General features: G+C 40.0%; 2 protein-coding genes across 5 annotated transcripts in view; both read right to left on the minus strand.

Annotated features, from left to right (window-relative positions):
* The window catches only part of LOC102298570 (putative uncharacterized protein DDB_G0282129), a 1,298-nt gene extending 202 nt beyond the window's left edge, over positions 1–1,096 (minus strand). The window contains exons 1-2 of the mRNA XM_042225785.1: positions 445–1,096; positions 14–348 (exon numbers count right to left, since the gene is read on the minus strand). Of these exons, the coding sequence (XP_042081719.1) occupies positions 14–348; positions 445–487 (378 nt within the window). The 5' untranslated portion in view covers positions 488–1,096. The remainder of the gene's footprint in view (positions 1–13; positions 349–444) is intronic.
* Positions 1,097–4,822: 3,726 nt separating this feature from the next.
* On the minus strand, positions 4,823–40,207 carry sgk1 (serum/glucocorticoid regulated kinase 1). Of its 4 annotated transcripts, XM_005914346.3 has the most exons (14): positions 39,734–40,207; positions 39,101–39,293; positions 34,657–34,896; positions 21,716–21,931; positions 17,856–17,919; positions 9,006–9,081; positions 8,714–8,789; positions 8,418–8,606; positions 8,170–8,301; positions 7,158–7,394; positions 6,943–7,038; positions 6,659–6,814; positions 6,487–6,576; positions 4,823–6,286 (listed from the first exon to the last, which is right to left on the minus strand). In XM_005914346.3, exons 2-14 carry the CDS (start codon positions 39,239–39,241, stop codon positions 6,119–6,121), a joined length of 1,881 nt encoding a protein of 626 aa, XP_005914408.1. In that variant the 5' UTR covers positions 39,242–39,293; positions 39,734–40,207; the 3' UTR covers positions 4,823–6,118. The 4 variants fall into 4 exon arrangements, with proteins under 4 accessions (XP_005914408.1, XP_005914410.1, XP_005914412.1 ...); XM_005914348.3 differs by lacking the exons at positions 17,856–17,919; positions 21,716–21,931; positions 34,657–34,896; positions 39,101–39,293; positions 39,734–40,207 and adding an exon at positions 13,938–14,280; XM_005914350.3 differs by lacking the exons at positions 17,856–17,919; positions 21,716–21,931; positions 34,657–34,896; positions 39,101–39,293; positions 39,734–40,207 and adding an exon at positions 11,078–13,658.
* Positions 40,208–57,118: the final 16,911 nt, after the last annotated feature.

Genomic DNA, 57,118 nt, shown 5'->3' on the forward strand with positions numbered 1-57,118 from the left:
CTTCATAGTCAGCTTCAGCAGCAGCAAGGGCATTTTCATCTTGATGACCTTCATTGCGTTCTTCTTCATTGTTGCTGCTGTCAGCATTTTGATTATCACCATAATTGTGGTCATGTTCAATATCGCTGTTATTGTGGTCATTTTCAGCATCAGCGTTGTTGTCATCAATTTCAAAATGAACGTTGAAGAAAAATTCCAGATCGATGTGATCATCATTGTTGTTGTTGTGAAGCTGCAGCGGTCTTGCAGCTGAACGTGGTATAATGGCTATAAACAGATACACAGGACTTTCAATGAAGTTGTACCTCTCTACCCCGTCACCATCTTCAGCCGTTTCATGTGGTTGCTCTACGTGAAAGATCAGTTAACAAAGTCACAGCTGATCAAAATAAACTTCAACACTATATTACTTTTCTTTTGTGCAATAACAGATCAAGTTCTTACCCTCATTAGGCTGAGCATGGCCCCTATCTCCTTGTCCCATCATCTGAGATTTAAAGATACCACAAAGAAATAAGTTATTCAAGTTAAACAGTACATTTCCTAGCTCAAAAATCTCACTTTAAATATCTACCATCAGCTATCAATGTTACAGCATCGAAGTTAAGTGTAATTATAAAGCAGTTCCCCTAAACTCACCTTTTTTTTTTTTAAGAACCTGCTCTATGAAAGGATCCTAGTTCAGCTGTGTGCGTATCTGCTTGTTGCTGAAGTGAAGAATAAGTTTCAGTTGCAACATTTAAACCTGCATTGTAACTGTGCAATAGCTGTCATAAGAATGACTAGAATTCCATCCCATGAGTGTTCCATGAAATTCCATCTCAGGAAGGCCACCTCTGATGGCCTTCATCAGAGCTTTTGTAAGCTTTCTTAAGGACTGCCAATTGAAACCAAACGTTTCATTTTAATAGAGGAAAAAATGTTTTCAGTTAAAACACATCTCAAACAAAAATAAGCAATCAGCACATTTCCTGTACATTATTTAACCATTACCCTGAAAGCTAAAACACCAGAGGTTATGGATGGGTTGTAATCTTCATTTTTTTTTCTATAATACTGTGCAAAAGTCTCGAGTCACCCTTTATTTTATTCATATTTTTCTTCCAAGGGGCCAGAATTTCTTGTAATTTTTAAAGTGGTCTTGAGCCATAGTTCTTCAGTGTCACAACAGGACTGAACGGACTCACGCGCAGGCTCTAAGTTTTGAAAACACAAGAGTCTTTATTACAGCAACACCAGATGATCTATTTACAAAGGTGAGGGGAAAGCCGGGCTCCGGGGGTCCACACACAAATGGGGAAAGACGCTGAAAGTCCACACACACTCCGTCCACTCCTCACGCTCCTCTTCACACTCCACAGAAAACACCATGGCTTACTCCACTCCTCGCACACTCGATCACTCAGGTAACACAGGGGTTGGTCCAGGGAATGAGGGTCGGCAACGGTCCAGTGACGAGAAACACAGAGCTGCCATCTTATAAAGGAGCTGGAACACTCTCAGGTGATGAGCCACAGGTGCGTGGGCCAAGGGCGGGAGCCCACAGGTGAGCTCTGCCCAGGCAGAGGGAGGAGGGAAAGAGAGAAAGGGAGAGAGCAGGAACAAAAATGAAAATAAAAACATATGTAGCCATACTGAGCCGACCGGGAAGGCACAGGGACCCTGACGTTCAGACTTTCTGAAGGTCTTTCAAAGGGCTTCTTTGGACACTGGCTGCTTTATATCATGCAGTACTTGTGCCCAATTATTTTCAGAGGAATGTTTTTTGTTGTTGTTTGTTTGTTTTTTAAGCCAGTTAACACTGACCTTTGAATCAGTCGAGCAATAAAAAAAATCACTTAATTCAAGGGATGAACCAGTATTGTGTTTGTTTTAAATTATATCTTTAGGAAGTTTGTTACTTGCAGCCTGTTGCAAAAACACGTTTTGTTCCAATTTCTTCAGCTGAACACACAAAGAAAAAATGATAATGCACTTTGACAGGCGTAAAGTAGTATTTTACAGACACAAAGTAAGTCCCAAAGAAACAGGATACATTTTCAGCATGATAATGATCCCAAACCCATCACTACAGTAAAGCATACCTGGATAGACAAATACAGAATGAAACACTATCACTCATGCAATGGCCTCTCCAGAGCCATTTATGTTTGCAAGTTTCAGTAAACTCCTGCATGTATTTCCCATATTTCCCTAGCAAAATATAAAGGAATGAGTGATTGCTTAAAACGTTTACACAGTATTGTATAACAAAGGTTTTTAAAGTCATAAATTAATTGTTTTGACCTCCTTCAGCCTTCTCTCTACTTTCTTGTTACTTTTTTAAGTCATCCTTCCAGTCCTTACCTTTTGTTTGGCTCCCAGTGCACAAGCTGAATTCAATGAAGTTCTCTGTATAGCTGTGACATCATTCTGTCTGATAAAACATTGTCCAGGTGATAATGAAGCATCGTCTGATCAACCACAAAGACGATGTTGGCACCTGTAGCTCAGAAATTTAGCCAGCAGATGGCAGTGCATGACAATGGCTATTTCAGCAGAGTCAGCGTCATCACAGTCAGCTCAATACAGCAGGAAGAACAAATGAATGAGACAAAAAAAATGAGTTGCAAATGCCACGTATAGTATACGGGGATTGAATTCTGAGTATTTCACAGAGATTAAAGGGATTTAGAGAAATGTGCTTGTGTGATAACCTGTTAGGAAAGTAGCACCTGCAAAAGACAAATCAGGATTGTCTAATTCTGCTTCATCCAAAAAGGCAGACATCATGTGGTTCTGAAATGTGTGCATGTAAGATTTCAGGCCAACATGGCAATCTGTTGGTACAAACCAACCAGGAAACATTTCTGAGCCCCCTTACAGAGGTGTACTTATGTAGAATTTTGATGTATCAGCACTTTAACTGAGTATTTATTTTTCTGAAAACTTTTTACTTTTATTTCCTACATTTTTAACCAGATATCTGTACCTTCTGCTTCTTTAACAGGCTTGTTACGTTAGGTTAAACGGTATCATTTATAGCGTTTATACTCGGGGGTTAAAGTAGGCCCTGAAGAGGTCCAGGTGTCCATAAGTTGTGGTCGTGGCACTTCAGATTCAGATGTTTCTATCAGCTCAACAAACATCAGCAAACACACAAACTGTCTGTGTGCATTCTGCCTCACGGTGTGTTGGTAACTAAAGGTCCAGCTGCTGTATTTCACAGGGAGAGAAAAGAGTGCGCGATAACTTCACTCAGAGATGTAGAAACATGTAGGAAGACAGAAAGGAGAGACTTTATATATAAAGATAAGAACTTCTCAGTGACGCTTGATTAATGGCAAATTTAAGGCTTACGTGTGATTTCATAATTTTAATAACATGATGGATTTATATATGATGTGTTTTGATTAATTATGCATTTTCGTTTTGTGAAACGTTCCTGCAAAACAAACAAAACTACACTAATGTTGTGTTACTCAAATGGTGCACGAAAATACTGTTTAGTGGTTATATGCAAGATAAACAGGTTAGTTTGCAGTACTGATGTGAACTCACAGTGAAGCACTGTGTTGGACTGGTGCACAGTGGCTGAGGTGCTGATAGTCAGATTTAGGTTACGGCAAGTGTAGCAGAGATTAATTTGTATATAATCTGATGATGCTTAGATGAATTCGCTGAATTCTTACTTTATACCGTGTGGTGTAAAGGCAGTATAAACAGTATAGTGTCCGGGTAGGGGATGGACATCAGCCATGATAGCTTGTGAAACTGCTGACATCTTGCTTAATTCAGTTGTGTAAATCCACAAAGAACAGCAGGTCAGCTGATCACGCCATATACACAAAGAAAATCTGCTGGAGCTCACATTAGAAGTTATTGTGAGCTGTAATTCTTTTCCCTATGCTGATCTACTTCAACCGATCTTAGGGTTTTCCAACCTGCTGAAGTAAAGGGTTCAGTAAAGGGAATTTTAACACATAACAGATTCATTAGAATTTGAATTTAAATTTGAATAATTCTTGGTTTTTCATGTAGCAATATTATTTTACTAACATATTAATATAGCACAAGGCTCAGTTAACTTTGTACAGAAATAGCTCGTATAATTGTCCTTCAAGAAGATACTTTAAACTTTCTTTCTTTGAGTGCATTTCAGAGCCTGTACTTTTTCACTTTTAATGGAATAAAAAAACATCAACATTTACTGGAGTATTTTTTTTAACCCAGGTATCTGTACTCCTTCTTAAGTATAACACTTGTCTCTGGTGGCCAATTCTTTCTCCTTTTCTTCCCCTCAAAGGAAAATGGAGGTCAGGGTTCACCTTCACAACAATCCCCTGGATGTTATTGAGTACTGACACAACCTTGAACTCTAGCAGAAGGACATAGTAGCTCATCAGCATGCCAACCTGTTAGTTTATTTTGTTAATATTCGTTTATTAGCACTGGAACAAAATGCCTCTCACCTATGTGCCTGTTTTCTAGTTCAAAGCAAAGCATTGCTCATGGGTGCACTGACTTTTGTTTAACCTGTACTGGCTTTATTAGCAAATACTTTGACCCTTCACACACCCAGGCAGACACAGCTGAATGTCATAGTCACTGTTGTGTAAGGCTGCTGACGCATGGAGGAGGATAAAGTTCATTCTACCCTAAAGTGGGACATTCAGTAGTTCAAATGTGTTCCAACCAGGACTAGTAAATGTTTCTTCATGCTGGGCTTTTCTTTAACTCTGAAGTACTTATTTTCTGTAGAGGCAAAGACATTTTGAGCCAAAGGGGAATCAGCTAAGCTTTTCTGTGCACAAGTCATTTACCAATAATAATAACACATTTGTAAGGTGTAATAAAGTTAAACTTTTATTGCAAACCAAACATGGTCACGTAAATCTTAAACAATTTTTACAATTTACAGTACATTTAACATTGTTACATACTGTATACATATTTAAGCATACCTTTAGTCATTTTTTGTTGTTGAATATACATTAAAACTAGTACACAGAACTCCAAATATACAAACAAACTTAAATACCGTCAAACTGCATTACAGCAATATTAAAATGGAATGTTCAGTTAAAGTGTCAGCCCGTCCGCGGGCTGCCGTTAACATTACTGCGTGGCGGGTGGAAGACTGGAGGAATGAGGGGGAACTCGGTCGGCGAGCAGCTCTCCCCAAAACATTGCACAACACATCCCTCTTGTCGCCACCTAGCAGCAGCAGTGCGCTCTCTTTCCATCTATCAGCATTGTTGTTTTATGTGCAAAAGAAGACGTGAAACATCATTCGAGTTCTAACATGTCACATGTTAAAGACAGAAGAATTGGATTAACTTAGTGCTACATCTTTCCTCGATAGTGACTTCAACAAAACCAAAGAAAAATCAGGTGCAGAGCAGATAAAACTCTGATGTTAGTGTCGACACAGTCAAACTCAAATGATGTAAGTTCTGATGGAGAGAAAAAAATATAAAGGCACCTTGTAGAAAAATTAAATTACCCCATCTGTCTCTCTGTAACATTCGGTTTTTAAATAACTCCCTTTTCAAAACACACGGAAAGTACATGAAAAGAAACTAAAGCACCAAAATGAATGTCATCTCCAAGCTACTCATTCGCGCTCAAAAGGTAAGGTCCTCACAGGTGGTAGCAGAAATCTCAAGAGGGAAGGTTCTTTCGCTACAGAGATGAAAATGGAAATCTTCTCTGGGCCTGGTCCGGCCTTCCTCTCTTTGAAAAAGGTGGGAACTTGGACGTGTGCTTGTATCTCGTGGCGTCGGGATCAAGGGGAGCTTTTAAGCTGCCTGTGTGCAAACGACCTCCACTATCAGGAAATAGATGAACAACTGAAGGCTGAAAGGGGACTGCAGGTAGTGAAAGTAAAAGCTTGAGGATCAGAACTCCAACTGGGCATCCTCTTGTGGCAAGCATTCAAGAGTTGCAGAGGATGTGGCAAAGTACACATGTTTAAAGTCTTTGTAGATGCAGAGTTGTCGCGGGGTTAGGTTTCGGAGATGTCCATCATTCTGATGGTAAACATTGAGTGGGGTCACGATGCAAGTCCACGGGCATGCCTCGTTTCATGCCCAATAAGTCTAAACTAGTGTCTATGATAAGTGCCTGTGTTTAAATCCTATAGGTAGGAGTCCATAGATGGGGCATAAGAGAAGCCCACAAAGGCCTCGGCCGCCTCTTTGATGCTGGCTGTGACGAGTGCACTGTCTGGGGAGCAACCGATGGAGCTGGGTACCGGCTCGTCTGTGAACTCCGGATCAAAGTGCCGCAGGTCATTGGGCCCCGTCTGCATGAGAGAGGAAGGAGCAGGGAGACAAGCAGGAATTAGCCAACCTTTAAAATACCTTACCATAGTTGGAAATGTATTAAGTGAGGATGTTTCATGCTCTTTAGTTACGTTGTGTAAATACTAAGAGCGGGTACAGTGAAAATTCATAAACCTGACTTTCTCGGGGCTTAACAGAGTATTAAAAAAAGGGAGCATACCACATTGGGGTTGAAGGGAGGGGTGATCTTCTTTGCATTGAGGTCATCCCAGTTGATGGGGGTAAAGAATATGTGGTTCTTAATTTCAATCTGGAAAAGAAATGATAAAACAATTAAATGATGCTCGTCACCACGTGTGGTATGTAAACAATCAAATGAGATGGAGACTTACGAAGTCGTCGGAGCAGCCCAGTCTCTTTGTCCGGTCTTTTTGCAGCAGGCCCTCCAGCAGGTGTCTAGCTGAGTTGGAAATGTTGGGTTTCAGCTGCAGTGGCTTGTTCAGGATGTTGTCGTACATCTCTGCTGTGTTGCGGCTGTAGAACGGAGGCTGGTGGCAGAATAAAAGAGCAAATTAGCATAAATGCCTGTAATATTTTCAGTGTTCCAAATAAGACAACAGTAAATATCTAATTTTATTCCAATTTAAAGTAATGTAATATGATTAGAAGTACTCACCAGGCCATACAGCATCTCATAGAGAACAGCTCCTAAACACCACCAGTCTACTGTCCTGTCATACGGCTGCTTGTGCAACACCTCAGGAGCCAAATACTGCAGAGGGAGAAAAAAACCAAAAGATGATAAGAAATGGTAAGTTAAAACGGTCAGCTATTACAGACAACTGTGAGAAAACCTTAACAGCAGAGCCACACTGAACAGCTTCTCCTTACCTCTGGAGTACCGCAGAAAGTTGATGTTGTCCCATTGGGTTCAATGTTCTCTTTGCAGAGTCCAAAATCTGTGAGAATGATGTGTCCTTGGGAGTCCAGCAGGATGTTTTCTGGTTTCAGGTCTCTGTAGACAATGTTTAGTGAGTGCAGGTATCCCAGTGCGCTGGCGATCTCTGCTGCATAGAACCTGGCTCTGGGCTCGAGGAAGCAGCGCTCTCTCTGCAGGTGGTAGAACAACTGGAACATAGAGGGAAACAGAAAGAAGTGTCTTTGAAACAAGTGCAGAGAGCAGTTTTGTTCCTGATAACTAAACTTGATTACACTGTTAGAATTATATATATAAGTAGGGGTAGGAAATTAATGGATGAAAAAAGACAGAGACAGAAAGGAAACCGGATGGGAGGAAATTAAGAGGCAGGATGGCGACAGCTTAAAAAGTTTGACAAGAGAAGACAGATGAATTGAGGACCAAAGGTGGAGTGAGAGACCGGCAGGATGGAGGGAAAAAGAGAGAAAGGAGAAAAAGAGAGTAAATGCATCCTGCTTCCTGATGAGGCCCATATTTAATCAGCACTGTCTTTGCTCGTCCAACAATCACAGGAAATTAGCTCGATTAGAGGCACACCAAGTCTGAATGGCGCTGCTATTTTTGGCCCACAATTTTTTCTGCTGTCCCAACCCCCCCCCCTCCTCGATGATTTCCTGAGAGGTGTTTCCTTTAGTTTAAAAGAAAAAAAAAAAAACAGAGAGCAGCAGCTTCTATTCTTCTTCTCATGACAGGATATCCCCTCTGTCTGTCTCTGCTCTGTCTCATCTTTGTTTCTGATCTGGAAAGGCATTACTATTCCTTTAAACTCCTCCTCAGTTTACAGGTCACGTCTGGTGCCTCTGTTCCCTTTCGTTTCTTCCTCTATCTCAAAGTTATCCTCTAATTTATTCGACCTTAATTCCAGCATTAAATAGATCAGACTGTCCATCTTTCTACGTGTCAGCAGTTGAGCTAGTAACTCACTTCTCCGCCATTGATGTAGTCCAAGATGAAGTACAGTTTGTCCGCTGTTTGGAAAGAATAGTGCAGGCCCACCAAGAACGGGTGCTTGACATTCTTCAACAGCACATTCCTCTCTGACATAATGTGTTTTTCCTGATTGAAACAAAGAGAGGTGGTTAGGGGGGTTGACATGAACACACCTTGCCTGGTATGCTTGCAATTTGTGTGTACGAGTTCAAATTCAAAAACATGTCTGCAAGCACACATACCTCCTTCTTCTTGAGAATGGCCTTCTTCTGTAAGACTTTCACAGCGTAGAAGTTGTCATCCGTGCGATGGCGTGCAAGCAAAACCTTTCCGAAGCTACCCTTGCCGATAACCTTGAGGAAGTGGAAGTCGCTGGGCTTGGCCGAAGGATTGGATGATGGGCCGAGGTTGATCTGTTGGGATGGACTGGGCTGTGAGGGAAGGACAGAGATGATTAAAAAAAGTTGGAGCCATAACATGTATGATAAGCATGAAAACAGAGGATATGCCCGTATATTGCACAATTGATTTTACTTACAGGAGGAGAGGGGTTTGTGTTCATGAGCTCAGGATCCTGAGGAGGACTCAAGTTCAGGATGGACTGAACCTCGGAACTGAAAAACAACAACAACCACACCGAGTTCAAACTTAGTTCATCTCCACACAAATGACCAAAGATTTGCACTAATATGAAAAAACTAACATCATTCCACACATCAAATATTTCTTCAGTGCAGTATAACTAGAATGTTTGGTTGGGTTTCCCAATGTTTCAATCTCCACTCTGAGCGCAGAACAATAATATGAGTCAGATGTGAGTTGATACTTACTGCTTGCAGGCGTAGGAGTTTGTGGCTAGCCTCTGAATGAAGTCGTTCAGACCCATCCTCCTTTGTTTCATAAAAGCTGCAAAACAATGGAAAAAAGAAGACGGATGGAAAGATTATTTACACTGGACTAAAAAGGAAAAAAGCAACATAGAGATTCCACTAATCATCATCATCATCATAAATTAAAATCTTGTTGTTATCCATACCCGTGACTAATGCCACTAGCCCTCTAGACTTCGAGTAAGTCAGCACAGGCTCTTGCGTTTCTGTTATGACCGTCATGATGAGTTAAAAAGCAGCTCCGCGATTCCAGACTGCCAAAAACCAAACTATAACCATCTAGCCCTGGCACTCGCTTTATATAGGGCTACGAAGAGGGAGGAGCTGTCTCTCTCCACCCCATACGCCACAACACTCCATACCCCCTACTCCACCTCCCGGGTGGGCGTGATCCTTGGTAAACATTTAGCTTTGGTAAGTGAACCAAGAGAAGGCGATCGATCCCGTTTTTCGACAAATCAGCGGTCATTGCGCTCCCAACGCGTCATGGCCGCACATCAGCCGTGCTTGCGTCAAAAACATGGACAAAAGGCAGAAAAAAAGATGTGATTACTACTGTACTCACTGTAAAGTTGGAATGGTATTTGCACATAAGTTTGTGCAATACCATTCCAACTTTAACACCCCCGAGAGTAAGGCGAGAGTCAGCCAGTCTGAACCGACCACGAAATAAACACATTTTCAATCTACACACACAAAAACTGCAAACACAAACCCTATGGGCAAATGAAATCCAGATGTATCCAGTAAACAGCCTAACATATGGTGCCACTTAGTGTTTCAGGCATACAGGATGGACTTTGTCTTACAAATGAGTGCACACTAAAACAGAACTGATCGAGACATTCGTGACTGTTCCACAAGTCCCTGTTTATTTCTGTCATTCCTGCACCATGTGTATTCGCGCTGAGTGTACAGTAAGGTTCAGTACAAATAATTTGATAGTCTCGTCACGAGGACTATCAAGTTCAATTTTTGGCTGTTCCTCTTTTAAAACCGTCGGGAGTGACGCAGGCTGTCCCGGCACACAAAGGACAAGAGGGAGAGCCTGAGCCGAGGGAGGCCAGATGCCAAGAAAAGCCACTGGTAGTGGAAAAGTACAGAGTGAAACTCCTGCACACAGTCAGTCCAAAGTAAAACAGAGACGAAACAGTGTGTTTTTAACTTAACAGTAAGAAAAAAGCAAAGTATTAGAATATGAGGGATGAAAAAATGTGTGTAACAATGCAGAAAATGATTAGTTTTCTGCGCTGGCACACTTGAAGAGCAGACGGGCTCAGTTATACACGGTTATGTAAGGCACCTGGTTCAAGTTCTATCTACACCCCTCCGTGGAATGTGCGTAAGATGATATCTCATGTGAAGGCCAAAAGCACTTAATCGAGACGCCGATCACTGTGCGTAAGGAGAACGGAGACAAACGCACTCTAAGTACCAAAGTGTCGCCGCACAATTTTTGAAACACAAGCAAAATGCATTTTTAAAAGATCTCAATTCCGTAGTTAATATCAAAAGAAAAAAACTGCACTGCAATAAGTTTCCACAGAAAACAAACCTTTCAGCTCGGAAGTTTTCATTTTGTCTACCTGCAGCATCACCGGAGCTCAACAAGTTGCAAGAGAGACTTACCAAGCTCTCACCTGCGCTTTTAAAGAGACTCTCTATCAGCAAGACAATTAAATAGATATGAGCATCATAAATCCAGGTCATGGGATTATGGGATGAATGGGAGCCCCCCCACCCCACCCCACATACACCAAGTATGTGTGCCTGTGTTTTCTTCGCAGGACACACTGACACACACAGACATGCACAAACTGTGTTAGAAGCGCTTGCTTTGCATTAGTTAACTATTAAAATACGCATACCTGCGCCGTAAGTGTATATAAAAAAAACACTGCGGATTTGTAGTTTCCTACAAGTGTACGATCCAAATACAACAGCGATTTTTTTTCTTTCTTTCTTTGTAAAACGATTGCCGGTGTTTTCAAAAGTATACTGAGCGTACTTACACGTCAGAGATGTCGTTTTGTCTTTCATGTGGATGCTTCTATATCCCAATCACTACTAGAACAAAGGTTTGGCTCCTCGGCAGGGAGGTAATCGAACTACACCGCATTCCTTTTCTTGAAGACTTTCATCCAGCATTTTTTTTTCTTCTTTCTTTAAAAGGGCGGAGACGTCCCGCCTCTATTTCCTTCCACTCTCCAAGTTTTGTGTTTCGTTGCATGGTTGCATGACTTTTCTCGAGGGCGGGGGTTTTGCTGCCTTCAAATGCTCCCCTTGAGTTTGCTCGAGTTTTGAGTTAAGCGTTTAAACTTTGAACTTTAATTTAAAAATACCCCGTGATCCTGATGATAAGTGGAAAAGGATAAATGGATGAATAAAAGTGTCCACACAAAAAAATGCACATGTTTATTTCCACCCTACATTGATATGGATTTAAGGGTAAGGCTAATATTAAGTATGAGCTAATAATCCTCATCATCCATCTGTATTGTATACTTGGGATTGTACTTCCCTGTGACAGCATTACGAAGCTGGGTTATAGTTAAAGGCTAAGTGTAGAAGAAGAATAACATTTCCCCCTTTAAAAAAAAAAAAAGTTCATTTTCATATCCAGTGTTTTTCCACCAGCCACCTGAGGTTCACACGCTGCGCTCAGAATTTAAAAAGATGCAGAAATTCACAGAGTTGGCAAGTTGGCCGTTGCCAGTGTTTGGGCCTTTAATTAACCTGTCTATTGATGAAATGCTTTCTCATTATCCTGAGTACTTTTATCTACCTGATATGTTCTTACGGTAGTGTCTTTCATGAATTTTCCCATTTTTCTTTTTCTTTGGGAGTCTTTGGGAGTGAGTGAGATAAGGCATCTCAGTGATAAGTGAAAGGAAGCAGGGGAGGTGAGGATAAAAATGACAAGGCAGTGATCATTTATTGCAGTTCTGCACGAACTCTGACGTAAACTGCGCCTTTTTCAAAAAAAAAGTTGTGCAATGCAGTTTATGTTATTTTTATCTTAATTTTTTGTGGGTATTTATTAACAGTGCCTTGGCACACCTGTGTCAGGAGCAAGAGGAGCAATGCCGAGTTCTTATCGATTAATGAGCTAAACCTTGGAGCCTGAATATGTCTGCTTTTCATGAAATTATTTAGCCTTGGTCTATTCTGAGAAGCCGTTTTCTCTTTTTTGATCAGCTGCAAGCATCAACATTTATATAGTCGGTTAAAAACAGATTACATAAAAGTTATAAATTCCTTTGCATGTTATGGCATGACAACTCTGTACTTGTTGGAGAAACACTTGTTGGCAAGCGCAGCTGTAAGATGTTTCTTGTGGTTGCACACCAGGTTTGCACACGTCACTAGGGGGGATTTTGGACCACTCCTCTTTACAGAAACTCTATAAAAGCTTTCAGTTTCAATTGTCATGTTGGAAAATCCACCTTCAGTGTTCTCTCTAAGGGAAGGAGGTTCTCTGCCAAGATTTGATGGTGCATGGACCCTCAGTGCCAAGAAGTCGTCCTGTACCCTTAGCAGAAAAACAGCCCAAAGCATAATGTCTCCACCTCCATGCTTGACTGTGGAGATGTTCTGTGGAGATGTTCTTTGGGACATGCTCAGCATTTCTGACATAGCAGGTTGAGTTGATGCCAAAGAGCTCCATTTTGGTTTCATCTGACCACACTTTCTTCCTTGCCTCTCTGAATCATTTAGACGTTCAGTGGCAAACTTAAGGGTCTGTACATATGCTTCTATTACATCGTAGCGTGTTACCACTCGTGTCCTTGGTGACTGTGGTCCCATCTGCCTTCAGATCATTAACAAAGCTCCTCCCGTGTAGTTTGCAAAGCAGTTTATAACTTTTATGTAATGTGTTTTTTATATCTGGATTTTTAGTTGACGTTCTTTCTCTCTCCATTAAAATGAAACTTCCATAAAAATTAAAGACTGTTCACATCTTTGTACGTGAGCAAACTCAAATTCAGCAGGGGATCAAATAATTATTTCCCCCAGAGTCTGATTGATATGTTGGCTATTAGGAATCTGCACACTGTAGTTTTGCTCACGGGCACTTATAAAACTACCCTGCCAGTCTTGGTGTTCTGAATCGAACTTTCTAGTCTCACACTCAAAGATGAGAATTGTGCAGAGTCAGGTTGTTTCCATGGGTGACTCTGCAGTTTTTTAAATACAGCCTCAACTTTTTACTGCTGTCTCTTCTTCTCCCTTAAGTCAGGGCAAAATCTATTATTAATCTGCCCACCACAGCCACCTGATTCACACACTCACACATACACATAACGCTGAGCTGGAGGGCAAAACAAACCTGCAGGGAGTCTGAAAGGACATGCAAGCACCCACAAGCCTGAAGAGAGACCCACACAGTACACTTTCTAAAAAAGGGAGAAAGGGCACAAGAGTACTTGGAAGCACATCCTAAATTTGCTCCACATGCCCGTCCTCACTGCACCACCAAGAACTGAGTGAAAGATATTTATTACTGAGGCAGTGCAAGGTGCCGTGCGGTAGTGACATCCTTCAACGGGCATTTAATCTACGATTCTGCGTGACACTTCAGCAACACTCCGCGTGGGATTAAAACTGACATCTTTTATCAACATTTGGAAAATTCAGAAATGCCACACAAGTTGAAGCATCTAATATTTCTTCCTTCAAAAAATAGCAAGATGACAGGAAAATGACATACCAAGAGAGAGCTACTGTAGTGCTGAACTTGAAAAATTAGTCTTTAGCAGAATGACTTGCATTTTGTCCTCAGAGGAATGGCTGAAAATATAGCCATTCCTGCACTGAGGGAGAAGATTTAAAAAGATGACGATGAAGACGAAGAAGAAGACGCTGCCTTACCTTCGTCAGGGTGTAAGCATTGATCTTCACTCTGCACTTGTTTGGTCATAGCCAAGAGTCCAATGAAATGAGAGCAAAGTGTTGAGCGAAGATCAGAAGAGAGGAAGAAATTGGAGCGAGGGAGCGGCTGTAACAAAGGTTCTCTCAGTGTTTTTCCTATCTGGCCTGCTTTCGCCTCAGGATTCGCAGGCTGCTCCAAGCTCAGGCCTGAACAAGAGGAGGCTCCCACAATACTCACGCTGTGTGTTTGCTGCCTATGTGTGTGAGATACTAGTATGTTATGTAACCCGTGAGTGGCACTGCCATCAATGCCAAAGAAATAACTGACTCACACAGAGACCCTGTGAGCCATGAAAGGACAGGATGGGGTTGACTTGGTGCAGGATATTAGAGTTGTAGTATACATGGAAACACAATCCTACTGCCTCATCCCACCCACCTTTAGCATAGCCACACATACACAAAGACCGGCATATGCCCATTTTCATCCTGTTTCCGGCATCTGGCATCCATTTATTAAATACGCTCATCTCTTTCAGCCTCTCATCCGTCCATGTCCTAATGTCCACTCTTTGTGTGTCGAGGATGGTGAGGGTGCTTGTGAGTAAAGCTGATCTGGTGATGAATGTGAATGAGCCTTGGCGATGAGGAACCAAATGACACTGTTATATAAAGTCCTCGGCTGTTCACAGAGGACAGCTAGGCTTTTATTTTGGACATGGAGGACTGTCAGATGGCCCGCTTGACTATCAATATCGATACGTCATCCTTTGCTTCCCGGTTTGATCTTTGTTTTGATGGACATGTCCGCTGGGTCACCTGTGGCATTTGAGGCGTATATGTTTGGCCCTGAAGTTTCCTAATCACTTCCTTGAAGTAAAATGGCATGTTACTCAATCACCAAAAATTCCCATTTCCTTGAAATGTTTATGTAACTCCAGGAAGACACTCATGATAGTGTCAGAGATGGCATAGCGTTTTACTAGAAAACTGTTACATCACTGTTACATTTTTATTTTTATCTGTGATTAGTAGCTTAGCTGATAAAAGTGGAGCAAGCTAATCTCGACCTATATATATTTCTATTAAAGGTCTTATTATAAATTTTTAAGGTGTAATACAAATTAATGTGTTCAGACTTTCTTCTCAGTCCTGTGATATCACTTTGGATTTGCAGTGTTATTATGGAATTATATATTATATTATGAATTATATGCATATATTTGTGTTGTATTTGCAAATATGTGCGTGCTGTGTGTAGGCGTGAGCAGCATGTTTGTCTGTTAAGCGCTGAAAGGCAGGTTGACACAGGTAAATGATGCGTCATACACGCAGGGAAAAAAGAGTAAATAATAGCTTTAAAACAGACCTTTTGATAATATTGTACATCAGAACAAAAGGAAAATTTGAGAACACGCACCCCCGCATGCACACACTCAAATCCAGGCTTAGCAATTAACATGTTATATAAACCTGCTGCCACAGGGAAAAGCACCATAAGTCAATGTGTACATGCTGATTTATAGCACTAGCATATTTGTGTTTCCAGTAAGGGTTTCTTTTGCAAGTAGTGTTGGTTACATAAGACTGCCCTTATTGAGAGGAGTAAAAAAATAACACAGGCATGGTTTCCTCTGTAAAAAATTAGCCAGTCAGATCCCTGCTCCCTATAATTATTATTATTACTGGATCAATCCCTCAGTCTTTGTCTCTCTGCACCGCTTCATGTGTCACATACATCGGTGCATCACTGTAAACGACTCATATGTGACGGTCCTCAACTTCTAAGTACTCCAAAAGCCACTAATTGCTCAATGTGGATCGACAGGATGTAGCAGCATGACAGCGGAGGCCACAGGAACAGCTTGTCACCATCTCCGCTAATTGCTTGGATTTCTATCCATCCGCTGAAAACTCCCATTATTAACAGGCACACTACTGCCAGCCAAAAAAAAAAAAAAAAAATCAGAATACGGTTCGTGTCACATTTCTTACCTGCAGATCTGCAGCACAGTTGCTGCAGTAGTACAGAATGCAAGTTTACTTCAGGACTGTGCTTAAGCTCAAACAGGCACTTAAACTTCAGATTTAAAATGTTTTGCCGACTATGAAATACCTTTCTCTTGTAAAGGAAAATATATTTTTTTTGCTATAAAAGCACTGAATTTTACGAGGTTTTGTACAGGCCTTGATAAGCAACTATCACACCGCTGTTATCGATTGCAAATTTATCATATTAATTGTTAACTGATCATTTGAAAACCCTTTTTTAAACTATGTGAGCATAACTCTAGTTAAGTGTCTGGTTCATCAGCCTCCACACATTTGAGAACACTTTCAAAATGGCTTGTCATTTTTCTAAAACTCCAAAGTTGTTGGTTACTCCAATGCAAAGCAACCTAAAATCTCAATACCAGAGTGTGTACTACTCCCTTCACAGAGCAGCCCAACTGCCTCAAACCACAGCAGAAAGATAAGCTGCATCAATGAGCAATTGGACAAGAAGAAACAGACCTCTAACAGGTCCTCAGATGACAAAAGTCAGATTTGTGTAGGGAGTAGTACACGCCATTGTACTGCACCTTTACTTCTTAGAACAAAAATATTTGTTCTAAATATTTTGGGCACTACAAATGCTTATGAATGAGAACATTTCTGTATAGATAAAGTTTATATGATAAGCTTTTTGCAAATGATGCACTTTGATTGTCGTCTAATCACTGGAAGGTCACTGGTTCAAATCTTAGCTGCTCCAACAAGTCAAAGTCAAGCAAGGATACAGCCCAAAGAAACAGAGCCTTGAGCTGCCCCTGATGCATTCATCAGTGTGTTTTTGTGAATGTTAGACGAGATATACAAAAAATTGTTCAAATGAGCTCAACCTTAGCCATTAAAAGCTTATTTCTGCAGTAATAATAAACAACAATATAGTAACAGTCATATAACACTGGTATTTAAATGCAATATGGTTCTTCTTATGGTTCCTTATAGCACTAAGTGACATTTACGTATTACTTAAAATTGCGCTTTCTACACAGTTAATGATAGTACAAGCAAATAATTTAATTGGAAACAAATAGCTCCTAAAGATTCTGTATAATTCCAGCGCAAAGCAGGAAATGCTAAATGTTGCCTTTCATCTGATATTTATTACTTAGAATTAATAAACTGAATTTGCAAAGAGGGAGGAAAGTGGTTCGTGGGAACGCACACACAGAGACACACACGGACATACTTGGTGGAGCCTATGCTTTGGCTATTGTGTTAATTGACAGCCACTGAAAGAAGATAGGCAGTGTGTGCCAAAACATGTCACGCATACAGCCTATGCACTTTGTACTGGAGCTTGATTTGTGGCACAACTGTGAAGCATGATGGAAAATTAAAGTACAGTCACTTACTGTCATTTTGGCCATAAACCAAGGTAGACTTTCACCCAACTGTACACATGTAAGCAACAAGCGCCCGAGAGGTTGTAAACAGAAAAGGTCACTGCATTGTGTGCATAATGATCGGTCCTGAGGATTGCCTCTGTAACTACTGCTTTGCAAGTTTCCACAAAACAAATAAGTAATCTTGGTTTCTGAACAACAGTTATTATCCCAGGGGTTTAGAGGGTGGATCAGAGGGCAAAGTGGTGAGGTAAGGTGAAGTCACAACCTCATTAGGTTTGGACTAAGACGCAACAACAAACAAGTAGAGCAAAATGAAGATTACTTTGGACTTACAGAAAAAAATAAACGTCACTGGCGACAATAAAGAGAAATGAGCTGGGACTGCTGGAGTGGGATGGTGGAAAGAAACAACAGAGGAATACGAGTTTGTGATGTGGAGTCAGAGTAGGAAAGCAGAGGGAAAGAAGGAGGAGGCAGGAAATGGAAGAATACAAAACAACAGGCTTAGTTGTTGGTTACTTACTGTTGTCACCAGGGCAACAGTAGCTGTCTGGGTCTGACTCATTGTGGTAGTACAGGTCCATAGCCTGGGGGGAAAATATGGCACCACTTAGAAAAAGCAAGTCAAATACTCAAGAGAAACATGGCATACATCTAAATACACTAAAGGAACAGCTATATACTGTAAAATAATATCTATGTACAGTAGAATAACACCCAAGTACAACAAAATAACATCTATCTACAGTGAAATAATCCATATCAAGACAAATTCGATTCATTGCTAGTTGATTAAAAGGTCAAAATCCATTCCTTCCCTTTAGTCGATGCTTTTTTGCTTGATTTGTTAGAATAAAATATAAAGGGGAAAAAATGCAATAAAATAAAGCTAAGCTGTTTTGAAATCATCAGTCTAAGTTGACATTCTTAACTATATAAATGGTGACTATATGAGGTGTGACCTTTTTGACTGCTGGCATTTTAAAGCACGCTGGTTTTCTCCCACACTGATTTAGGCCTTCATTCCAGCTAGCTCCCCTCGACATGTCTTATTAAGGCTGGATTCCCAGTGTGAGACTTCACTGATTCTCTTGGTTTCCTGTTCTAAAAAGTGGTTGGATCGCTTGCTTTAAACGACAGTATAACAGCATCATTGTTCTTCAGTCAGACAGAATGCCAAAATGAAACTCATCCCTTTCAGTTGGGCCAAAGACATTTACAGGATACAAGAGTTGCTGCAGGAAGACTGCAGGGAGAAAAAGTGCCTCTGAAGCTGATATACTATGCTACATATTAATATATAGAATTTAATTGTTAATGATACTTTGGTGTCTAAATAGCATTTTATTGTTGAGGTAAGATGAGCTAGTCAACTTACAAACTGGAGCTTACATTTGCTTCTAAAAGAGCAATGCACACAGGAAGGGGCTGGAATGACTAGGCAAAAGTAATCACTGTGGATGGGTACACAGTTCTCATACTCTCAAAGGGTACCAATGGGAGTAAAGTATCCACTAACTGACCTACGACTAGGTGTGAAGCAAAATACAGGGTTTATATAATGGATTATGCATTATATAGCTACGGGGCTTAGTTAATAAATGTCTAATATGCTTCCCAACCTATAATTTATCAATCACATGTATCCTTTGCTTCCATTGAAAGCCACTTTAATTTTTGACTCAAAGCTGAGTTGTATTTACCTCAATATCTGGCCATTTCTTCTTCTAAATGATTATTTAACCTGTTCAATTACCCAGGTCTTTCAGTTTCATTGAGTTTTGATGGTCTTTGGTCATCACACCACTTCTAGTCACTTCCTGTGTGCATGGCTCTTTATAAGTAAGCTTTCATAGAATTTTCTCTATTATTTATTTGGATTTCTGTGAATCTGTTGCTTAAAACAAAAATAGCTAACAACTTGAATGTGGAAATGACTCTTTAATAAATTTGCTTAAAACTCATCTATATTCCAAACATGAAAAATGGGCCCTGACTAGACCAGGCAACAGACTAGAAAGACTAGATTGATAAGTATAAAAGGAAAAATGTATTTTTAATGCAAAACCTTTATCTGGGAAGCATAAATAAATGTAATGGAGTCAACATATCCGCATCTGAAGTTGGATGTCTTTTACTTTGTCAAAACATTTCTCTGCATGTGACAGGCAGAAATGACTCACACATACGAGTGTAAACACACAAGTCCCAATAGTAGCTACTTAAGCTTGTCCCACTTTTTCTTTTTCCACATACAACATAACCGGCAGCTGTCACAGGACCGGCAGCATTTGCATCTCAGGGCATTCCCATCAAAGTGCACTGCCTTGTCAGATATTAGTTTTCAATGATGTTGCCGTCTGTCATCAACTTTTCAAAGTGGCTCCTGGTAAACACAATCTTAGCCTACTTTGTTGTTCCACATTGCAGCACGGAAAACTTAGTAGTCTCCCATGAGTGTTTTTTCAAGATCGAAACAAGCCGAGGGATAAGGATGTGTGTGCGTGTGCCTGTGTGCCTGCACAAAAGTTATTCCAATCCCATCAGTTTGTTCACTCATTCAGAGGCAAAGCTTTGAGCAGTCTGCCTGTCACATCAGTCATTTTACCTCTAAGTCTTTATATAGCTGACAGTTGCTGCATCTTTCCATCGTTCCTCTCAGACACGAATACTGTAAACAAATATATGACTCACTGTTCATATCCCCTCATACTGTCAACATCTTTCTCTACAGTCTACAATCGCTTCACCATTCATGCTCCTTTCTCATTTCTCCTTGGATTTACACTTACATCTGTCTTTCTGCCTTCCCCGTTAACCCCCTCCTGACTAACTTTCCTTTTCTTCAGGTTGTTTATTGATTCAGCGAAGGACTGATGGAGTTGTATCCATAGCGATGGTGAATCTGGGGTTTCTGTTCATTAATATTTCATCATATTTTCCAAAAGAAGACAAGCGTGGCTTGTTGAAGCAGAGAGAACAAGGTTGAAGAATTTATTTAATCTTATTTTTTTCTGTGTTGGGATCAAGGGGAGGTAGCGGTCTGTGTAACTTGACAGTGAATCATCGGATGAGGCATATTTAACAGCGAAAAAAGAAAAGAAGCATTTCGACTTTTACCATCAAAGGACTGAGGAACTCTGATCTGGGTTCGTTTTATATGTATCTGCAAAAACACTGAAGTAAAAAAAAGATATAAAAAAAATAGAGTTACTCACAGAACTTCATTTATACCAACAGAAAAAAAATCATGTCTTCTTTTCTTAAACTTAACAGCTTACCACTACCATAGCTAGGTAAAACCAGTAAACTGTTAATTATTTATTAAGCTGGCAGATAAGAACTTGAGTTCCCTGAATAATTTTGGGCAGTAGGAATGTGGCATGCCCTATTATCCAAGGGGAGAGAGGCAAATATTAAACCATGTTAACTTGTTATACATTTACCTCAGTAGCAACATTTTGAAGCAGGTGAATGACACTTTCATTACATAAAGACGAAGAATGGCGAAGAGGTAATAAAAACTGGTAAGCACTTATCTGGTAAAGGTCCTTAACGCTGCTACAAAGGTGAACTCTACTCTGAATACAAAAGGGAGGCTCAGCAATGCAACTAGTGTATCCATCAGCATTTTGCACTACAGAGAGTAGGAGTCAAACAATCCATAATAAAACTGTAGGTGCCGTGGAAAACAGATCTTCATGTAGAGCATTATCTTCTAAAATCATGTCAACATTCACGGAAAACACACTGCACCACAGAAAAAAGAAAATGAGCTGAAATTAATGTTTGGGGAGGATTTGACAGAGACCTTTAGAAATCCTGCAAAATACCACAAAGACTTCCATTGCCTACTTTATGGGAGCACTGTAGCAGTAACTACTCCTACTGCCTGGTGGTGCATTTATTTAATCAGTCTTTTCACATATAACATATAGATTTGAAATGTTTTATTTCCAAATACAGGTATTATAGATATTATATAACAACGGTTTTGGTAATGCCTCCCACCGTCCAAAGACATGCAGCTTGTGGGAATAGGTTAATTGGATAATCCAAATTGCCACTAGGTGTGAATGTGAGTGTGAATGGTTGTCTGTCCTTGTGTGTTAGCCCTGCGACAGACTGGCGACCTGTCCAGGGTGTACCCTGCCTCTCGCCCTATGACAGCTGGGATAGGCTCCAGCGCCCCCCGCGACCCTGAAAAGGATAAGCGGAAGCCAATGGATGGATGGATGGATGGTTTTGGTAATGATTTCTTTGGAGATTTCCTTAATTTTCCTGCTTAATACACCTGGAATTCCCATCACTCTTGGATCCACTGTTTATCTCAACAAGTTAGCATTTGATGCAATAATCTGAGTAGCTGTAGAATAAACTTGCCTGTGTACGCTGGCGTGGCTGCCAGGTGTCCTCTAGGGCGTAGCTGATGTAGGGCCCGCTGCAAATAGAACACTCCAGCATGACGGGGCTGGCCAAGAGGGGTGAGGCGTGAATCCCCCAGGATGAGCAGCCACACAGGTGGAGGTCGGGCTCTGCTTCCTTCTGCTTGCCTGTACCGTCACCATGATGGCGAGCCAGCATTTTCCACTTCCTAACCTGAAAATTTAGAGAAGTCGTGTTCTTTCATTAGCCAATAAAGTTTCAAACAGAATAATATCCAAGACTAATAGAACTTTATTGATACGCTGGTTATAGCAGTAAAAAACCTGGATAGTTTTGCAGTATGACACATTTACCGGTCAAGGCAGTTTAACCAATTTACTAGTTAAATTATGCCTCAAATTATGTGTTTAAAAAAATTGTGAGTGACATTTTTAAATTTGATGGATTAAACTGTACTGGGTTTGATCCATTCATGAATCAAATAACTGAGACTCGGATTTGCTTTGCACTGGATAAACTGAGTGAGTCAGGCTCGGTCTTAGCAGTAATCTTCTCTCTTGTGACAGCTGCACAGTGACACATGCTCCAGAGGACAATTTCTCCACAAACATCCTCTTCTCAATCACTACTTAGCGAGTGGCCAGCAACACTGCCAGAACACATATCAGAAACAGAAATAATTTAAGAGCTCTGTCACACACACATATAAAAGTGAGAGGAGGTCTGGGAGAGAAATATATCACACATGTGACAGTGTAAACTAAAGTCAAGGTGCAAATATTTCTTGAGGAAGCCAAATCACACTGATATATGTAACAGTGACCTAGAAAAGCTCTTATGTAAGGGAAATGTTGCCCTTGGCATGCAGAGCAGACAGGTTCAGTGACTGGAGCCATTTCAAATGAATCTTATCAAGGCCTCTATCGGTGGTCACTGCTCTGCTCACCCAACATTACAGTTGCATAGGAGTGCATGAAGAAATACAGTGTGTGAGTGACGTTGCATGTGAGCATATTTGAGGTGAATTTTGCAACTCGGCGTAAAAAAGTTTCCCGTATGTGGATAGTTTAGGTCTTGATTTTAGCTGTTACCCAATGTTAGAAGGAGAGTTCATAATGAGCTGTTTTCTCTGGTCACATACTGTTCCAATGACATTTAGTCATAGTCACTGTCTTAAAGGAACAATTAAGCATTTTATAAAAATGTGTGTTTGCTTCTGGCTGAGGTTTACATAAGAGTGGATGGATACGATTTCCTTATCTGTTTGTTAATTCAGCTAACGCCAGCAGCCAAACAGTCTAGCTTAGCAAAACGAATTTTTAAAAAAAGGAGTGAAATATGTGAAAACAACTTTTTTCGGTAACAAAAGTTAATCAAATCTATGTATCAGAACGTCAGAAAGAGGAAAAATTACAGCTTTGTGCTTTACAGTGTGTTGTTAAGCTGTGACACAAATACTTCACTGCCAGTGTCGACTTGTTTCAGGTGACCCAGATAAATGGCTACTGAACTTCACTTCACACTGAATCTCAGTAAAATAGTAAGTATGCACACCCATGAATCAGTGTCTTCCTAAAATGAGGTTAGATTCAGGCAGAGAAATTGTACTGGAAATCTTTTAGAGTGGAGGCAAACTGTATATGATTGAATATCTGAACAAATCAAGCTAATAAGTTAGCATTCCAAGTAATGCCCCATAAATTCATGAATTATTACTGTCAGTCTGTTTATATGCAAATTAAAACCAAAAACCTTCAGGGAAAAATATGAGTTTGTGTCTCTGAGGCTGTGTTATTTTTGTATTTTGACATAATCAGGCTAGCATTTTCTGTCTTATATAGTCAGAGAATGTATATATTTCCCCAAATGTGAAAATTCTTAGTAATTTACATAAACAGGAACATAGCTCTGTGGTTTTAATAAACTTAAATGTACCATTGTGAAACCAGTTAGAGACTTGTTGACGTATGAAAGGATGTACACATTTAACTTCATATTAGAAAGGAAATGTGATAGACCTGAGTTGTCAGTGACTGAATGTGTGTTTTGGTGCATTTCATCATATTTAATTATGTGCAGTATTACCCTCGGTATGCAAGTCTAAATCGAACAAGTGCTATTTATTCGATTGGACCGTACATGTTTATCATGCATGCTTTTTTATTGAATGGCCTCTATCTGAGCCTCCTTCTGGGGTTATGAAAATTCATGTCCGCAGGGAGTGCATATCACACGCACACATACAAATATATGTATGCCGTTTCCACATTCCCAGTCCTTTCCCTGCTCCTTTGACCTTGTTTTGTGCTGTGACCAATAAGAAAACAGTGGTTACATTATGTAAGCACTCTCCAACAACATCTGTCCTTTCACCTCATCAACTCAGGAAGTAATATTTTCCATGTTTATACCAGGAGACATCAGCTACATAGCTCTGTGAAAACTCAATCTGAGCAATTTTTAAAGCTTCCTGCTTCCTGTCAGCAAGGAGAAAGATGGCTTTGGCCAGTAATAAATTAATATAAAACTGCCTAAAGGTATGCCCTTAAGCCCCATACAGTAGACTTTGCCATGAAACTGTATGATAAAGCTCCAAGTCAAGAGGCTTTTGCACAGCAGATAACAACAGTGTTTTTTGGTGCTGTCAACAGCCAGCCCACGGCTCAGCTCTCTCTTTTGGTAACCCTTTTGTGGCCTTCTCCTGCTTATCCGTTCATGTCCTTCACCAGCTCCCCTCAGTATGTAAGTCTAAATCGACCTGGCTTAAATTGAACAGCAACGTGAAGACAAAGAAAAATATGTTTGAAAGACAGAACGATAAACCAAGATGGTCTTACATAAAATATCCAATTATAGGTCCCCCAACCTCCCCAAACCGTTCTTAGATGGCAAACAGGTCTTAAAATTAATGAGAGATGGTAGGAAATCTGATCCAAGTAGTGAACAGGCTATGCCTAAACTATGATTCAGACAGTCCACGTGGAATAAAATCACCAAATGTGTGCAATATATCCAACTGGAAATTGAGCCCCAGAGCCAGAGAAAAAAAAGGAGAGTTCTGGAGACCCGAAATTAAAAACAAGACAGAGAATAATACCACTGTTAAAGAGGGAAGTGGATAAGGAGTAAATTTGGGATTTTAAGATTTGGATATTGACCCTAAGCTGCTTTTGAGCTTTCATCTGGGCTCATTCTAATTTTCAATGGACTTGCTTGAATGCTTTCATCTTGAAATCTCAAGGACTGCGGTGACAAGGTCTCTGAACCCTGTCTTCTTAGCAATACATTAATATTCATGGTCATTTACTATGCCTCAGCCCATGGCCCTTTTTAAAGATAATATAATGCTATCTTTTCCCATTTTTTGGAAGTTTTTCCCCACATTTCTTTATATATTATATATTGATAACTATACATTTAAAAAAAATCCTCAGCATTTAAATTAAAATTGATTAAAAAACAAGGCAGCAACATGTCTGGCTGAATTTAAAAATGCTGCTTCATGGTTCATTGCCCCATGTTGGCTTTTCTGCACCTTATACTTCATTCTGTTCAATAGTTTCATACTTTGTTAGGCAACATTAACTTTTATGTGTTATACTTAAAAAAAAAACAGTGAACCCATGTGAGGACATACAGGTTTTTTTTAAAAAAAACACAGCAAAATAACAACTTCCTGCTCAACTTCCTGACGAAGACTTGTTTTTATATTCATCAGGCCCAACTAATCCCAAATAGCTAGGATAAATTAAAAATGTTTCCCAAATGAGAACTCAGGAGGTTATTTATTTAAAGCTAGAATAAAGATCTGACTCACCTACCAAAAGATAGTTGAAGCTACTTTCTCTTGCAGTATAAACTAGGATGTTTTCAACAAATAGGACAACAAATATCCAGTCGAAATCTATACATTACACACATAGTGTACTACACAGGGTGTACTAATAGATTTAGGCCGAAATTGAGACACAAATTACAACAAAATGCACACAATGCACAACAGGAGCAGCTTGTATTTGGGTACTAAGGCCACAGTACACAAAAATCATTTCCATCTGAGATGAGCATGTTACTGGGAGAAGCAAATGTTTTGCCTCAGTCTCAGGGAGCTACTGAGCCTCTGTGGCACAGCATTTCTGGCTTTAGCTCTGGGACAGCAAGGGGGTAGATGGGATTAGCGGGGTTCTCAGGGTAGATTAGAACAACAGTAATTCCCAAATTCCCTCACAATGAAACAAGGGAGTTTTTTTCCAGTGGGTCAAGAAAAGAGGAAGAGAAGTAGTAACGTGAATGTGAATCTCAAGACAGTCATTAGCATTAACATAATTCAAAATACTTGTTTGTGTCAGTTACTCTTATTGTTTAACCCTGTCTTCAATCATTCTTTGTTCAAAATATCAGGTAAAAATGTCCTCAAACTAACCTGTCACTACATGTCAAGCAGTCATAAAACAGGTATCTCTTCCTGTGTACCTTAAATGCCTTCAATGTCTGTTCAAACTTCAGAGATTATCTTTATGAAGAAGAAGAAAGTGTACTTTATTGGTCCCCGTGGGGAAAATCCCTCTCTGCATTTAACCCATTCACTCAGTGAAGCAGTGGACAGCCATTGGGCACCCGGGGAGCAGTGTGTAGGGACGGTACCTTGCTCAGGGGTACCTCAGGGTAGCTGTTCAGGGGAATCGAACCCCCGACCTTCCGATCATGGGGCCACCACTCTTCCTACTGAGCTATCCCTATCAGAATACCTCTTAACACCACAAACAATCTGCCTTACTTTCTCTGCCTCACCTGCCTCTAGTTTGTTATTGATAGATCTGGCTGAATCTCCACAAAGCAAAATTCCCACAGCAGATACAGGAAACTGTAGCCAAGGTATGAAGTACCTCCACTCTGTTTATTTATCTTTTCTTGGGGCTTGGCAAAGAAAAAAGCCCGCCTGTATGATATTGCAGTAACAATGGAAACAAATGCACTGTGCCATTTTAGAGCATATATATGCATTCACTGTGAGCAAAGATGAGAGATCATGTGAGAAAAGCAACTCCAAGTTTGCAGCGCCAACCACATTCTTCGCCTGCCAGAGCACTTGGCTTTGGAACAAAAGAAAAGGAAAGGATTAGCAGTTTTCCATTGCTAAGTTTATGCTAAACAGTGGTAGCTTAGAACTGCTTTCCGGGGCCCTGGGAGACTTCCTTTATTTATATGTTAATTAAATATTTTTAAATTGGGGGAGATATTATTAGTCATTGGCGTGACTGGTAATGTAAAAGTATCAAGGTTGTAAATGATATGACGCATCCTTTGATGTAGGTAAACTGAAACAGTCAAAAAAAAGTCTTCTTCAGGTTTTTCCAGGTAAGCAAGCCAAAGCAGGCAGCAAGCCAAACTGACAGCAACTATCTTCATATTGGTGCTAAGCAGGTGTCATATGTGGTGGGGGCTGCTCAGGTGGTAGAGGAGGGTCAGAAGGTCTGAGTTCGATCCCCGAGGTCCTCTAATCTGCATTTTGAAGTTTCCTTGGGCAAGATACTGAACCCTAAGTTGCGTCTGATGTATCCAAGACACTTTGAGGTTGTTAATGTTAATAAAAAAAGTTCTCTGAATGTATGGGTGAATGAGGCTTGTTGCAGGAAAGCACTTTGAGTGCTCAATTAAAGTAGAAAAGTGCTATATATAAGTACCAATCTATTTACCTCACCTCATTATCATACCTCACCAAGTGCGGCATTCAACAGACTGGTGTGGTTTTAAATTTTTGCCGTCACACAGATGGCAAAGATTTGTGACCATAGGCTATTCTAAACTATTCAAAAGAGTACCATCAGAAGTTTGGAATGAGAGGTATTTTTCCCCTATTATTGGTACAGTATGCATAACAAGCCAACAACTTGGATTTTGGCTCCCAGTGCTCTCTGTGTAATTCTTTGTATCAAATATAATTGGGCCTTGTGGGTTGTTACTCTTAATTCCTTCTTATTCCCAGTAGTAGCTAAAACCTATATTTCGACACGGTGATTCACGGTAAATGCGACTCAAGCTGGTGAACAGAGGACAAAGTTCAGTAGTTCATTAAGTACACCTAGTTGCAATTAATACAGGGCCAGCAGCCCTGCAATAAATCATGTCATTTTGTTATTTTGTGGAGGGCATTCTTAAAAAACTGTAAACTTATAAATTTAATTGAAAATGCAGCAGCTTGAGGGTTTCTATCCAGTTTTCACAGGTCACATCCCCCAGCTGGGAGATCTGGCTGGAATCCAGAGTGAGTTTGTGTGCCAGTGAAAAGGTCACAAGTAAATCAGTGGAATCTGTCTCACAAGTCATTAACTATCAGCGTCATCAAAAAGTAACAGAGTGTACAGCAAGGGCTCTTCTTAGGTAACACTACGTCAGGATTCAGAGTCTCAAGTGCAAAGTGCAGCAATAGCACATTTACACTTTAAAAAGAAAATACCACTTATCTGAGAAGTCAGTGTCAACAGCCAATATGTGGGCCTACAACGGGGCCATTTCTACCTCTGAAGTCTGCCAGCATGTGTGATTCAACACCTTACATGCAGCTGTACTCGTGATCACCCCTACAGTCGCTTGACAGGATCTTGCAAAGGAATTAACTCTAGCATCATGCTTCCTCCCTGATCTCCTTCTCTGACTCAGATACAATGCATCAGCATTCGTGGAAGAGGACTTTAGCCCGCAGGGCCTTGTCACTTGCTAAAGGAGAACAGAAAAGGTAGATTTATGATAGACCGCCTCCCTCTGTGGAGAACAAAACGTCACGGCCAACTGACCCATGAGACATTTGCTTTAAAATGCAGATGACACCAGTATCATCTGGGCCGGTACAAAGGTACACTATGATCTAGCTGACTCTGACAAAATATTAACAAGAAGAGCTTACTAACTGTCAAATGAGGCTTTTTTCTGGGTCCGAGAACATTTCAAAAGAAACCTTTTGAAATGTGCTTTGCTGTGAGTTAATGGATAGTGAATCCTGTCTCACAGGGATGCATCAGCGTAGATAAATATCACTGTTCTTCTTGACTTCCCTCATCTCTCAGGATTCCTTCGGCCGGCCCTCATCCTTTTTGCTTTTTCCTTCCTTCCTTCCTACTTTGGTCTAATGCACTCTCTCTCTTTCTCTTGCATGAATGAGTTTTGGACAGTAAACAGAAAAGGGAATAGACTGGGCCAGGCGATTCTGGGTAAGGTTGGTGTTTAAAACATACTGAGTACATGGACTTATTAACAATATCACCTGATCAGCTTCCGCAACAGGATGTAAGGAAATTACTAAACACTAATCCCACAGAGCAAATCAGAGCCTCTCTTATGAGAAATGAAGTCATATACAGTGTTAAGCGTTACAAAGTAATGCATTATTGTGCAAAATTAAGTAATCACATTACAGTTACAATTATGTTGTAACTTGTGTTATAATAGTATATTCTTGAGTTATCTGCGCACCAGGTGGATAGAAAGAAAAAAAACATCAAACAAACATGCTCTTTTCTCCTTCCTGCGCACTTGCGCTACAGTTAGCTGATTTTAGTTCAGGTGCTGCAGGAAGTTGGTCCAGCAAGACAACTTTTGAAGACTGTGGACGTTACTTTTATTTTTATTGCACAAAAGGACAGCATGAAGGTTAAGTGGAAACTGCATCCAGGATGGAGCAATTGTATCATACTGCTAACACAAATTTATCTCTTTGCTTACATTTGCACAACCAGCATGCTAATGCTAAGCTAGCCAAGATTGCTTTGTCAGCTTTGTGCTCAAACCTAAAAACTGAAGGAGAGATCTTGTGTGTGTCCTCATTAGGATAGGGAATTGTGTTGGTGTGTGGGACAGTAGTCTATATGTTTATATAATTACCTGGTAGTCATGAGACAGTGCTTTTCAGGTCATTTTACGGAGTAATGAGAAAGTAACAAGTCTTGTAACAACTTACTAATTAGGTAACGTTCAGCATTACTTTTAAGAAAAGTAACAAGTAATGTGTAATACATTACTTTTCGTGATTAATGACAATATATTGCTCTTATATTATACTATTAAACTGTAATTATTTTATACAGTATAATGTTAGGGGCTTTGCGAGAGGACAAGTAAGTAGAAGGAAAGAACGGTTTAGGAAACAACAGGGATGAGATGCACTTCTATAGCAGTGGCTGACAATTAGCTCATGGAGGTCAGTTATGATCCTCAATCCTGCCATCGCTGCAGTTAACATTGCATGTGGGTTTTTTCTGTTAGTCAAAATGTAGTCAAATCTCAATGCACAGACGTAATATACACTTTTTCAAAAAACACAAAAAAGGGACCCCTTAAAACTCCAGTACTTGCTTAAGAATTATTCCGTTTTAAAGACTTTTTCAGTGTCAAGGTAATCCAGGAGTCACTCTTCCAAACTGTGAATAAATACAACACAGTACTTCCTTAAAGTTCCCTGAGCTAAAACTCACGATTAGCCCTTTAAATGAGATAAGATTAAGTATAAAACTTAAATATTAATGAGTTATATAAGATTGTCCACGTTGTGAAATTGTATTTTTTGTCAAATTCTTAGAAAATAACAGTTTGGACAGTTGGTTTTTTTTTTGTTTTTTTATCCATTTATATAACGAAATTTCAAAGATTTCTGAGAAAACCTGAATAAAGCACATTAGGCACTCATGAAATCATAAGCTGAGAGAGAGAAATCACATGTTGGGACAACCAGGAGTCACCAAAGGTTCACGCTGTTTTCATTTTTCATTAAGTCTTCATCAAGAACGGTGCAAGCTCGATTTAAGAGATTAGTGGAAAAGCTGTATTTGCATTTAGCAATGTGTGTGCGGGTGTGTGTGTTCGTGAGTGTATCTGGTCGTCTGCTGTTGTGTATACGGGACAGTGCAGGCCCTCCTTATCAGGAGGATTTATATACTTTTGATTTCTGTTCATGCATTGGCAGTGGGACACAAACGCTGACCTCATCTTCAATCTCGTAATAAAACTATCCTCTCAGCTCTTCTCATCTCTCTCTCTATCACAGTTTTCCTCTGTTTGTGCCCCTCCCCTCAGCTCCCCCAATCCCTCCTTTTTATTTTTCTCTCCAACAATATTATTATATTTCCACCTTTTTCCACTTCTGTTTTCTTACATTCACTTCCCCCACCTTCCTCTTGCTTCCAGTAAGCCTCATTGCCCCTCAATAAAAACTGCTGTGTCATAAATTTAGCACACTCACACTTTATGACATAATCAGCACCATAAAGCTCGGTCTATATTTAGCATCGCTCACAGGCGCTGTGGCGGTGGGGTGAAGGTGATGTAGCGCACTGTGTCAAGGCCAAGCTGAGCTACCTGCATTTTTAATGGTACTGATGCTTTGTTATTAGAGGAGGTGGGCATTCTGTCAGCGAGGACTCTCTTGGAGAGAGAACAACACTTAAACTTTTGCCTTTTCTAAACTTATCAATTCAGATATTGCACAGTTCATATTTTACTTATTGCTCTGGCCTCTTGTGGGTTGGTTAAAACTTTAATTCAAGTTCAGCGCAGCTCATCTGGCAACAAACAACTGCAATGATATTTTGCTGCCAAGTGCAGATTAACAGTTTCAAAAGCCTCTTCTCTGAATGAGAAAAGCTGCAGTAAGCCGGGCTAAAGTTGAACATTCATATTTAACAATGCAGAGCACAAAAAGCGAAGAACAAGGAGCAACGTATCAGACCGCGATAAGTGTCCCGAGAGCGTTTCCATCATCTGGTGTCAGCAGTGACAGCAGTCTCTCAGCGTCATCATCCCACTTTTTGAAGTTCCAGTCTGAGAGAGCTGTCTAAATTGCTGTTTGCTTTGACGGGCTGTTGAAATTTTATAGTGAAGATTTTTCTCATTTAAATTTGAGTCAGGCTGAAGTTGGCCTCCTGGAGAACAGAGCAGGGAGCTTGACGTGCGAGGGAAATGTTTCTATCAGTGTTCCATTTGTTGAACAAGCATCACGCTCTGCCAGTGTTTGGCAAGCTGCGCCTGATGCTCTGAGTTGTAAAGTATTTGGACAAAGTGTGCAAAGATACAGCACAGTATGCCGGGAACAAGACCAAACATGATGTTTGTGTAGTGTTTGGCAATAGCAGAACAAGTCGAATGGTGGAATCCCTCATATTGAGACACATAGTAAGGGCTACTGTTTGCATGCTGTCAATCATTGAACTAAATCTTGGATCAAAACCCATTTTCGACTATGTTTGAAATGTGAACAACTACCACAGCTCAAACACTACACTATAAACAAGCTGTGACTCACCACCGAGCCCCCTCCTCTTTAACCCCAGAGCCACACACAAACACGCACACACCAATTACACCCGCTGAGACACATCAGTACTACTGAAGACACATCTATTGGTTTTGAGGTCAAGAGGTGGAATAGATGGAGAGTCAGCGAAACAAAAAAGCAACACAGGAAAGGGAATAGAGTGCTGGGCAACAATAGCGTGCTGTTTCATATCCAAACACACCTTTAGCATGGTTTCTCAACAAACACAGTTTAGCTCAGTGGGATAGTGATGACTCATTCCCTACTGATGCCCATGGGTCTGGAAAAACACACAAGCAGGGAACCATCTGATGGCTAAAATGATTGATAGGCAGTGGGATAGCTATTGTAATCGTAGTTGCATAACCAAGTACATCTGCAGCAGCATCGACATAAAAGGCCTGCCATGCATGTTTGGGCAAGTCGTGTGTGTTGACAGTTACTTTTCCTCCAGTGCACAGGTGTGAATTTACTTCCTCTTTGGTAAAGATTTTTAACAGAGTATCCGCGTTCTGTGCTAAATGCAGGCCTCCTGCACTAATTTACAGCAACAACAAAGGTGAACTTTGGAAAAACACCCCTTTCTTCAGTTGCCTTATTGTTTATGTTACATAACAGCACTCGTGAAGGAGCTTAAAGGGAAAACATGAGGATCACAATATTATCTAGAGTCTTCTAAAGCCTAATTTGGTTTGTTTGCCTTCGGTAGGACATCAGTGAAATGAGTCAAGTGATGTTCTGGAGTGTATCGAGGATATGCTTCCTGCTGCAGGCATGAGGAGATTTTAGGTGAAAAGGCACCAGGTGAGTGGGCGGCCTCTCCCTTACCATGAAATAGGTCACATTCTTCTCGTTAACTTCTCGCTTTCTCTTTAAATTAACAATTTGTTCACATGTACGAATAAAGCTTATGTGACAGAGACATTAATCCAATTTAGTTTGTCTACAGATGGTGATGATTTTTCTTATTTCTTGTAATGGCTGTACCGTTTCACACATATTTTATTTAAATTCAAGATTAAAAATGTTTTTTTTTCCCTTCTGTAAGCTAAAGACAAATATTGGAATTTTATTAACTTTTAATTTTGTGGGGCAGAAAATCATTCTTGTTGAACTGACACTAGAATTTGGTGCTCAGAAAATTGATTTATGAGATTTTCAAATGTGGAAACATTTTTTTTCTCTTTAGATCTAGAATAAATACATTAAATCCTTTGAATTTCCCCAAATGTCCCCATAATGTGTTGAAAGCGCACACTTAATCTAAAGCTAGTCAAAGTAATGGGTCATAAGTAAACAATGACTTATTTAGTGGCACAAGCCCAAAAAGTTCCACACAGCTGGTTTTGTTCCTTGACTTTGCGTGGTACGATAATCGATAAAAATCAAAAAGCTGCAGGAATTACAAATTGTAGTTCTTAAATTATGATTCACCTATTGTGTGAAAAAGTAATTGCCCCCTAAGCCTAATAACTGGTTGTGTCACCCTAGCCTGAACAGCCTGCAATCAAGCTTTTGTGATAACTGGGGAATAATCTCTCACATTGCTGTGGGAGAATTTTAGCCCACTCTTGAACATCAACAGCCTGTTTAAGGTCATGTTAAAGCGTCTTGGCTTATATAGTAAACTCCAAAACCTTCATTTTATTTATTTTTTGAGGCATTCAGAGGTGAACTTGTTGGTGTGTTTTGGATCATAACCCTTGAAGCACTTGAGCTTCAATGGCCAGGCATTCTCCTTTAGGATTTTCTGGTAAAGAGCAGAATTCATGGTTCCATCAGTTACAGCAAGTCGTTCAGTTCCTGAAGAAGCAAAGCAGCCCCAGACCATCACACTACCGCCACCGAGTTTCAATGGTGGTATGATGTTCTTTTTATGAAATGCTGTGTTAGTTTTACACCAGACACCAGCTCAAAACTTCCAAAAAGTTCAAGTTTTGTCTGATCAGTTAAAAAGAAATTTTTTTTACAAAGAGGAACTATTTAGGAACCACAGCAATTCAGTGGGAGACCATGGAAAGTTGCAGAGTGATGAGCAGCATAGTCCATAAAAGTCACACTGGTGACTCGATAACTAAGCAGTTCCAAACCTCCTCCAGCACTAACTTCATGGCATTGCTTTCCATGGAAGCACAGCCCCTGTTGGGATAATGTGTAGGTGGCACAGTACTTTTGTTCATTGTCCACGTACAGGCAGTCCCTTCATCGGTCAGAAATTTGACTTTTGTGTACTGCATGTGCAAAAGGGTGAGCTCTGTTCATTATTCACACAGTGACATCAACATGGACAAACTTTCCAAATATCACATTGAATAAGCAAATATATGACAGGCCAGAGTGAGACCAAAAATCAAAAGCTAATATTACTTGCACTTTTGAAATGTGTGACCTGTGAAAAACATTGGACCTTTGCTGTAACTCAGTCAAGCTGAAATTTTTTGCTGAAATGTGTCTTTTGCCATTTTTTTTTTTACTTCTTCTAGTTTTAAATTTCTTCTAAGTAGCTTTTATTTACCAAACTAGATTCTTCTGATACAGTTTCTCTGTAGTCAAATTACCAAAGTGAACTAATAGCTAATAGCTTGGAAGTCCAAAGTAGAATTCACGATTAGCGACTGTTTGTTTTTCCATTTACCTTGCAGCCCTTGCTTTTTTCATGGCCACTCGTTTGCCCATTTGCAGGACAAGGTGAGCAGGGCTCCTGGTGGTAATACAGGCCACCCTGCAGTCCTGCATAATGACAGCAGCCATACGGTGATGGGAAGTGGGTGTACCACAGGTCCTCAGCCAGCGGACACTTTGGACAGGAGTAAAGGAGGCCTTTCCCCTGAGCTTTCTCCACACTCACTTTCGGGTTCCTCATCCATCTCCGTACCTGCACAGGAAAAAAAGAACAATATTTATTCTAAATAAGAAAAAAAAATGCTCTGATCTGACTTATAACATCTCAGTTTCTTCCTCTGTTGTTAAAGGTAACAGCGCAAGATCTCCACAGACGCAAATGTGCATACAGTGCATATACACACACACCTTACCAGCTGCAACTCATCATCAGCTGTTTGTAATCTTATCCATGATTACATGTTGGCTAGAATGAGATACACACAATGCACTTATGAGAGGCACAGATTGTGTCTCCACTCTGCCACACATTAATCAGAGGGGGTGCACTCACACGATGACATATATGTATTACACACACACATGCAAGCACACACAAAGACATCTGATGGCGCAAAGTATGATGTTGAGTCTGTCTTTGATGAAGAATGAAAGCACAGTCTTGTTTGTCTACTCCCGGGTATGTTTTTGGCTTTCGTGTCTTTTTTCAACACCAGTGTTGCTTCACCGATACTTCGTAAAAGCTGAGGAGAACATCAGTCTTCAAGTGTGCTTTTGTGATGAAGTACCACAAGTCAAACCTTCATGCATTCATGTCATGAGCACGTGTTCTAATTATTACCCTTATGCTGTCAACAAACGCAGCACAAGTCGGTGCACGCAAGAACAATGCATACTGTACACACCGTGCTCCTTCAGTGACTAAGACCAGAGAAGCACTGTCACTTACAGGAAACACTGGTGTGTTTACGTTTGTGTGTGTGTGAGTGTGTGTGTGAGAGTGTGTGTGAGAGTGTGGAGGAAACAAAAAAAAACCTTGGTGAAAGTGGAGAGGAAACCGATAAACAGACACAGAAACAGAAGGAGATTGACAGTGAGAGGAACCTTGTGAAATTTCATCCTGCTGCGTGACTCGAAAATTTAGAAAACACACACCACAGGGCTGTAGCCTGTGGCAGCTGAGCAGCACAGAGTCCAAAATGCAGTAACACACACACACACATACAGCACACACGCTGAGATCGAACGCCTAAGTCGAAGGGCGGCCTCGACAGCCTGTCAAGGCATGTCGGGTCGAAGAGAAAACAGACTTGGAAAAACACTCCAGCAGGTCAACACAAAAACAAGCCAGCTGCTGTAGGGCTGCCACAGAAAACGGATGACGCACACCTAAAATAAGAAAGCAACACAAGCTTCTTCACACATCGCGAGTCATGAACTGGCTGCACGTGATTGGAGTTCCATCTAATTACATGAGTTTTCCCTTTGTTGTTTTTGAGATCAGGTTCAAAGAGGTAACGGAATGTGACAGATCAAACAGTGTTCTGTCATACCTGTTGTTCACTGCGCCGCGCTGACAGTGAAACTAATTATAGGTGCTGAATCCACCGAATTTGGCACAAAAACACAGTCATCCATCGCTCATTGGAACGTGAAAATGTTAGCTTTTGTTTGGATCACTGAAAAGCTCTGCACGACATCATCGCTGTTACGTATTTGCTCCTGTGTAACAAGTTGTAAATGTTCAAATATACAGTGACAGATAAAAGTACAGTTACATGCAGAATGCAGCTGTATTGACTTTACATTTCTATTCCTTGTTCTGCATGACCCAAGGCTCTGTTTGGACTCATGCTTTCCTTATTATGCAATTAGGATTATTCTGAAGCAATTAGAGAAATAAATAAACCCTGAAGGGCAGCAATAACATCAACCGGGATTCGGGAATGTTCTGCAAGGTTCTTTTTTTTTATTTTATTTTTTATCATCGCTTGGATGGAGCAGAAGGGAAGCCAAAATTGAAACCATTTTGGAAAAATTGAAAAGAAAAATGTTAAGTTTACATCGATAGATACTCTGTGGGAAATTCATTGCAGCATAGAGCGCCTGTGGGAGTACATGCGTAGTTGTGTGTGTGTGTGGGTGTTAATGCAATCTGTCCTTATTCACCAGGCGATTCATCAGTAATCCACACCATACTGTACTCCATCTGAGCCAGCACAGACATTTTGGACCACTCATATTCTGAGTAAAAAAACAACAACCAAAAAACAAAATAAAAACACAGCAGTGACACAATCAGATCAGATATGTATGTAAATCTATCCAGTAACCCAGCGGATAAGAAACTGATATGAATCAAGAGCTTAAGTGATTGTTGCTGATTTGTTGCTATCTGGGAAGATGTTCGCTGCCTAAGGCTGAAATTGTGGCAACATGAAGTAAATAACAGCTGCAATCAGCCCTTAACTTGTCATTTGAATTATTTTACTACATAAAAAAATAAAAAAAAGTTCTGTTGTATCCCCAAAGCAGCAATGTGATTATTGACTGAGTGCATTACCTCTCTTCCACAAGCGGGAAGTAATGTTAGTCATATCCTTCCTGTTATGGCCTGCAGGCACCGCGCGCTGTTTTGTGTTTTGATCTCATGTAAATCGACTGCAAATTATTCAGGGAGCATAATTAAATTTGTTTTTAAGATTGACATGTTTTAGTCAGATTACAGCATACAGTGACTTTTCGAAATCTAACAAAGCTGCGGCAGTCATACACGGTCATTTCTCAAGATGCAATCAAGTATGCAAACGGATTTATTAACATCTGTGACATGCAATTTACTGATAACTGTCCTGATATGTAATGCAGATAAAAAGCACGTTTTATTTTTGTGCTTGATGTCGAAGTGAACCTTCTGTGCTTGTGTTTAGAAAACAGTACAACATTTGTAAATCACCCATAAAACGAATTATGTGTGTTTTTTTCTGTTTTGCCCCATTTAGTAAATCTTGCCGCTAGTTTCTTAGGGCTACAACTAATGACTGGTTTACTAATAATTAATCAGTTATAAAACTTGAAAAAGTGTGGTACAAACTTTTGTTGTAATATATTCGTTATTGTTTTAAGCGAGGTTTAGGCTAGTGCAGATAGGAAGGGCATTCGGTATAAAACTGGTGCAAAAATGAAATAAGAATGAGCTTTTCATACTGCATACTGGTTGAAGCCTGGGTTGACGATGACTGAAACCAATGCAGTTGACCAGCAGGGGCCCAGTGGATAGTGCGCTACTGCTGAACAAATACAAAAGAGTAGGAGAGGGAGGGAAGGCATGTTTAGAGGCAGTGAGAGAGAAAGAAGGACAGGAGTGTAGAAACGAGAGTGGGGACTGTGATGGTTTGGACATGTGCAGAGGAGGGATATTGGACAAAGGGATGTTAAATATAGAGCTGCCAGGCAGGAGAATAAGAGGAAGACAAGAGAGAAATTCATGGATGTAGCGAAGGAGGACACGCAGAGGGATGGTGTGACAGAAGAAGATGCTAGGGACGAAGTGATGGAAGGAAGCAGATTATCTGCTGTGGGGATCCCTAAAGAGAGCAGCTGAAAGAAGAAGGAGAACGAGGTGTTGTTCACTTTTGTGTTTAGTTCCCCATTAAATGTAATAACTTAATGAGTACAGATTTATTTGTTCAATTATTTATTTAGCTAGAACTTGAGTTTTACAACATATAGCTATGATAGTCTGAAATATGCAATGCAAAGTCTTGCAGATGTTCTGCAGCCCACAGATGTAATTATTCTGCAATTTAACAGTAATATGCAATATGCATAATTCTGATTTATTGACCTCTAGTGAGGGTGACAGTTATAATGTATCCTTGTGAGGTGAACCTTATTAGACAGTGAGACCTAAGTACCGTTTTGAGTTTTGAGTACAGTTTTAAGTGATGCTTTCATAAAAGCCAGGGCACACATTCATTAGACCTACACAAACAAATCATCACAGAAAACATTTAATACGAACCATCAACATTACACACCAGTAATGAGCCTTGTGGCAGCACTGCAGCAGAACCCAGGATATGCTGACTAGATCCTAACCACAGGACCTCTCTTCCACTCAGTGATTTCAACACAACACACACTTGTGGGTCCCGAAGTGCAACAGTGTTTTGGAATACACAAACACGCAAGCAAAAAAAGATAAAAACCTAACACACGCTGTAAACACAGACAAGCAGGGAGTCCAATCTTACGCTTGATTAGAGCGGCTTAGCCTTCACAATGACATCATCTCTGGTTTGCACACACACACACACACACACACACACACACACACACACACACACACACACACACTCTGGCTCTGTGTCACCACCTCTCACAACCAATATGCAGCTCATGTGTAGGCACAAAGATGCACCCCCACCAAAATGTTGCTTGTTATCCAAACTCACCTTTCTCTTGACAAACTGGAAGGCAGAGCACTTCTTAAAGGAGAAGGCAGTTTTCTCTCCCCCACCTCCACCTCCCACGCCACTGCTTCCCCCTCCTCCTCCTCCTCCGCTGCCTCCTCCTCCCCCATTAACCAGCTTCATGGCCGACACCGGCACACCGCTTGCTTCTGTAGATCCCAGGATGACGGGCAGACTGGCAGACAGGGAGAAAGCAAGAGAAAGAGTTCAATACGGGAACGAAAGCAGGAGTGATGCCTCTGCGATGAGAGGAAGATTTGAGATGCAAGAGGAGAGCGAGAGGCAGCAGGAGGATGCAGATGGACCAAAAACTTGAGGGTGAGACACTGTGATATGAATGAGATTACCTCAAAACCAACCTGTCAGAACAGAGATGAAGACGGGCTGAAGAAAGTGAGAAATTCACAGAAAAGAAAGAGATGGAGAGACAAATACACCGGCTCCTGTTGATGTGGGCAGGAAACAGCATTGTTTACAGCACCCCACACTCAGCATCTCAGTGAATGTCAGCTGTGTGTGAAGTTTACACGTGCATCCACGAGTGTATTTACAAGATGGATGTGTTTAAGCACGGTTCTACAAGTCTGGATGAATGCCTAATTTCTCCATCCCTACCTTTATGCCGTTGCGCTGGCTGGTTTCCCCCGATCCTGCTGCAGCCTGTCTTTTTTTATTTGTTGTTGTCCGGAGACTCCTCCGAAGCCCGGTCCCAGATCAGATGCACCACCAACACCAACAACTCCCAGTTACAAGTGTCCCTCTCTGGGCTAAGCTTACATTCCCAAAAATAGGATGCAGAGAACAGAAGCAAGTCTGAGGCGATGGTGTTGTTAAATAAAGAGCATGTCACTGTGTGATTATTGGGTGAGCGTGTGCATCCTCACTGGTGCAAAGACTTGAGGTGCACTGTGGGTGGGTGCACAGAGGAAGTCTCGCGAAGTATATGAATGAAAGCATGATGAAGCGTGTGTGTGATGAGTCCAGCTGCAGTCCTCTGGCTCACTCCGGTGCTACTTTATCAATGAAAGGCTCTGCAGCAAGCAGATGCTGCCTCCCCTCCCCTTCTCTTTCTCTTCCCATCTCTCTCTCTCTGTCTCTCTCCCTTCCTCCAAATCCTTCACTGTTTCCTCATCACCACTCTGCCCTCCCCCTTTTTCCCTCCGCTCACTCATTTTTCTGCTGCAGTCAGGGCTGGCTCCTCCCACTCTCTCTCCCTCCTTCACCTCACCTCAGTCCTCCCTTGTTTTCTCCCCTTTTTTCTTAATCTGTATCGCTGAGGACCAAAGAGGACAGTGACATCCATCACAGCAGGCCTGCATGTGAGGGATAATGGTAGTGAACCACTGTTACTGGCTCTTTTGATCCAGCCGGACTTCACGCTCACCCTGACACACATCTCATCCCGTCTATGCATATGCCCTTGCCTCTGTACCAATAAGGCAGGAGCAGTTTAATTTCCTGATCTGACACCCGTGTACAATAAAGCTGAATCACTTTCTGGTTACGCTTTCATGGATGTTGTGTCCTGTAAAAAACAAAAAACAAAGCTGTGTTTCTAGTTGCGAGCTGGCTGCTGCCTTTAAAGTAAAACAATAACACGTGAATTATTAACCATTACATACACTTTATATACGATAGGCTTCATGGCTTTTCGTGTAGCAATTAGAAGCAAATGTTTACTCACTCTGCTGCACTGATGAGAAAATTACTTTCTACTTGACCTTCATCTCGAAATTCATATTGCTCAACGGCATTTCTAGCAGCTAATGTCAACGTGTGACTTGAATTACAAGTAGGAAGAGCTACAAGGCAGTGTTTTTGTTGACCCACCCCACCAACACGATTACCAGGATTATGTTAGGTTAGGGTAAAGATTATAGGAAGTAGCATCCAACACCTGTTGGCTGCCATATCTCCATAGTAGCATCTTAGAAGGTGGTGTTTTATATACACTTGTGACAGAAAAGCCAAGCCATGACTACATGAGTGGGTTTTATTTTAGCACGAATGTCATCGTGCTAAAATAAAGACCTGTGCAGTGAGCATCAAGATGTCATCACATGACATCTTGGCGCTCTTGTTCTTGTACTACTTTTTAAAAGTTTTGATAACTCCAATTTTGTTTCAGAATTTTAAAGCATAATTGGTTGTGCGATATTTTAATTCAATTCAATTTTCTTTATAAAGTCCCAAATCACAGCCCAACACAACAGTCACCTCTTTAAATTGAAAGGTAAAGACCATACAATAATCGAGAGAAAACTTCAACAATCAGACGACTGCGTTTGAGGAAGGACTTGGTGAGAGTGGGAAGGAAAAACTCTCTGATAACAGGAAGAATCAGGCTCAGAGAAGGGCAGCCATCTGCTGTGAGCATTTGGAGGAGAGGGGAGGGAGACAGGACAAAAGACATAAAAATATTACTGTCTAAAATATCAGATGTACACTCACTGCTTTGAACTAATCAGAGACTAACACATATTGTTTTTGATTGTTTGTTTACATAAAAGAGTGCATTTAGAATAGAATAGAATAGAATAGAATAGAATAGAATAGAATAATCCTTTAATTGTCCAACAAGGGGAAATTTGGTTGTAACAGCAGCCAGAAAGACACATATAGAACAAACAGTACACAGGACACAGAACAGAAACATACACAATTTTTCTTACATATTTTAATTTTTACATTAAGGACAATGGTTACTATAAACAGAGTACTGTACAGTTATTAAATTAAATAAAAATAACTACAGATAAGAGGCAAACCAGGTTGTAGTGCAAATCGGTTGATTAAATTATTGCAGTTACAGCGCAGATTAAACATCTATGTTTGTTGGCAGCAGTTCTGATTGTACAGTCTGACAGCTGCAGGGAGGAAGGATTCTTTTAATTGACAGTATAATTGTCTAGGACACACTGTATATAAGAGATGCACAGAATCACTTCACCCATTAGTTAGCAAAGTACTTTATGTGTTTAAAATACCAGTTGATTGTGAAACACACAAATTTTACTGATTAACTATTGTGTTTATCGGAGAACAATGGTGCAACTGTGTTGAGTGGCTGTATTAATGAAAAAAAAAACCATTAGAAAGGAAAGATTAAGAACCAATTTCACCGAAAAACACCTCTGCACTGCGTGCAAATTAAAAGGCACCCTGCTGTACACGTGGCAAGCATTCAGACAAAATGAAACTCTAATTAGGCAGCAAGTGAGTCTGTTTGCCTCAGCTACAAATTGAGAGGGATGCATTTCTTTCTCGGAGGGGAATCAGTGACTGTGCAGAATAATCAAGATCGGTCATATGACTCAGCAGTAATGACACAAAATGGTTAATGATGAAATGAAGTGTGGACTTTACTGGGCTTAGCTTCTACAGATGGAAGGAACATCTGGAAACCTCTGAGCTTTGTTTTTCTTGAATGCCTTCACATTTAATTGGTCTCTAAAATATTCTCTCTGATTTTATATACAGCATAGTTGTTGACAGAGGAAAACAATGGCATGTTATAAAGCAACAGTGGGGAGGGGTTCAGGGTGGATGGCTTTGTCGGCACAGCACTACACTGATTTTTAATAGCTTGTCTGTGTCCTCCTGCTTGTGCGCTCTTGAAGATCGTATCAGAGAGAGGAGACAAATCACGCCAGTGGTAATTTAGGTTGAAAGCCTCATATGTAGCACCAAAGTTAAGAGAGATTGTTTATTCTTTGATGTGCATTTTAATATTTGCCTCACTGTATCTAGTCAATAGAAGAAAAAGGGAAGAAGCCTATTCTGGTTTTAAGCATTAAAGCACCAGTGATTTGCTTCACTGAATCCAGTCAGGGGAATAAAGACAAAAACCTAGTTTGCTAAAATATCTCCTCATCCAGAGCTGTAAGGGCTCCAGGGTGCTATTACATAGTCTGACAGCAGCAACAGACTTACATAACCTTAACAGATTCTCACTAAAATATATAGCTGCATGGCACATGAATAATTCTGTGATCTCCCAAAAGATTGTGTGCTTCTCTTATGAATTCAAATCCGACCAATAAATAATTGACAATGGGGCTACTTAAATGTTTCACAGACTTGCCAAAATGAATGCAAAGTCTATAAATTATAGAATTTCCTCAAAGTTATGTGAATGCAGTGAAGTGTCATATACAACCAGGTCCTCCTCCAAAGAGCTTACAGATATTATCGCCTGTGTGGGAGCTGCAGCTCACAAACCCTACATATCACGTGGCGTTCACATGCCTTTTCAAGCATATTATTTACTGAAAGTAATGAGACATTACATTGGAGAACAGCAACTTTCAACTAAAAGCCAAGTGAAGCCTCTGTGATGGTCAGAGATAATATGCACTTGCTATCTCAGACTGCTAATGAGCTCCACTGGGTATGTTTTGATTGTATATTGAACGAGACCTGGTAAAAGAAAAAGGAAAAAAAAACTCCTTTTAAGTCTTTTCAGCTACTTTACAGAGAAAAACACCCCAACTTGACTCAAGCAGCACCGACAACACTAAAGAAGTGAGAAAACATTGGGAGCCAATTTTAAACTTTTAAAATGTCAAAAAAAAGGAAAGAAAATGATGCAGTCTTTTCTGGATATGAGAACAAGAGAAATAAACATTAGCAGTGTAATTTTATAAATGGAAATCATAATCAGCATAATATGTATTTGCCTCTTTAGCATAAAGGTTTGTATGCATCTGCAGTCAGTTGATCAGTACTCACCAGACACATTTCATTATGTGCATCTGTTCAACGCAAGTATCAGCCAGTCACATGCAGCAAGTCCATAACCTGCTGACGTTCAAACAGAACATGAGAATGGGGAGGAAATGAGATTTGAATGACTTTGAAAATGGAGTTTCTGAGTCTGAGTAACTCAGAAACTGCTGATCTTCAGATTGGTTTACAGAGAATGGTCTGAAAAAGAGAAAATACTCATTGGCAGTTCATAGAGATGATGTCAGAGGTCAAAAGGAGCATGGCCAGACTGTTTCCTGCTGATAGAAAGGTTATAGTAATTCATATAACCACTTGCTAGAACCAAGGTATGCAGAAGAGCATCTCTGAATCTCAACAGAGTGGAAGACCACACCAGGTGCCGATCTTAAACACAAAAAAGAGGATGCAGTTTGGATAGGCTCATCAAAATTGGACAATTTCTTTTTAGGACGCTTTGTCATGATATGGGGTTGGTAGGCAGTAGAGTCAGAATTTAGCGTAAACAACATAAAAGCATAGACCGATCCTGCTTCATCTTGATGATTTCAGGCTGCTAGTGGTGTAATGGTATGGGGGATAAATCTGTGCCATATTTTAGCGACACCTCAGTATCAGCTGATCATTGTTTAAATGCACAGCATTACCTGAGTATTTTTGGTGACCATGTCCATTCTGTTTAAGATCACAGTATTTTAGCATTACATTGAGTTTACTGTACTCAAATGCCTCCACAGTCACCAGATCGTCATGCAATAGAGCACATTTGAGATGTGGTGGAGTAAGAGATTCACATCATGGAAATGTAGCCGACAAATCTGTAAAACTATGTGATGCAATCATGTCAATATGGACAAAAATCTCTGATGAATGTCTCCAGAGACCTGTTGAATTAATGAATTAATGAATTAAGGAGTTCTGACGGTAAAAGGATGTTGAAGAGTAACCCAACCAGCTTCTCCGTTTTTGCCCCTGTCCTCTCACTTTTCTCTACTGCATCAAACTGAGTTAATTTCCACTGTCCGCCTCAGCTCTGCTCATACGGTTCCAGGGACAGGCTGACTAGTGACATCAAGTACTGAGCTCATCACTTGGAACAACGCCCGAACCTCGTGACCCTGGCTGCAAGTGCGCATCTTTGCATTGCTTCATGAAACACACTTTCATCCACTGCCTTCTCTCGCTGTCTTCCACTTCTGAGAGGATCCCACTGACTCTGAGTCACTTTCATAAATTAACCATGTTCCTACTTTGCCTCCACAGGCTTCAGCAAGGAGCATGTACAGTGAAAAGTGCTTCAATTTTACACCAGCCGCAAGTTCCCTCCCATTCTGAAAATAGCAACCTTTTTTTATACCATTGCCATAAAGCACAGAGCTTCTTGTGACTTTCTGGGTGTATATGTGTTTCTGTACAGGAATTCATGCATTGCTTTTTCCCTACTTTTTCTGGATGTGACATTGTTGGCGTATTCTGTACGCAAACTGCAGCATTTGTTAAGTGTGAATTGTCTCAGGAAGCAAAGGTGTTAGAAGACAAGATTATGAAGAAAAGTATATTTTGCAGAGAGAGGTGCCTGTATGTGTGTGTGTGCATATGTGTGGGTGGGTATGTGTATGATGGTATCAGGATGATTGAGAATAAGTGAAGGACTCCCATCTGCAACTAAAGGCAGACTTGTGAGCAAAGTGCGCAAACAACATTCATTTTCCTTTGACACCCATATTTAACTAATAAATAGGGTGATGAACACTATTTTGGGTGTGATTATTTTTGTCTGTCTGTATGTGTATGTGTGTTTCAGTGTCTGTCACCCTTGCTTATTAGGTTTTAGTTTACCTCAAGGCTCTCCCAGGGCCTAAAGTTAAGCTTACTGAATTCATTATTGCCTAATGAGCAGCGCGCACACAGCCACGAGTCTACTGTTGGTCCAAGGTTGTGTGAGTGCATGTGCATATGTGTTTGTGTGTGTGTATTACATGCGTGGGAGGTAACAGTGGTGGTGCTTGCAAGTGTAGAGAGAGGTTGTGAGAATGTAGTGGCATGTATACAGATCCCCCATGTGCCAAATTGTGTGTTTGTGTATTTGTTTGTGGTGCTTGTTTGCCTCGGTACAGTATTGCGTTGGTGTCTGTGTGTGATGGTGTGCGTAGGAGGGAGTTCAGCAACGAAACTCCCAGTGGGATTGACAATACTGCAGTGCTGAGCTAAGGAGACAGAGGGAAAGAAGTAGAGAGGAGAGAACCAATTACAGTGGTGCTCATCACTAAGCTCAGTCAGCTAAAATATAAGCAGAAAGTCCATGGAAAGTTAACTATACTTTACCTTAACAAAAAATTATGGTTACCTATTGTGAATAAACTGATCCGATAACAGCTGTTTTCTCAGTGGCTGCAGCCTAATATATGTTTTTGTGCTATAGACGTCCATTTTAGATCACAACCATAAACCCCTTCCCTTATATTTGAAATATATGAAACTATATATAGTCTCATCTGCATATACTATATATACTATATATTTTTGGCGTATATCTATATTCTTGAATTAACTTCAGAATCTTTAAATAGACTTGGGGCACAATCATGTTTGTTGGATCAATGTCATCTAGTCACTTATTTTCAGTGTGTTGCTCGGATCAAATAAGCACATATTCTTTAAAAAAATGCATTGTTTATATATTCTCTTTGTACTACTTTTAGGACTTTTCAAGTCACTGAATTCTGTTTTCATTTCAGCAGAGCTTGAGTTGAATTTATTACACCAGTGAGCCATTTTCTTCCACAGGGTGACATGTTAGCACATTAAGATGAATGTATTCACTGTGGTCTATTTTAACCTGATCCCACATGCACTTTTGAGGCACTGTAAACACTCTCTTGCGCACCAAATGTGAATTTTAACTGAAAATACCATTCAGCAGACACACTATATTTGTGACCTTTTCAAAAGATTTACATTTTCAAATGCAAGGAGGTACCTCTGGCTGGTTAAGGAAGTCAGAATATACTGAGAAACGTGTGCTATCATAAACAAATGGTTTAGACTTTTTCATGGAAGTTGTGGCTAGTAAGATAAAGCAGTACACCCTCAGTCAACTCTGATATTCAAAACAAGACCTAATAAAAAATAACTCAAGTGGGTCTTAAAATTAGTTAAATGTTACTGTTCAGTGAACAAAAATTAAATAGAAGTGCTGTGTGGATAAACTAAGAATTATGAGCAGGGTAAGTAGCAGCCAGGTGCTGCTAATCAAATGTACTTGATTAACTGATTGTTAGCAAGTGTGAGCACCTCTATAAAAAACAGGAGCTTTAGCGGCTTACTGGTCTGGGGAATGCTCCACTAAAAAGCAAGCCGCTAAAACTCCTGTGTAGCTCAGGTGTACCAAGGATGAAAGACATCAATAAGCAGTTGCTGCTTCCCATGAGCCTGGGAATGGTTATAAAGCCATTTCCAAATAATTTAAAGTCCATCATTTAAAAAAAAAATTCAAGACAGACAGTTGTCTGAAGTGGACATCGCAGCAAATTCACATCAAGTTCCAAATGTCCAGTGCTCAGAGAAATGTCAAAAACATCTCAGACTCTACAGGCATCAGATAGTATGTTAACTGTTAAACGTCATGACAAACGCAGGACACGAGCACAAACATTTCACACCAGCTGTCAAGCATGGTGGTGGGGGGCTGAAGATTTGGGCTTGTTTTGCAGTCACTGAGTTGACAGTGTCCAATGTGAGGTCATCTGTCTGACAGATAAAGTTTGGTCAAAACTGGGTCAAATGTGACAATGACCCTAAGCAGCAAATCTACAACAGAATGGGGCAAGTCTAGGCCTGTACTTCAACATGATTGTAATACTGTGGTGGGACCTTAAGAGAGCTGTGTTAGAGTGGGCCAAAACCTTTCACAACAATGTGAGAGACTGGTAAAGTCAAACAGAAAATAATGACTTAGAAGCTATTGAATCATAGACTTTACTTACTGTAACTTGGTTGTCTTGTTTTGTTTTAAATAAATAATGACACTATAAAATGTAACATTGTTCATCTCAGCTTGTGTTTACCTTATTTTAAGACCTGATAAGGAATATATACCAAAACCAGAGCGGATATTTAATTCAATAATAAAATTAGCAGTCAATAAGACTATTATCCTCATTTTAGAATTTTAGACTGACAGTGGGGTTAAAATTAAGAGAGAATTGTGGCTATTACAATTACATTGTGAAAATTGTCATTCGAATAACAAACTGAATTATAGTTAGTGATTTGATTCAGTGTCACTACACAACCATCCACCATCTCTACCTCAGTATATAAAGGAAACATTGCTTTCAGGATTATTACTTAACCATGGCACTGGAAGTAAAGGTGCAGTGAGGTGCAGAATCATGCATTATGGATTCAATCCCTGGTACCAGAGCTTATGTAAGAAGTTTTATTTCATCATGCATTTCATTTTTTTTTTTGCATGTATTAGCACACTCCTAGTACCTGAAGTGAAAACCTCAGATGGTTCAATGATAATGATGATTAATAAATCATCATTCTACAGCGAGAAAGATTATTCACAAGCGGAAAATAGGTTACAGGTTAGGTGAATTAACAGAAATGTTTTACACTAAAATGAAATCCAATGCGACTACAGCACCATGGCCTTAAAAATGAACACAGAGCCGAGTCACCCATCATGTTAGCCTGATGCAAATAACTTATTTCATTTTGTCCAACCCACAAGCCCATTAAGTGAAGGAGACAATCCAAATTTTCACCTTTTTACGATCACTTCAGATTGATTGAAGACGATGTACTCATTTCACAAGTTTAAGCAGAGCGGGCTCTGGTATGTTACTGTGTACACTGTAAAATACCAGAGAGATCAAGGAATCGCAGCAACCAACAGGCGCTGGGACACAGATAGTCAGACAGCATTCTAAAAGCAAAGTGAAAGTAAATAGCAAACTTTCTGCGCACATTTGCAATCACTGAAGATTTTCTGTATAGCTGGAGTTTGGGCATGGGTGCATCCTCTGCATTTCATATCAAAGGCAGCAAAGACACAAAACAAGTTTAAACATTGAGTCACAATCGATTTGTCAACTTACTTACAGCAATAAGTAAGTTCTAAGTACATACTTTTTGAACAAATCTATATCTGCTGATGTCACTCAGCATTAACAGACATAAAAAACTGAAAAAAGGCATTTTTATATTTGAATTATTACACAGTGCAGGTAACTGTAAGTGCTAACTGTCAAACATGATAATCACAAGTTTAATGCAGGTCTTAAATGTGAAGTTTGTACATTACAGTATCAATCTTATTAAAGAAGAAAGGGCGCAAATAATAAATAAAGACTTGCCTATTTAGTTACTGATTGGTCTAGATGACGTAAACTAAGTGCAGTACTCACAGTTCTCCAGTGCAAGGCTTGCTACTCATGAGCATGGCATCTGTTTTTGCTCAAATAGAAATAATCTAAAAGTATTATTTAGGTGGCGTTGATTAGCATACGAAGCTAAAAAGCTAAAGCTAAGGTAAAACTGTAGCTTGCTAGCAAATTTACATTTGTCTTTGTTCAGCATTTATAGGTCGAGACTGTCAAACTGTAAATTCAGAGGAAATGTAATGCCCTGAAATGTTGTCTGCCAAACAAACAGAATAATAGCTAATTAAATTTGTTTTGCAGAAACATTTCGACTGGAGTGTTAAGCAGCAATTCTTTTAAAAAGCTGTTTCTTATTGCATACACATAACTGCAACTCACTTAGTGGGTATGTTGCCATGTCTTTGGTAGTGCATATTCTCAAGTCATCATTGCTTTATCTTCTGTTATAGTGTGGTTGTATCACCTGACACTCACGCGATGTGCATCACCTGATGACTAGCTGTGGTACGTGATTTGGTATGTGATTTGTCTTGTGATGTTTGCGTGTCCCATAGAAAGTGAAGCATTAGGCAGTATAATTATACACAGACAACTTGAAGCTCTCTTTTTGTTTTTAATTCAGCATGTTAGAAAGTTGAAAAAAAGCCAACATCAGGGTGTGTGTGCAGCACGTATTTTAACACCTACTGCACATACCTGTGTAATGCGTACTGGAGAATGTCAAGGAACAAGCATCACATGAGTTTAATCAGAAGGTTTTCAAAGACATGGCATGCGGAGCATTTGGCTCCAATTTTTAACCAGGTGTTTTAAGTTTTCATTTTCGACTTGCATGACCTGCAGCTGTGAAACTTTGTTCTGTTCTTTTGATAGAACAGGAGCAATGCTGTGCAAAAAAGCAATGCGTTCTAGTCTATTGTTTTCCCTTTAAATAAATTTAATCATTTGCACAATGGTGAAAACATCATATCCTGAGTTACTCTGTGGTTGCAACCCTGATTTAGTGAAGGTATTGTCTAATGTAATTTACTTCTCTCTCAAGTTATTAACTATATGTGTATTAATTGAATCAGAAGTAATATTAATTATTAATAATTGGTTATTATTATTATTATTAAATCTTCCTTCTACTTCTTTAATCTTCCTTTGCAGGAACTATTTTTCATCAGGGTGTGTTACATTTTAGCTTGCAAGGCAGCTGGTTTCTAGCAAGATTGTCACAGTGGGTAAGTTCAGAACAGTGTTCTGTGTGGGACTACTAACCAGTACAGTCACAAATGCACGGCACAGTTTCAGTGTGACAGTTCACAAAGGTTCTAATCACCTGGCAGGTATTTGTCAGACTGCTTGCAAGTCTCCTTCAGCAGAAAATGTCCTTAAAGAATCGGTGAGAATCATGTACATGCTAACGACATAGCTGGCCACTTGTTAGCTTGGAAGCACCTCATAAAGAGGCAGATTGTTACTCCTCTGCTCTTCATGTGCTTTGGTTTGTTGGCCAGATTAATGCTAGATTATTGTAGATGGTAACGGACAGATCCTCCAGTCACCTTTGTTCCTTTTGGAAGTTCTCGGCCTTTTCCAAATGATGCAATGGACGATTTCCCAGGCACTGCTGTGCAACAACCAATCTTTGGGTTGCACTTTGGGATAAAATACGTAATGTTTTTTATTTGTTTTGTTGTTCATTCACAACAACAGGATCTACAATACACAACTTATTGGTTATATTATATTTCCTCAAAATTTACACCAATTTTACAAATTTGGAATTTATATATGATCAGTGCTGATAATTAATCATGCATCATGAGGGAGCAATTCTCTTATAGATTGATTTTAGTATAACGCAGGGCACATTAACCATAACCGAAACTGTGTTAGTTCATTACAGCTTGTGACTTTGCTGCACTGCTTTTTTTTCTTTGTATACTATGTTGCTTGAGTGCAATCTCATCGAAACAGGAGCAAGATAGACACATGGTACGACATACCTGAGCAGGTGATTCATGTGGTCCACAGATTGAGCAGGGTGTGTCCGGTATGAATTCAAAAGAAACATCAAGTTCCCTTCAGACTTGATGTGGGACAAGGAAAGAATGTGGAACAGAAGGTTATCATTTGCCTTTCTGATGTGATCAGGCTTCCAATATAGGACTAAAGAAACAGTTATTATGGTGAGATTGAGTGATATTTTTGTAAAAGACAGTTTAATTCCCTTCCTTGTATTTTTTTCCTCATTAAACTTTAAAATATTCATCTCTCTCTGTATCTCTTTCCCTGTTTAGCAGATGCTATGTGACCTTTTCAGTAATGCAATCCTCAAATGAGTGATTGACAGGAATACGCCTGGAGACTTTGGGACATTATTACCTGCTTACACACATGCATATTTGCATACCAGCTGATGAGTCATGCGTCTCCGAGGACACAGATCAAGAGGCATTTAATCAGATCTTTTCTCGATACTGATCATGCCTGAAAAACACAAAGGTTCAAGTAAAGCCTGCCCTTTTATTGGCTGCACATATAAACTCCAAATCTGGTGATTTCACTTGAGCTAACAGATGGTTTGAACCTATTGTTATAGTGACCTGATGCGTCTTATGTAATTTATATGAAAGGCTAGAGCAGGATGTTCAGCATCAGGATGTGGAGTCAGCCTTGTTAATGATAATCTCCACACTTCCTCTTTAAAAGCAGGTTCTGGGGATTTTTCAGAATCAGATCATTGCAAATAACATAAAAGTATACTACGTTGCTGTGGTGCGTTATACATTACAGAAGGTTCCAACATTGCAAGGTGCTGCCTCATCTGCATAAACTTCACCTCTGAAGATGTGCCATCTGCCACAGCATAAATTAATTTGTTTTGGGTGCATGAAAAATTACACTGAGCTTGGTGAGCTACCCCTGTATAAATGAATAAACACATTAAAATCATTTAATTTGTAATGAAAACACAATGTCAAGTTTTTGTAACACAAATTTTGATTTTTGATGAACTTTGTAACTTAATAGTTACCAATGTGGCATACAAAGCAGGCTGTAAACTTTCGCACTAGATATGAAAGTTTAATTCTTTTCAGGCATATATTAAAAACTGAATATATCTATCTATATACAGAGCTATAGAATTAGATATTCATTCTTTTGAGGTCATATTTAGATCATCTTGTCTAATGCATGTACTGCATATGTTGTTTTTTGTAGGTGTTTTGTGTTTTTTTTTCTTTTTAGCTTGTAGTAAATTTTTGTTTAAAAATCGTGTGCATTCACAAAAAATACTGGATTTTGTGATGTCTTTTTACAGCACACATCTGGCTCACAGCTAACAAAACAAAGCACCAATCTGTCTGTGAAGGTTCTTAGTCATCCAGGTCATCGTAGTCGCTCCTTAGACCACCAATCCAAATTTATCCTGTGTTTAATACGTTTCCCATTGTAATTTCTTCTACCATATATGTCCATGCCCAACCTTTAATTCTCCCCATGTCCCTGCTCTGTCTCTCCCTTTGTAGCAGCTGTGGAATTCCATCCTTCTAGGAACAATGAGAAGCATTGACTTCAGAGGAGCGATCAAGCCGATGACTCTCAGATAAGGAAGTCTGCAGGAGCCACGGGGAGCACACAGACGTACAGGAGCACTATTTACAGACACGCTTTGTTTCTGTCTTTTGTCTCTCGGGCTGCTAGTGGCATGCCAATCATTTCCCTTTGTCCCATATGTGCCATGGATATGAAATCACAGTTTATATTTACTGCCCCTTATGGCAGATTTCATTCTGTGTTGGATAATCATTGCACAAATCACAGGTAACCAGTTTTACCCAGCTATGCAATTTTATGATTAACATAACGTTTGGATAACTTGTTTAATCATGAGGTAATTCATTTTTTGGATTTGGATTTTAAGGGAAGAACCAGAAGCAGAGCTGGTTAACAGAACTGGGTAACCTGCTATTATTAATATTATATAATGAAATATATTTTATCTTATTAAATATTTGAATGTTTTCAAATATGTAATTGTATTATTATCTCATTAAATATGTATGACTTTCCATCAGCGTCCAATGTGTCAAAATCAATTTAAATTAATTAATAAATTTCATCATTGCATAAAATAATAGCTTAAAACATCTCACTTTAAAAAGAATATGCACACAATAAATAACTCTTTGTGGTTGGACAAGATGATGTTAAATTTCAGTTAATGAACTGATGCGACGCAACACTCTAATTTGACGGTTACACTCATAGACAAAAGTATTGTGTGTTAAATAGTATGTAGTAATGATAATATAAATGGAGGGGTAAAAATATTTTGTTGACATTATCAGGCATTTAATTATTATATATCCTACTGGTACCTCATGAGCTATAGTGTTATTTAATATGGGTTATTGAACTGTATAGTGCTTTTCTACTCTACCTGAGCACTCAATAAATGTATAATAATATAATAATAGTATAATAAGTTGTTCCCTAAAGACAACTGGAAAAGTGCAGTTTTAAGCCAGGACTTATTTGATCTCCCATGGCACCACTGAAAACAATGGTCGACATATTTACGTCTATAATCTGCACACTTAGTGACACATATGATGTCAACCTACTCGTGGACTCTTCTTGCCCAAATGTGTGTCCTTTATTGTCCATTTCCTGCACGAGCGGTCAGCTGCTTCCTATCTGGCGCCACACCAACAACCAGCCACAGACCCCCCCATCGCCACGGTAGCACTATTAGGGAGGGTCAAGAGCGGAGGGAGAAAAGATGGAAAATGCTGATAGGAAGAAACAGGACGTTCCCTCATTCACAGTTGAGCTAGTTGCAGAAACTGCAGCATGATTTTGTGGGGCGACACGCGCTCCACCACTGAAAAAAAAGGTGTGGGATTGTGTCACAGACTGAGTTTGGGAGCTGAGTCAAAAATCCAGAAATAAAAAATGTGGACATCATCACAAACAAGTGTTCAGTCTTGTTTGAGATCACTGCTCAGCCAAGTTTGCTGGTTATTAACTCATCTTTTTGTGTCAAAATTGCAACCCGATCTCCCAAGCGAAGTCCAAAAGATTTTATTTCTGCGAAAAAATCTCGAGTCAATGTGCCTGTTTTGGCTGTAAGGCAAGAATTTCAGTTTCATCACGAATGCCCTCAACATGTACAGAGACAGAGAAAGAGCGAGAAAGAGAATAAAAAACTGTTCAAAGTGAAATCCTGATAGATTCTGAGAAAAGATGCGGAGAGCCAGATAAATGAAATACAGGGGATGGTGCTGGAGGGGTGAGTAGATGTGAGAGGAAAGAAAAAGATGAATATAAAGAGGAGGGAGAGATGAAGGCACAGGAGAGGAGCAGGAGAGGAGAGACAGGGAGATCTGACAGGGCGGACAGCTCTCTTTCATAAAGAGCATTAGATATGAGCCTCAGTCTGTCTCTCCAGGGGATGTGGTGTGGTTTGTCTTTTTTTTTCCCCCACCACACTCTCACACAGAGACACACACACACACACACTTACTTATATACAGTGAGCTGTCAGTAGAAGCTAAAGCTGTTAACCTAGAGCAAACAAGCAAAAAACAAAGCTACTGAGCATTCTGATACATAAAAGTCATAGTTTATTTAGCACACAACCCCAAACTAATTTAACTTAACACGTGGATTAACTTAAGACTTTGATGCAAACTTAAAGGTGAAAACGCCCTCGTATCAATTGCAAATGTCAGCTTTTGGTACCAGTTCCCTCGCATCAACATCTCTCTCCCACTGACACTTCTGTCAAAAGACTTTAAAGCAACTGAGTGACATGTTGTGTTTAGCAAAGTCAGTTCAGAACAGAGCTGCAACTGCTAGTGGTAAAACTATTCCTAAGTTTGTGTTGTAAAGTCCTCCCAAAGGTCTCGGTACTTGCTAGTGTCAAACTATTTTAGGAATGAAACCACTGCAGAATAAATGCTGCCAACAACAAAGGTTTTAAAGGGCTTTGTGCTCTCAAACCAGTTTGAGATGATTTGAGTTTTGTGACATTGTGCGTTATCCTGCGGGAAGATGTGTACAATGTGGTTATAAAGGGATGAATGTGACCTGTGGCTCAATTGGTCAGGTCCTCAAAGTGTGCCAAGACACTACAGTATATCTATATCATTACATTACCACGAGTAGTCTGAATTGCTGATCCAGGCAGGATAGATTCATGTTGGGTATGCCAAATTCAGACCCTGCAGGTGAATGTTGCACCACAGGTCAAGGGTCATCAGACCAGGCAGCATTCTTCAAATCTTATTGTCCAATCATAGTGAGCTTGTGCAAACTGTAGCCTCAGTTTCTTTTTCTTTATTGGCAGGATTGGCAGCAATGGTCTTCTGATGCTGTAGCCCATCTACTCCAGGGTTCTATTTGTCTATTGATGCTATTCTTAATTGCTTGGGCATAAAGAGTGGTTAACTGAGGTGTGTTCATGCAGCTTATGATAAGAAGGAAACCTAATCAGTGCTAACTCAGGCCAACATTATTAGACTATTTGTAGGCTATGCATTAAATCATTACTACTCAGTATTTTTTTTTTTACCGAGCCTAGATATGATTAGATATGCTCAGTATTATTCTTAAAAAGTACTGCTAAAAAAAAACAGGATCCTAGCAAGCTAAAATTAGCCTATTCGGTTTCAGCAGTTTAGTTAAGCATAAAGCACTTTGTACCAGGACACTTGGTCCTAATACAAAGATGGCACAAATCACGCACAGATCATGTAAAGTCACAAAATAGTAAGTTTATTGGCAGATGGGTATCATGAAAGGAGTGGACGAAAAATAGGCATGTGCAGTTCTATTTGTTCCTTTAACAGCACAAACACAAAAGTAAAGAGTGCTTAATGTGTATCATCCTAGAGGAAGGAAACCACTCCATTTGCGATGACAGCAGAACACTGCTGCGAGATCTGGTCAGCCATAAAGGAGATTTTGTGAAGCTTGTGGATAGGACGTGTGAAGATACCAAGGTATACTCAAACTACACGCACCTGACCCACAACGTTTTTTGGTTAACCAAACTGTGAAAGACAAAGTTTTGAAATTGTCAGGATGCATGTAGTATAACTATTTTACTCCTTTGCTAAAAGTTACCTTAGTGCATAAATATCATTATACAAGTTATGACATTGTCACTATAATTTATCTGCTGTTGCTCTGCAGTCTAATATTAAACACACAGACAGAACGACAACTAAAAGTAACCTTTGGAATGTGAAATCTGCACTTCTCATAGCAGACCAATGATGCATGGTAAGTGTCAGCATTTCCAGTGGAAGGATTTCACTAAAGGCTTATCAAGAATTGCACATTAGTGTGTCAAGGTCAGCCGTTCTGAGTTGAGTTGTGTGTCCAATTCACCCAACTGCCTGTAATGTGTTATCAGTTGTGCCCTGGATAGATAACCCCAAAAGCCTGAGAGCAAGTTTCCTTTTCTTGGTATTTCCTGTCCTTTTAAACTCCTTTTGGGCTAAAAATTCCGCCTAAGAAGGACAATTCATTGCTACTGACCCAGGGAATTTATTATTGCCAGTGAAGTACATCCTGATAAGGGCAAGGCTTTTACCCGTTTATTTCCTTTCTTCACTGTGCAAAGAGCATGTCTTATAGACTACATGGAAAATCACATCAATTTATTCGCAAAGTTGCTGCTAAAGAACATAAAAATAAATATAAACTTTTGCAGAGGGAAAATGTGGAGAGCTGAGCGTGAGATCCCACTGAGAATAACTTCATCGTCTACTGCTTCCTTATTCTCTTTCATCTTTTAGGCTTGCTGTTTTGTTCCCTCTGTTTTACATGCACTTCTTATCTTTACATAGGAATTTTCAGCTCCCTGTCTTACACCCAC

Source organism: Haplochromis burtoni, unplaced genomic scaffold (genome assembly GCF_018398535.1).
Source record: "Haplochromis burtoni strain Fernald_Lab_line unplaced genomic scaffold, NCSU_Asbu1 Contig_8, whole genome shotgun sequence".
NCBI lineage: Eukaryota > Metazoa > Chordata > Actinopteri > Cichliformes > Cichlidae > Haplochromis > Haplochromis burtoni.

Coding starts and splice junctions, on each gene's coding strand:
- sgk1 (XM_005914346.3), bottom strand. CDS start 39,241: ATGAAGCTGGTTAATGGGGGAGGAGGAGGCAGCGGAGGAGGAGGAGGA. Junction 34,897..39,100: donor TCCAGTTTGTCAAGAGAAAG/GTGAGTTTGGAT, acceptor TTTCCTGTGCAG/GTACGGAGATGGATGAGGAA. Junction 8,790..9,005: donor AACTCCTACGCCTGCAAGCA/GTAAGTATCAAC, acceptor GTTGTTTTTCAG/TTCCGAGGTTCAGTCCATCC.